Source organism: Helianthus annuus, chromosome 11 (assembly GCF_002127325.2).
Source record: "Helianthus annuus cultivar XRQ/B chromosome 11, HanXRQr2.0-SUNRISE, whole genome shotgun sequence".
Classification (NCBI taxonomy): Eukaryota; Viridiplantae; Streptophyta; class Magnoliopsida; order Asterales; family Asteraceae; genus Helianthus; species Helianthus annuus.
Window position 1 is genome coordinate 7,002,990 of NC_035443.2, and position 72,089 is coordinate 7,075,078.

At 37.1% G+C, this 72,089-nt stretch overlaps 1 protein-coding gene and 4 long non-coding RNA genes across 6 annotated transcripts; 4 read left to right on the forward strand and 1 right to left on the reverse strand.

The window, feature by feature from the left end:
* The first annotated feature begins 20,706 nt into the window (after positions 1 to 20,706).
* LOC110891707 lies at positions 20,707 to 21,871 on the forward strand. Its single transcript, XR_002565498.2, has 3 exons — positions 20,707 to 20,786; positions 21,651 to 21,710; positions 21,803 to 21,871. It is a non-coding gene; the product is annotated as an uncharacterized LOC110891707 (long non-coding RNA).
* Positions 21,872 to 22,485: 614 nt separating this feature from the next.
* On the forward strand, positions 22,486 to 23,331 carry LOC118483865. The gene is made up of 3 exons (XR_004871949.1): positions 22,486 to 22,552; positions 22,639 to 22,704; positions 23,221 to 23,331. It is a non-coding gene; the product is annotated as an uncharacterized LOC118483865 (long non-coding RNA).
* A 10,359-nt stretch (positions 23,332 to 33,690) lies between these two features.
* On the forward strand, positions 33,691 to 35,041 carry LOC110889433. The gene is made up of 3 exons (XR_002563595.2): positions 33,691 to 34,137; positions 34,489 to 34,707; positions 34,809 to 35,041. It is a non-coding gene; the product is annotated as an uncharacterized LOC110889433 (long non-coding RNA).
* Positions 35,042 to 49,643: 14,602 nt separating this feature from the next.
* LOC110889431 (protein PLASTID MOVEMENT IMPAIRED 2) lies at positions 49,644 to 59,434 on the reverse strand. 2 transcript variants are annotated; one of them, XM_035979524.1, is made up of 3 exons: positions 59,354 to 59,434; positions 57,239 to 58,808; positions 49,660 to 50,363 (listed from the first exon to the last, which is right to left on the reverse strand). In XM_035979524.1, exons 1-3 carry the CDS (start codon positions 59,366 to 59,368, stop codon positions 50,359 to 50,361), a joined length of 1,590 nt encoding a protein of 529 aa, XP_035835417.1. In that variant the 5' UTR covers positions 59,369 to 59,434; the 3' UTR covers positions 49,660 to 50,358. The 2 variants fall into 2 exon arrangements, 1 of the variants encoding a protein (XP_035835417.1); XR_004871950.1 differs by lacking the exon at positions 57,239 to 58,808 and having other exon boundaries at positions 49,644 to 50,363.
* On the forward strand, positions 56,034 to 57,000 carry LOC110889432. The gene is made up of 2 exons (XR_002563594.2): positions 56,034 to 56,364; positions 56,761 to 57,000. It is a non-coding gene; the product is annotated as an uncharacterized LOC110889432 (long non-coding RNA).
* Positions 59,435 to 72,089: the final 12,655 nt, after the last annotated feature.

Sequence of the window (72,089 nt, forward strand, 5' to 3'; positions counted from 1 at the left end):
GATACCGATACTGAAATATGTCGGTACAGTACAGTATCGGTACGGTAGCGGTATATCAAGGTAAAATTCAGTATTTAACCGGTACCGTCCCGATACCATTCTGATCCCGAAAATACCAATGCCGAAAATGCCAAAATGTGGATACCGGTTCCGGTACCGAAAAAATCGATACGGTATTTTCGGGATCGGTACGGGACGGGATTGGGATCGGTATTTGATAACAAATGTTCATCCCTAATTTCCACTACCACACCTCTACTTTTGCATTTCCACCACCACCCCCTCAGTTTTTACATATTTCTGCCACCGTCCCTCTACTTTATACCTTGCGTTTTTACCCTACTACTTTTACTTTCCGTCAAGTTTTAGACTTTGCATTTTTTGTCCTTGCATAATTACTCCATTTTTACACCGCCTCAACTTTAAAAAAAATACAATTATAACCCGTACAATACAACTCCTACTTTTGCAAATACCAACACATTGTGTTTATGAATGCTTTGTAGTGTATTATGTCTTAGGCATTGTGTTCTACACTTCGTGTCTACCATTATGTTTTACATTTTTTTGTAATTATCTTTTACGCATTGTGTTTTACGAATCGTGTGTAGCACATTGTGTCTTACGCATTGTGTTTTGCACTCTGTGTCTTACTAAATGTTTTCACTCATCGCGCGTCGCCGCAACACGCGACAGGCAAAAATATTACCATAACAACCCTCCTAAATTTTTCGACACCCTAAAAATAATTTTAGTGTCCCTATATGTCCTAAAATACACTCCGTATGCGAAAACGGGCCACGAATACCTTTACCATTATTAAAATTAAATAAAAACAAGAAAAATGGGTCATTGGCGGGCCACGTAAGACCACCCCAGGGTCTACGCGGGGCGCGACAGCCCGTCTACGAGGCTTCACCCGGAGCCGACACGTGGCACAATCATGTCAAGGCTATGTGTGATGACCTGTCATAGCTAGGCCCTAGAAGCCTAGGTCGCGGGCCGCGTAAGCCCCTTCCTTCTCTTACGCGGGGCGCGACAAACTCAATTTCAGCTCCTATAAATTGGGAGCTCAGGCCTTCAGTCCCAGTCGCTCACAACTCCTTCTTTCTCTCGAATTTCTTTATAGTTGAAGTGATTTTCGGGTATAATACCCCCCCTAAATAACGAAATTCTGCCCCGTTGTAAGTATCATAACCCCGGTTACGTATTAGATACGCTGCCCGATTGATCCAGGGTTCCGTAACGGCTGTCGTGGTTCTGCCCGAAGTAGTCGTTGGAATGTCGTCTTGGGGAGGGTATTACTAATGTAAATATTGGGTTATTATACTAACACGTGTGCGTTTGTGTATTTATTAGATAATCACCAGGAAACCTTAAAGGAAAACCTAAGACAACAATGTGAGTAATCTCCTTTTTACAAACTGTTTTTACAAAACCTTAAATATTTTGCAATGTGATTAAGCAGTGATTGAGTCTTTGTAATTCTTCAATTACTGCCGGTATGTTGGGATTTTGTATACAAAATGTGGAACACGTTACCATTGGACAAAGACTTAGCCAATGGGTAATATAACCCACCAGTCAGGATTGACAATACTGAATGAGTAATTGTGTAGATGTAAACATTGTAATCGCTCTCAATACTGTTAATTGATAAAACTCTTCTTGATTAAACTGGGATTCACTCACCAGTATTTCTCACTGACAAAATGTTTTTAAACGTGTTTCAGGTAACAAAATGTGAAAGCCAACTAGAAGCCTGCAGGACAGCACTGAAGGCTTGAAAAAGTGGCTATAAAAGTTACCTAAATAAAGAAGATGTTTTATTTCAATAAAATGGGGTTTACCCCTATAAAACAGTTTGTAATGAAAACTTGGGTTTTATCCCAATATATTTATTTATATAAAATATGGTGTTTCACTCTGATAAAATATTTCCTAACTACGGTCCTGATGTAATTTCCGCTGCCAAATTGATAAACACCGATACCACCAATACTGAATCTCGCGGTCGCCCGTTCCCGAGACAGATAGGGGGCGGGGGTTGCGACAGAAGGTGGTATTAGAGCTAAGCCACTGATTCAGCCACAGAAGTGTTATGCTGACACCAAGATATTATTCAAAATGTTAGGAAATTTTCTACGAAATTACGTGCATATTGTATTTTATTGTTGTGTGTTATTTGACTATTTGTTAGTTTACAGTATGAGCGACCAAGGACCTTCCGACGCGTATCGTCAGTTGTCCAGCTCGCCTAGGAGCGAAGGCACCCCTTCACACCCTACCCTCTCAGGGTATTCAGCTGATAATGAAGAAGGGATATTCGTGTTTAAGGCTCAGTCTGAAGAGCCATTCCCTCCTAAATAGAAAGGATGGTTCAGTAGGGGAGCGCATGAACGTAGGAAAAGAATGAAAAAGTTACAGCAGCAACGTGTGTTAGCAGCCGCTAAGAGAGAAACCGATGCTCACGCCCAGGATATATTAAATAGGAGTCTAGCAAACTTCCATATTCTAGCAACCACATCAGCAGACCCTAACCTGGAGCAACTTATAGCACCCCAACCATTACCACTGTTTCCCACCCAGCCAATGGAAATTGAAAACAACCCAGAAAATCAAATCCAAATGCATGATTTTAACCCGGAGGAGATACCTAGAGTACCAGCACCCAATCCCTTAGACCCAAACTACGACCCGTGGTTTGACGATCATAGGGACTACCAGCCACACTACCCAATACCAGAAGATGAACCCATGCCGAATCTAGCAGCCTACCCAGGTTTGAACCCTCTAGATCCCTACTATGATAACGATGAATACATTAGGGAAATTCTAGAGAATCCTTACCCGTACCAGGAACCCATGCCCTAGTTCCCAAACCCAGTACCAGCACTGATGTGCGTGAAGTGTGCTATATTTTTAATGTATATTTTAAGCCTTTTTACACTTTTTAGCCAAGTTTTAGATTTATAAAACATGATATTTACTAACATTAAACACACATATGGGCAAGTGCACCCATCGTGAGCGTAGTATAGCGTTGGTAAGATACCGAGGTCGTCCAATGACACAAGAGCTTTTAGTACCGGTTTATCCTCAACGTCTAATAAAATCAAAAGTTAGAAAAAGGTTTTTAAACTAGAAAAATAAAACTAACTAAAATGCTGAAAAATAAAATAAAAATAAAAACAGATAGACAAGATGAATCACTTGGATCCGACTTGTGTGTAGTATAACCTTTGATTATTTCCGCACTTTTGCACTTTTTAAGAGATTATCTTAGTTATTATAGTAGGCCCCTCTTTTGAAGGTGACGTTACCTCAACCCAGTAGTTTGAGTCAGCAAGGATACAATCCTAAAGGGTCGGATTATTGAAAGATAATTAATTAAGTTATTAATGGATAATGTGGTAGGCCCCTCTTTTGAAGGTGACGTTACACTCGGCTAAGTAGTCTGAGTCAGCAAGGATACAGTCCTAAGTAGCCGGGTTAAAGTTTTAATAGTAGCTTACATATGAGGGGATCAAAGAGTTTGGACCCCCGCCATCCAATACCGGTGGGTATTGAAGGAGGTCCTACTAAATTTGACCCAGGTCCTTGCAGGATCTATACACTGAACAAGGCAAGACTCTTACCAAACCGTTCCCTTAACCCCCGACCAGGTAGCCAACATATCTCCATATAGACCGTGGAGATATGAATGGTGAAATCTTTTATTTTATATAGACAGTAAAATAATGCCAAGACACCACGGACAAATGATAAGGAAGAATCACCTTCAACATAAGAAACTAGTTATTAAAGTCATTAATAATAACCAAATAAAAAGTGCGAAAAGATTAAAAAATAAAAAGTATTACACTAAACACTTGTCTTCACCAAGTGATGTAAGAGACTTAGGCAAACATGGCTTTTGATTGTCAAGAACTCTTACGATCAATCTTGGATCCCGAGATGACTCACACACTCTATGATGGATGATGGATGATGGTGGTGGATGATAGTGGTGGATGATGGTGTTGTGATGGTGGTGGTGGGTGGGTGAAGTGTCACAGCCCCCGATCCCTAAATCCCGGGAACGGCGGCCGCGAGCCAGTTTTGGTGGTATCGCGTTATTGTCTAATTTGGCAGCGGAAATTTTCATCAGGATCGTAGTTAGGAAATATTAAATCAGAGTAAACCACCATATTTTATAATATTAAATACATGGGTAAAACCCAAGTTTTCATTACAAACTGATTTAGAGGGATAAATCCCACTTTATTGAAATAAACACTTTCTTTTATTTAGGTAACTTTTATAGCCACTTTTCCAAGCCTTCAGTGCTGTCCAGCTGGCTTCTAATTGGCTTTCACATTGTGTTACCTGAAACGCGTTTTAAAAATATTTTGTCAGTGGGAAATACTGGTGAGTGAATCCCAGTTTAATCAAGAAATATGAATTTAATTTAAACAGTATTGAGGGCGATAACAATGTTTATATCTACCCAATTACTCATTCAGTACTGTCAATCCTGACTTGTGGGTCATATTACACATTGGCTAACTCTTCGTCAAATGGTAACGTTACTCACATTTTGTATACAAAACACCAACATACCGGCAGTAATCGTAGAATTACAAAGACTCAATCACTGCTAAATTGCATTGTAAAAAAGTTAAGGTTTTGTAAAACTGTTTACAAAAAGGAGATTACTCACATTGCTGTTTTAGGGTTTTCAGTAAGGATTTCCTGGGAATAATCTATAAATTACACAAATGCACGTGTGTTAGTATAATAACCCATTTTAACATTAGTAATACCCTCCCCGAGACAGCATTCCAACGACTACGTCGGGCAGAACCACGACAGCCGTTACGGAACCCTAGATCAATCGGGTAGAGTATCTAATACGTATCCAGGGGTTATAATACTTACAACGGAGCAGAACCTCGCTATTTTGGGGGGTATAATGCCCGGGTATAATAACTCTACTATAGAAATTTAGATTGAAAGAAAGAAAATGAACGATCGGAACTGAAGGCCCGTTGCCTTCTTATATAGGGCTGAAATCTGATCTCCACGCGGCCCGCGTAAAAGTAAGCTAAGGCTTACGCGGCCCGCGTCAACATCCAGTCAATGTATAGCTTGTCCGGATCACCACTAGGCTTGACACGATGCTGACACATGGCTGCACTGCAACACCTCGAAATTTTGCGTCCAATAATGTATTGACACGTGTCTTAGGTTTACACGTGGTGTTAAATACTAAATAAGGACTAAAGTTGACAAACATAGAAAGTATGTGAATCCGAGGGTTCAAAGTGTCAACGAGGGATAAATATATTGTACATTAACCCTAAATGATGCCCGTACCTTCAAACGAATGAATCATGGATCATACGGATCGAAATGTGGAAGAAAGTGAGAAATTACAAACTACAGGGGTCAAATGTGTCAACATGTTTAAGTTATACCTCTGAGTGACCTTTTGACAAACCCGGAGCTTTGTATCGGTTAATTATGCTCACTAGAATACTTGACAAAAATTTCATAAAGTTTCGTTATCGTATGAACAAGTTGTGATCAAATTCGTATGCGAGGGATTAAAGCGTCAACGTTGAAAGTTAGGACTTTTCGGGTAACAATAAAGTTAACCGGGGACTTAACAAAATGGGTATAGGTCTTGAAGCCCCTAAACGTCAATTTTGAGGGCTCAATATGCAAGAAAATGATGGCCAATCAGAGTTTGAAGAGCCAAGGATCAAATCGCAAAAATCAGAAATTGAAGATTTGGTGCAGAAGGGGGGTCGCGCGACGCGAGGCCCCAGGGGGGGTCCTTCGCGTCACGCCTAGGCCTGTCTGGTCGTTTTTCTTTTGCTCCATGCTTGCCTCTTCACTCTAACCGACTTAGATCCATTAATGTTGCAGCATGGGCGCCCCCTACATGCTTTAGGGCCCTTAGGGACACTTGTTGATGATCAATGATCATGGGTAGACTTGGTTGTCAACAATCTAGTGCCTTATGAACACTATATAAAGGCCTTCATGTGCAACATTGTCTTCACACCTTCAATCTGCATTTGTGAAGACTTCTTGAGCTCCAAAGCAGAACCAAGCCATCCCTAGTCATGCATAGGACTTTGGTAAGCACCCTTAACCTTTCTTAGTTGAGTTCTTGCTTAGTTATAGCTTAAAAGTCAAACCGTCGTAATTAACGGTTGACTTAACGGTTAATCACAAATGGTCCAGTGATTAGCCGAATCAAAGGTAGTTATGTGTTGGTAATTATGTGGGCTTCAAACCCTTAAAAGGGCACCCTCTGATTCCCACTCTAACTAGTCCGAATGTCGAGTCAAACTTGCCTAGAAAAAGTCAACAGAATGCTAAATTGCGATTTTATGCATAATCAGTAACGTAGATAGCGTGTAACCTGTTTTAACACTCATATAACATGATAATAAGTATATTAACTAGTCTAAGCTTGTTTGATCCGACCGTTTACTGTTTTGACCCGGTTCGGAACCGAAAGTCGCAAAACTTTGACTTTTGCTTTGACTTCAGTTCTGACCCGTTATGGTATGTTCTAGATATGCCTTAGGACTCTCTTAGGACCAGGTTACATGATGGTATAACCCTCTATGACCGGTTCGTTGTTTGTCCGAGTCTTTTGCACATTTCCGTTAAACGCCTAAAAGTTGACCATAACGCCCTTTTTACTTTAAAACGAGAATTTTGGTCATGTGAAAGACCAATAACCTTAGTTACTGATTTCTAAGCATGTCCCTAAAATTTCACGTCAATCCGAGGTCTAGAATAGGAGTTATGCTAAATAGCGCAATTACGGAAACTTTAGTAATTAAACGGCGCAATTAGCATAAAGCCTATCTAAACCCAAATTTCGACACCAAACCTTTTACACACTGATGTAAAATAATATTTTGGGATTTTTAAAGATTTTTAATAATTTTTAACCTGCTCATAACCTGCGGTTATGGCATCGGTTCCGTAAATACCGAATATACCCTTTTCGAACATAACTTGAGTTCTACATGGTCTTTTGACCCGATTCCAGTTGCTACTGATTTTAAATAATAAATAAAGTATTTTGAATTTTATAAACTGTTCGGAAAACTCAGATTTCCTGTATAACTCAGAAATCCCTTTTATAATCTTTAAAACAACCGAAATACCCCTACGGGGCATATATTGGAATTAAACTCGTCACGGGCACTATGGAAGGTATCCTACTGATACCACAACCTCTTTAGAGAATTTTAACTTAGGAAACCTGTGTGGGACTCTTACGGTTACCCGTTACGCCTTTTGCGCACGGTTCGGTTTATGTAACTAGTTTACATAAACTAGCCGAAACGGGTCAAACCTTGTCGTCTTTACCTCAAGTTCCAGAGTGTGGTTATTATACCCATATAAAACAAGTCTTCAAACTTGTTGGGTCCAAACCACATTCCATTCCCGGTTTTCGCCCTTTACGCGATTAAACCGTATTTATCCTTTGAAACTGACCGGTCTAAGCTAAGGCTAAATTAAAGACCCGTTAGGATTCTGATAGGTTGTTATAAACCTTCGTTCCAGAATAGGAGACCAGTAAAAGATACTTGCATTTGTTTGATTGAGGTTATTACTTGCTCAGGTAAATACTTTTAACTTATTTTCCGTTATACGGGCTTGGGTTACGGTATATAAAAATACCGCTTGGTCGGGCAATTGACCCAACTCATTAGTAGTTGGGTATTATCAATGTGACCCGTTTAAAAACTTGTTTTGTTGGCTTTACGCCTTTGGGAGCTTAATGACCATGTCCCGGATATCCTTGGCATCATTTTACGAAATGGCCATGACCTCGACACGCGGGTGTAGGCGTACACCCGACAATGTGTCTATAATTATAAAGGTATAACCGTTGGTTTTCCCGCCACGGCTTTATGCTTTGTGGCGTGTCTATTAACCTTAAACCCGACACGACCCGGGCGACCGAACGCATAGTGAACATGTAATTCTTTTACAAGATTTAATTGATAAATTATCCCAAGTTATAAAGAGTTTGTGCCTTGTGCATTCAAATCAATTTTATTAAACATTTTTACAAAAGTGTCGGTTGAATGTATTTACCAGTGTAAACTGACGTATTTTCCCCAAAAAGATTAAATGCAGGTTCTGTACGAAATAGGCTGGCCACTCCTTAAGCATCGTTAGAGTCTCGCAAGCTTGGGATGCCGTATCTGTTGAACAATAATTATATTTTTATTTTGATCCCCTGTGGATTTATTTCGACTATTCGTGATATTTGGGTATTACAATCGATGGTTGAAATATAATCTATCTTTATGCTTCCGCTGTGCATTTAAATATTGTGGTTTGACTATATTGTTGCCAACTACGTCACGGTAATCCCCCACCGGGCCCACCGGTGAAACACGTGGAAATCGGGGTGTGACAGGTTGGTATCAGAGCCAACGTTGAGTGAATTAAACACCATCCTTATGTGTTTAATCTCAATGACACAATTGCACATACTTGAGTCTAGACAAGAACATAGGACAAATTCGAATTTGTTATTCCAGTTTGTCTTTTATTGTTTATTGTGATTTAAAGAATTGTTAAGCAGGAAATATGCCACCAGCAATTAGATGAGGAGGAAGAGGCAAAGAGCCGATCACTACTCATAATGATCACGAGGCCGGACCTTCAAACATGCGAGCTCCTTCCAGCACAAGGAGTGAAGAACCTCAGAGGCGTAGAAGAAACCTCTTTGAGCCCGCAAGACGGTCTACCTCACACAGTTCGACACCTTCATACCGTCACTCCTTTGGACCAAATTCGGAGAACGAGCCCAGTAACCCTCAACCTTCGTTTATACCTCTCCAGCGATCTGTTTCGCACCGTTCCTATGGCGACCCTACTCCTTTCTTCCAAGGCCGGTTCAACCCGGCAGACTATGTACAGGAACCAGTAGGTTTTAACCCGCTAGGACCAGAAGACCATTTCTCCGAAGATAACGCGATGGATATGGACGAGGACACGGACCCCGTAGAACCTGCAAGAGGTACACCCAACCATCCTATCGAGATCTCTGATGGGTCATCCTTTCATGGAACACCCTATCAAGGTCCCGACAGTTATCAGGCGAGGTTTAATCAGTGTGATTGGTAGTTCACACCCTCTCACCATTCATCGCCTCACCATCTTGATGATCAGGGTGTCGGAAAAATTATGAGGGTGTCGATTTATGTTAGGGTTGTTATATGAAGTGTGAGAGAGGTGGTGTGCCAAGGGATGGTTTGCAAATAAGCCAAGCACCCCTATTTATAGCCTGAACAGCAGCTCGGGCATGGCCCCGTGTCCATTGGGCACGGCCCCGTGTCCATCCTCCTTCTCTTTCTTCATTAATTGCAGTTTGTCTGCATTAGTTGTCCACGCCCCCGTGTCTGTTGAGCACGACCCCGTGTGCAGAAGCGTATCTGTACTATCAAGATTTCCCTAAATTATGCGAATCTTAGAGTTGACCACGGCCCCGTGTCCAGTGGGCACGCCCCCGTGGTGGGTGATAGAAGCTTCTACAGCTTTGTCTTTTCTGCTGACACTTGGGCACGCCCCCGTGCTCACTGAGCACGGGGCGTGTTCAGCCTTCTGTTCTCTTGTTTTTGCTTGGGAAGATGCTGTCGGGGGGTCAGGCATGCCACGTTTGTTCCTTTTCTTGTATTTATGTTAGATTTAGCTGTCTTTTTGCTTCTTTTATTCATTTGAGCTCATTTAATCCTAAAAATACAAAAGGAAGACAAAAACACACTTTTTCCAACATTAGTACTAAAAAAGGGTTAGTTTTATGCCACAATTGATGGAATTTATATGTTGCATTTTGTGCACATCAGCACCTGCACCCCCAATGAGTGCAGAAAATGTGCAAGAGCTTAGAACTTTCGAAGAAGAGATTCTACAAAATAGCGAGAGGATGAGACAGGTTGGAGAGCGACTCGTCTGGAAGTATGACGAGCGCAATATGGAGTTCTGGATGAACCCATATCCGTGATGGTAATGGTGGTAGTAATAACAATAATAATAATAATAATAATAATATATAATATGTGGTGATGTTTTTTTTAAAAAAAATTATATATACATATCTAGACGATAGCTATGGACGCATTGTAGTATTGTAATTTTAATTTCCAATACCAGTTTGTATTAGATGCATATTATAAGAAAGAGTAAGTCGCAATGTTCGACGTTTTTGATCAACATGCGTGTTGTGTGGTTGATTGTATTAAATATTATCTTGTGATGTTAATACTTGGTAAATGTTTAAAATTCAGATGGACAACGAAGTAAACCAGGAAAACCAGAATGACAATAACCCGAATAACGATAACCCAAACAATGATAATCCGAACAACAATAACAATGGAAATCAAGTGGACAATAGTGTCATTCAGCATATAGTGGCACAAGGAATTATAGATGCAATGCCATTTATTATCCAAACGGTTAAGGAAGCTGATAATAAAAGTAACCATGGCATTAAGCGACCAACTGAACCTGAACACAACGTAAACAATGGACCCATACTTCAAGCGCCCATTCCCAAAAGAAGAAGAACCATATCTTATGGTTGTTCTTATAAAGAATTCTGGTCTTGTAAACCAATGGAATTCTCGGGCAATGAAGGGGCCGTTGCAACTCTACGCTGGATAGAAAAGACTGAGACTGTCTTAAAAATAAGCAAGTGTGCGGAAGAGGATAAGATAATGTTTGCTTCCAATCTGTTTAAGAACTCAGGCTTAGAATGGTGGAACACTATCCTCTAGTTTAGGGGAAGTGATAGGGTTTACAATATGGAATGGGAGGAATTTAAGAACATGGTGGAAAGGAAATTCTGTCCTCCCAATGAAAAGGAACAGATAGCAAATAAGTTCTTAAACCTTAGAATGACTGGAGTGGATAGTAAGGGTTATACTACTACTTTCTTTAAATATGCTAGAATAGTCCCAACCCTTGCATCACCAGAACCAGTTTTGATCTCCCGTTACATCTGGGGATTAATCAGTGATATTTGGCATGTAGTCAAAGCAGCTAGACCTCAAACTATAGAGGAAGTTGTAGAACTAGCAAATACCTTGACAGATGAATTAGTTCGTACGCGAGAAGAGGATCAAAGGAAGAACCTAGCTAAGAGGCTTACCCAAGAATTCTGTTCTGGAAATTCCAACCGTGGGAAAAATGTAGGTTCTACTTCTGCACCTTACTGCAAGTATTGCAAAAGGAAGCATTCTGGAAGATGCTCCATATATTGTAACTTTTCCAAAATATCTGGGTACAAGGAAGAAGACTGCAGAAAGAAACCTAACAACAGGATATGCTACAACTGCGGAGAACAAGGCCACATCAAGCCAAATTGTCCGAAACTAGCTCCAGCCACGAACAATAAGACTACCAAAAATGCTAGAGCATTTGTTCTGACTACAGAAGAAGCCAAGATGATTCCGGATTTGATAGCCGGTACGTTTTTAGTTAATGATGTTTTTGCTAAAGTATTATTTGACTCTGGTGCGAACCAAAGTTTTATTAATACTTCATTTTGCAAACTTCTCAACCAACCATTAACTAAACTCCCACAAGAATGTCTAGTAGAGACAGCAAATGGGGAAACCATTAAGATTTTTGAAATCTTGCAGGGAGCAAGAATAGAATTTTTAAATCAAAAGTTTATTGCAAACCTTTACCCAATGAATCTGGCAGGATTTGATGTTGTATTAGGAATGGATTGGTTAATAGCCAATAAAGCCAGTATTTTATGTGATCAAAAGTCAATCCAAGTAAATTCACCAAAAGGTGAAAAGATCACAATTAAAGGAGATAAGCCATCTAGATCCACATAATTCATCTCTGTGATGAAAACAACAAGTTATATAAGAAAAGGATCTTTAGTGTATTTGATTTCTATAATCACTAACACTAAAGGATATTCCAGTAGTATCCCAGTTTCCAGATGTGTTTCCAGAAGAATTGCCAGTACTACCGCTGGACAGAGAAGTTGAATTCAGAATTCATCTACTACCAGGGACAACACCAATTGCCAAAGCACCTTATCGTTTGGTACCAGCAGAAATGTAGGAACTGAAGAAACAATTAGACGAATTGTTGAAAAAATGATTCATACAACCAAGTTCATCGCCATGGGGAGCACCGATACTGTTCGTCAAGAAGAAGGACGGGTCAATGCGGTTGTGCATTGATTACCGTGAATTGAACAAAGTCACGATCAAGAATCGGTATCCATTACCAAGAATCGATGATCTGTTCGATCAATTGCAAGGAGCTCGATTTTTGTCAAAAATCGATTTACGATAAGGATATCATCAATTGAAGGTACAGGAAGAGGACATTCCTAAGACCGCTTTCAGAACAAGGTATGGCCATTATGAATTTACTGTCATGCCATTTGGTTTAACCAATGCCCCAGCTGCATTTATGGACATGATGAACCGAATATGTAAACCATATTTGGATAAATTCATAATTGTCTTTATAGATGATATTCTTATTTACTCTAAAAGTAAGGAGGAATATGCAAAGCATTTACACGCACTTCTAAGTTTATTAAGGAAAGAAAAGCTTTATGCAAAGTTTCAAAGTGCGAGTTTTGGTTAGAACAGGTACAATTTCTTGGATCTCTAGTCAATCATGAAGGAATTCATGTGGATCCCACCAAGATCGAAGCGATTACCAAATGGAAAACCCCTGAATCACCAACCAAGGTTAGAAGTTTCTTGGGATTGGCCGGTTATTATAGAAGATTTATTCGAGATTTTTCTAGAATAGCCATCCCATTAACTAAGCTAACCTGTAAATCTGTTAAGTTTGAATGGGGACCAAAGCAAGAAGAAGCCTTTAGAATTTTTAAACAAAGACTACCCCAGGCACCCATACTAGCGTTACTAGAAGGAACTAAAGACTTTGTAGTCTATTGTGACGCTTCTAAGTTACGTTATGGATGTGTATTGATGCAACGTCAAAAGGTTATAGCCTATGCATCTAGACAACTTAAGAATCATGAAGAAAATTATTCAACCCATGATTTGGAATTAGGAGCCATAATTTTTGCCCTTAAGATTTGGAGACATTACCTTTATGGTAGTAAGTTAACCATTTTCACCGATCATAAGAGTTTAAGGTATGTTTATGGTCAAAAAGAATTGAATATGAGACAAAGGCGCTGGATGGAAATTCTTAGTGATTATGATTGTAATATCCAATATCATGCAGGAAAGGCTAATGTAGTAGCTGATGCTTTAAGTCAAAAGTATCATGAAAAGCCAAAAAGAGTACGTTCTCTTAAATTAAATTTACAAGTAGATTTAAATGATCAGATTAGAAAGGCATAGGAATCAGTAATCAAGGATGATACTGAAAAGTTAAAAGGAATGATTAAAGAATTAGAATAAGGAACAGATGAAATTTGGAGATTCCATAAGAAAAGAATGTGGATACCTAAATTAGGAAACCTACGTCACCGTATACTGGAAGAAGCCCATAAGTCTAAGTATACGATGCATCCTGGAAATGACAAAATGTATCAGGACTTAAGAAAGAATTTTTGGTGGATAGGAATGAAAAAGGATATAGCAACTTATGTTTCTAAATGTTTAACCTGTTCCCAAGTCAAAGCTGAACACCAGAAACCCTCTGGATTATTGCAGCAGTTAGAAATGCCATTGTGGAAATGGGAATTGATAACAATGGATTTTGTTACTAAATTACCCAAAATAAGAAAAGGTAATGATACAATCTGGATGATTATAGATAGGCTAACTAAGTCAGCTCATTTCCTACCAATGAAGGAAACTTTCAGTATGGAAGAATTAGCTAAATTATATGTAAATGAAATAGTTTCATTACATGGAATTCCTTTCCAATTGTTTCTGATAGAGATAGTCGTTTTACCTCTCATTTTTGGGCAAGTTTCCAAAAGGCAATGGGAACCAAGCTGAATCTAAGCACAGCTTATCATCCTCAAACAGACGGACAAAGTGAAAGGACAATTCAGACAATGGAGGACATGCTTAAAGCTTGTGTAATTGATTTCAGAGGTAATTGGGACGATCACTTACCATTAATAGAATTTTCTTATAATAACAGTTACCACACAAGTATCAATGCTGCACCATTCGAAGCACTTTATGGACGAAAGTGTCGAACGCCAGTCTGTTGGGCAAAAATTAGAGAAAAGCAATTATCTGGACCAGAGATAGTACAAGATACGACAGACAAGATTGTTCAAGTCAAGAAACGACTGAAAGCAGCATGTGATCGACAAAAGAGTTATGCTGACAACAGGCGAAAACCGTTAGAATTTCAAGTAGGAGACAAAGTGTTATTGAAAGTCTCTCCTTGGAAAGGAGTGGTAAGATTCATCAAAAGGGGAAAGCTAAGCCCCAGGTATGTTGGACCTTTTAAGATTATTAGAAGGATAGGACCTGTAGCCTATCAGCTACAACTGCCAGAGGAAATGGCAGGAATACATGATGTATTTCATGTATCTAATCTCAAGAAGTGCTTAGCTGATGAATCACTGATGGTACCTCTTAAGAATATAGAGGTAAATGAGCAACTTATATTTGTAGAAAGGCCTCTACAAATTGAAGAAAGAAAGATCAAGAACCTCAAGCACAAGAGATTAGTTCTGGTCAAAGTAAAATGTGACTCCAAGAGAGGACCGGAGTACACTTGGGAGCTTGAATCAGAAATGCAAAGGAAATATCCACACCTATTCCAGTAGATCTCGAGGACGAGCTCTAAAACAAGGTGGGGAGGATATAACAACCCTCTTAAATTTTTCGACACCCTAAAAATAATTTTAGTGTCCCTATATGTCCTAAAATACACCCCGTATGCGAAAACGGGCCCCGAATACCTTTACTATTATTAAAATTAAATAAAAACAAGAAAAATGGGTCTCTGGCGGGCCGTGTAAGACCACCCCAGGGTCTACGCGGGGCGCGACAGCCCGTCTACGAGGCTTCACCCGGAGCCGACACGTGGCACAATCGTGTCGAGGCTATGTGTGATAACCGGTCATAGCTAGGCCCTACAAGCCTAGGTCGCGGGCCGCGTAAGCCCCTTCCTTCTCTTACGCGGGGCACGCCAAACTCAATTTCAGCTCCTATAAATTGGGAGCTCAGGCCTTCAGTCCCAGTCGCTCACAACTCTTTCTTTCTCTCGAATTTCTTTATAGTTGAAGTGATTTTCTGATATAATACCCCCCTAAATAACGAAGTTCTGCCCCGTTGTAAGTATCATAACCCCGGTTACGTATTAGATACGCTGCCCGATTGATCCAGGGTTCCGTAATGGCTGTCATGGTTCTGCCCGACGTAGTCGTTGGAATGCCGTCTCGGGGAGGGTATTACTAATGTAAATATTGGGTTATTATACTAACACGTGTGCATTTGTGTATTTATTAGATAATCACCAGGAAACCCTAAAGGAAAACCTAAGACAACAATGTGAGTAATCTCCTTTTTACAAACTGTTTTTACAAAACCTTAAATATTTTACAATGTGATTAAGCAGTGATTGAGTCTTTGTAATTCTTCAATTACTGTCGGTATGTTGGGGGTTTTGTATACAAAATGTGGAACACGTTACCATTGGACAAAGAGTTAGCCAATGGGTAATATGACCCACCAGTCAGGATTGACAATACTGAATGAGTAATTGTGTAGATGTAAACATTGTAATCGCTCTCAATATTGTTAATTGATAAAACTCTTCTTGATTAAACTGAGATTCACTCACCAGTATTTTCCATTGACAAAATGTTTTTAAACGCGTTTCAGGTAACAAAATGTGAAAGCCAACTAGAAGCCAGCTGGACAGCACTGATGGCTTAGAAAAGTGGCTATAAAAGTTACCTAAATAAAGAAGATGTTTTATTTTAATAAAAAGGGGTGTACCCCTATAAAACAGTTTGTAATGAAAACTTGGGTTTTATCCCAATATATTTATTTATATAGAATATGGTGTTTCACCCTGATAAAATATTTCCTAACTACGGTTCTGATGTAATTTCCGCTGCCAAATTGATAAACGCCGATACCACCAATACTGAATCTCGTGACCGCCCGTTTGCAGGACAGATAGGGGCAGGGGTTGCGACAAATACTTAATATATTAAAGCTTAATAGATCCTATATATTGTATTAAAGCTTATTTTAAAATCCTAGTAAAATAATGTGGTTATATGTGTTTGTTTGTTCGTGATAAATTGGAACATAAATGACAAAAAAAAAAAACAAAACATTTAATTATATATTGGGTTTTATGTATAATATAATATAATATAATATAATATAATATAATATAATATAATATAATATAATATAATATAATATAATATAATATAATATAATATAATATAATATAATATAATATAATATAATATAATATAATATAATATAATATAATATATAATATAATATAATATAATATGTTTGAAAAAAAATAAAACATTTAATTATATATTGGGTTTCATGTATAATATAATATAATATGTTTGAACAACTTGGGTTATATTATTATTATTTTAATATTATTATTATTTTAATGCATTATATTTAAAAATAAAATATGTTAGGTCCTAATATGTTTAAAAAAGTATCAAGATTGATTATAAAAACGTAATAACACTTGACAATTTTTTTAAAACTCGTCTACAAATAGTGACAAAGACCCCTCCCCATTGTTTGTTTGAGTCACAAACTTACCCTAAGATTTTAAGAAATTAATACATTTGATAGTACCAATTCCGTGGTGGTCCATTGACAAATACAAAATTTTTAAACATCTTGGGAGAGTGAGGTCTTGGGTTCAAATCCCACAGACAACATGAATAAAAGAATTTTGCCGTTAAAAAAATATACATTTGCTAGTATTAGGTTATTTTCTTTTTTGTTAACATTTGAAAAGTCTAACTGATGAATATGTTGCTTTTATTTTTAAAAGTCTTGTAAGAGTTATAAACCTCTCGTAAATAACTATTATTCACAGTTTCTTCAAATACAATGAATGATAACATAATTACAATCGTGACCATTATGTATTTGATCTAGTTAAATTTTAATGATAACGATGACCATCCTTATCTACCCTAAAATCCAATAATACTATGATTTATTATATGAATAATTAAATTGCTAAATTCTAAGGGTCGGCATGGAAAGGGTCGGGTAAGTGATGAGTTAGTGTCCCCAAAATAACATTTTGTATTGTTTCGTAGGACCGAATAACCTTCAAAAGAGATTTGGAGTTTCTTACAAGATTATATAATAAGTGTTATGGAATTAATCATTTGATAGTATTAAGTTATATTCTTTGCTGTGAACATTTGAAAAGTCTAAATGATGAATATGTTACTTTTATTTTTTAAAAGTCTTGTAAGAGTTATAAACCTCTTATAAATAACTATTATTCACAGTTTCTTCAAATACCATGGATGATAACATAAGTACAAGCGTAACCATTATGTATTTGATCTAGTTAAACTTTAAAGATAACGATGACTATCCTTATCTACCTAAAATCCAATAATGCTATGATTTATTATATTAATAATTAAATTGCTAAATTTTAAGGGTCGGCATGGAAAGGGTGGGGTAAGTGATGAGTTAGTGTCCCCAAAATAACATTTTGTATTGTTTCATAGGACCGAATAACCTTCAAAAGAGATTTGGAGTTTCTTACAAGATTATATAATAAGTGTTATGGAATTAATCATTTGATAGTATTAAGTTATTTTCTTTGCTATTTACATTTGAAAAGTCTAAATGATGAATTTGTTACTTTTATTTTTTAAAAGTCTTGTAAGAGTTATAAACCTCTCATAAATAACTATTATTCACAGTTTCTTCAAATACCATGGATGATAACATAATTACAAGCGTGATCGTTATGTATTTGATCTAGTTAAACTTTAATGATAACGATGACCATCCTTATCTACCCTAAAATCCAATAATACTATGATTTATTATATTAATAATTAAAATTGCTAAATTTTAAGGGTCGGCATGGAAAGGGTGGGGTAAGTGATGAGTTAGTGTCCCCAAAATAACATTTTGTATTGTTTCGTAGGACCGAATAACCTTCAAAAGAGATTTGGAATTTCTTACAAGATTATATAATAAGTGTTATGGAATTAATCATTTGATAGTATTAAGTTATTTTCTTTGTTGGTAACATTTGAAAAGTCTAAATGATGAACGTGTTACTTTTATTTTTTAAAAGTCTTGTAAGAGTTATAAACCTCTCATAAATAACTATTATTCACAGTTTCTTCAAATACCATGGACGATAACATAATTAGAAGCGTGACCATTATGTGTTTGATCTAGTTGAACTTTAATGATAACGATGACCATCATTATCTACCCTAAAATCCAATAATACTATGATTTATTATTTGAATAATTAAATTGCTAAATTCTAAGTGTCGGCATAGAAAGAGTGGGGTAAGTGATGAGTTAGTGTCTCCAAAATAACATTTTGTATTGTTTCGTAGGATCGAATAATCTTCAAAAGAGGTTTGGAGTTTCTTGTAAGATTATATAATAAGTGTTATGGAATTAATCACTATATAGAGAATATATATAGAAGTGTTTAATACATAATTAATTTTATTATATAGAAAAGCTGTATATAAACTATTTTAGGTGGTAGAATAGTTATTTGATTACGTAATTTAAAATTGGTTTTGTATTAAATGTACTCATTCATGTGTATACATGGAATATATAATTTTTCTTTACTTAACTTTGATTTATTTGTATAAGTTAGTTTTATATAAAAGTTCATTTTAATACTTTTATATCACTTTAAATTAAGGTTGTCTAAGGATCGAAGAGAATGTACCAATTACTTACCACTACAAGTTGCTTTTGTGGACCTAACAAAGTTGGATCAATGTCACACCCCCAGATTAAATCTGCTCCAATCAATTTGGTCCTACTTGTATTGCATTCTGCAACTTTATGATTTTATGTCGACATCAAACATTATATACGGTTGCTATTTAAAAAAAATCATTATTAATAAGAACAATTTATATAAAAATTATCTAGTTATATATAAAAAGAGATCATATTATTGATGGGTTTGATTGACACATATAAATTGTTAATAGTTTAACTCATTGGAAAAATACCGATATAATAGGTGAGCAAGTTAACCGTCATAACTGATTATCAAATCATAACTGAACCGTCATTAACCGATAACCAACATAACCAATGATTATGGTTATGAAACTTTATGTAACAGCTCAATAGATTATAGTTATGGTTATGGTTATGAAACTTTTGGTTAACCGATATAACCAAAATCGAACCGAACTTGTAATGTTAAGTTTATAAATGAATTTATGTTTTACCATAACCATATATAGGGGTGTTAATCGTGTCGGGTTGATGGGTTGACGGGTTGGGGGTTGGTGGGTTGAAATGTTCAACTCGAACCCGACCCATATTATTATTCGGGTCAAAGATTTCAATCTTAACCCGACCCATATAAATTCGGGTCAATCCGAACCCAACCCGTTTAACCCACATTTTGAAATGAGTCATATAAGTTGATGATTTATAAACGAGTTATTGGGTTTTAAGCGGGTTATCGATAACATGTTTAATGATTAATATGAGTGTGACAAATAAATAATATAATGTATCAAAATTAACATTATTATAACTAACCATGTAAGGGAGGACGGGGTGTTCGCGGTAACCCCTTGCGGGGAGTGAATCCACCGATGAGTGGTGGTACCGCCATCTAGGCGGTGAACTAGAGAGAGGGAGAAAAGAGGTGGGAAGTCACCGATGGAGGAGAGGGGGAAGATGGTGGGCCAGCTCACTTTCAACCAATAAAACCTTTTCTTCTTCTTTTTTTTTTTTTAATAAAAAAACAAGGGGAGTTAAGAGGGGAGTGCCGCCATCAATTTAGGGTGTTAGGGGAGTTTAAGAGGGGAGTTGACGTGACACACGAGGATTGGTTGGGCGTAAGAGAGGGGACTCACCTCTTAGGTGAGCACCCCTTACACCCTAAAATAGAAACGGAAAAAACAAAAAAAATATATAAAAGATTTTTTTTCTAAATAGTTAAACGGGTGAATAGGTCAACCCGAACCCGACCCGTTTTTAATATGGGTCAATCCGAACCCGATCCGTTTTTTAAACAGGTTGTGTTAGTCGACCCAAACCTGTTTTTTTCATACCGGGTTCGGGTCGGGTTGACGGGTCGTGTCAAGAATTGTCGGCCCTAACCATATAGAAGGTTTAATTGAGATAATAGTATGTTAGTAACAAAATGAACTTGATGTGGATGCCCTTTATTTTGATGAAGAATTAAGGTGTAATGATTATATATATATATATATATATATATATATATATATATATATATATATATAGGGTAAAGATCCGTTAGGAACCACCCTTTATTGCGAGAACCGCGAGAACCAGTGTGAACACATGGCATTTTTGTAATTATAACATGTTTATAATAAAAACACGCGCATTCCTTTTTTTTTGTTACTGTTCTCTGTTTTAGGGTTTCAAGAGTTTCACCAGTTCACAGTTTTCACAAGTGGAAGAGACGCATTCACGGTGGTTTCACGGCGGAGTAGAGGCGTTCATGGTGGTTTTCACGGCAGAGAGGTAGTCGGCGTTCACATATTTCACGGTGGTGGCAGTCGGCACAGTGTTTACGGTGGCATATAGCGTCTTCTGATTCATCAGGTATCGATCCCCATACATCTATTGATCCTCCTGATACTTTGTTCCTCCTGTAATCCTAATTGTGTAATTCCTCCTACCATTGTTCCTCCTATAACCCTAATTGTGCCAAACTCCTCGATGATTCTGATCGTGTTTCCCTAATTACGAATGGAATACTCGATTACGAATGGATTGGGCTAAAATACGAATGGATTGGGCTAAAATACGAACCGTTTTGACAAAAGCAATGGCCTTGATGCTGACAAAAGCAATGGCCTTGATGCACCTGTGGTCAACATAGTATTTTGCTAATTCTTGTGATACTAGATTTGGTTAATTAATAAGTAGTTTTCGTAAGAACAATGATAATGGAGATAAACACCCCTGTAGACATCTATTGCTGTAATTAGAAGTCTTAGTTAGGTTGAGTGATTGGGTCAACTTGATGCAGGACTGTATTACTGGTTAATTGATGTCAAATTACCAGATTTGGAGCAATGGTAAGTAGTTTTTTATACAAGCAATGATTAGGTAAATAAATATGTTTGATTCTCCAAGGGAAATAAACATATTTGATGTAATCGGGACGAAGACGAACTACTGAGAACTGCTAATGTCTGTGAGCTGATAACTATTGATGCAATTCGAGTGTCGAACGTGATTTTTGTATAAATACACTATCCTGCACATGTGCAACGGAAGACGAATATGTAATTGTTAAATAAAAAGGTTAGAAGCTGTTGATTATTTAGTATTATTAATATATTTTTTAGTAATGAAATTTGAGTTTATGCACAAGTGCATCATTGTATTACTTTTTTTTTGTTAATAATGTGATCGGGACTTGTGCTTCCATTTGATTGAATGTTTTTCTTACCTTGCCAGATGCTAGGTGTTTCTGAGAAAGCCTGCTTAGTGGTGGAAGATAGTGTTATTGGCCTACAGGTTGACCATTTGCCATATCCAGTCTGCAATATTGATTGCTTGCAACTATTTTTTTCAATGAATAATGGATTCAAACCGAATAAACTCTGCAGGCATCAACAAAAGCTGGAATGTCTTGTGTGATTACCTACACATCTTCAACCGCAGAATAGGACATTACAAATGACATAACGAAATACCCCGACTTAATTGACGTAGGTATGGTAACAGTTTCGATTTTCATTTAGTGGGCGGGTTGTTAACGGGTCAAAATGGATAACTTTTATAAATTAAGGTTTTATGTGCGATAGATACATTTTCAACCCATATTCTTCTAAGCTAGTTTGCAACTTGTGGATTGACATTAAATTGTGGGGTCATATCAACTAAAGCTGTTCATATATAGTTTTCTGTAACAGAGTTGACCATAAAGTCAAACCATTACATTTGTCTTGCTACATATGATTCTGAAGTTGTGCTAAGTTGTAATCTTATTCTGAAAATATATACATAAATCATACGATTTTGTATTGATACAAGATCTTTATTACTTATAAAGTGATCATATTATATACACTGTTTCAAATGTCACTGAACCATTGCTGGTTGAGGTCGATCAAATATACCATCTCGCATGCCCTGCTTCATCGATTTTGTATAAATACAATGCTGTAAAGGTGTGTATTCGTCCTCATCCTTATTGCAGCTAGAAACTACAACAATTTGTTATGTCCCTTTCACTTAATGCCTCCAAAAATGATTATAACGGAACCTTAAGGAATGTGTAATTCTTGACAGACAATAAAAACGAACGTGATTGGCACGCTAAATATGCTTGGTCTTGCAAAGAGAGTTGGCGCAAGGTTCAAAGATTGTTCTATAATTTTGGAACTTTGGATTATCTTGTTAAACCTTTTTCTTTATTGAATTTTGCTTACCTCAACCTCAGAGGTATACGGTGATCCTCTTGTGCATCCTCAACCTGAGACTTACTGGGGTAACGTCAACCCAAATGGTAAGTCTGCACCGTTATTTATCTTCATCAATTCTTGTTTTTTTCATAATGTTCGCACCGTTTTCAACATTGAAACCATACCATCTAAACTTATCGATGCATAGTTTTTAATGTCATTATGTTTTAACTGTATGTACTCCATTTTCAACACACCTATTATACATTGCAATGTATACATTATGCACATGTGCATTGCCAACATATACATGTGTATCACATTACCAACACCCCATATTCATTACTAATAAGCATTAAACAAATCACTGTTTTTCACATTCATTACTTTTATTTCCATACATTACATAATTATGCACATGTGCATTATGTTGCCAACAATCCATAATCATCACAAATAAACTATTAACCATCAATACATAATTATGCACATGTGCATCAAATTACCAACACCCCATACTCATCACCAAAAAAATTTGTTAAAAATTTATACATCGTGCGTATACACACCATATACCACATTAATCACAATATTATATGTTTTTCTTTTTCTTTATACAGGAACAACTACGACTTCTACAACTAATGGCACACCATATTGGATACCCGATGTTGATGCTGAATACATGCCTATTATAAACATTACGTTTAACCATTGGGAGGATGTTGATTCCAATGATACCGATGAAGATGTTGATGATGCTAAAGACCCTGCATCATCATAAACATTATTATTATTTTTGTTTACAATCATGTAGCATTGTCTGTATACGTATTCATAGGTTATGATTGCTATGATTGATATCATGATACTTTGGTATCAATTACTTATTAGACATAAGTGTATGTAATTTCATTATTAACCACCTAACATATATTACCAACATGGTTACTTTTTTGAAAAATGCACATGTGCATACATGTTTACTGTTTCAATCCACATGGTTATTCTTTCAAACAATGCACATGTGCATACATGTTTAATGTTTCACTACATATTGTTATTGTTTCGACCAATGCACATGTGCATACATGAATATCTTAATTGCATATAATACGTTTTCCTTTACATACATCATCATATGCAATATGGTACCCGATACATAATATGGTACCACATACGTAATATGATATGTTACATCAAACTTTGCACATGTGCAATACCAACATTTCCTCTACCAAACAACATAATACATCATATATTAACAAACATTATCATCCGTAATACGTTATACATTACCAATATACCTGAACAATCAAATATATTTTTAACCCATCAACCACCATATAAGTCATTGTATACGTTAAATTTTTTATATTAACCGTTATCGTAAAAATTACCTACATATTACCATCAAAAGACATCAAGACAACAAAAAAAATTCTTTCTGAATTGCATATCCACAAACTACCTACATATAACATTCGCATTAGTTCACAACCTCACACCTTCTGATCTTCTTCCCATTTACTAACCATCTTCCAACACTCCTCCTGTTTCAACGCCTATTCGTCTATCATTTCCCTGATATTTTTCATCGGTCAACCAATTAATCAAATACGTCCTTGTTGTCAATCCATGAGCAGTTTCGAATATTTTTCCTGCATACATTACATATATTACATCAATCATTTCATGTATGCACATGTGCAATAAACATATTACCAGCTTCGGCTCAACCATTTTGGTGGCCTAAGGCGACTTAACAGCTTGTGGCCTTTTCCAAAAAAAAAATAATAATAATTTGAGAAAAACTTCTTTCAGCCGACGTAACCGTTACCGGAATAGAAAACATAATTCTATAAGCAATATAAGCTGAAATTTTAAAAGATATACTTAACAGACAAACTAAAAAGTTCACATTAATGCACTTAGTTTCTAAAAAAACATGTAAGTACTTACTGGATTCCACTGCAAGTAGTGCAAACGAATGTCCATATGTTTGTACATGCATATTATTGTCCCTGTTTAGTAAACAACATGAGATATATTAGGAATATTGGTAGCAAAATTCTGTATAAATGGCGATATAGTACAATAATACTCAACACAAAGGCAATAACACAATTGGAAAATTAACAAACTGTTCCAGTTAACACACCTCCTATTCTCTGGAAGTTTAAGCAAATTCCTTATGGCTTTATCATTTCTCTCTTCCTCTTTGAACCTTTGAACCGACTCATCATTTCATAACTATAATCCAAGCCCTAACTTCTGAAAGAACATCAAATCAACAAATCATACATAAAACAAATCATCAAAATCAACAACTCATACATACAACAAATCATCCATGATCAAAATCACAGTTTCTCAAATCAACAACTCATACATACAACAAATCATCAATGATAAAAAACACAATTTATTCCATAATTAACTAAAACACCAACAAAAAATAATAAAATAAAAAAAAATAAGATCAATAAACATAAATTATCAATGAATATGTGCATTAACATTAACTCTATCATCACCATATACACTATGCACATGTGCATTAACATAAACAACCTTGTTAACAACCTATGCATCAACTTTATCATCACTATATTAACTATGCACATGTGCATCAACATAAACGACCTTGTTAACAACCTATGCATCAACTTTATCATCACCATATTAACTATGCACATGTGCATAACTATGTGCACATGTGCATTAACATGACAAAAAGTATCAACAGGTAAAGTCTGATTCAATCGAACAACCTACCCATTCCCAACTTAAATTCTGTATCACCACCAAATATATTTAAACTTAATCAGTAACAAAACCTACATACAAAACACACACACACACATAGTTACCACATTACAATTTGGTGTATCACAACAATCACCTCGAATCCCTTAAACATCATATACATCAAACCATTTTTTGCTAATTCAGATATGAAACTACGATTTAAAAGATCTGAATCGACAATTAAGCATCATGTTAACATATGAAAATGCAAAAACAAATTGTATAAACTTACAATTTCACATAACTATGTAGCATCATGTTACGATGGTTTAATCTGATTTTTGGGATGTTACAATTTGTTTCCTTTGTCCTCTCTAAATGTATAATTCCCATTATTTGTCATCCTTCAATGTCATCTGCATCAACATTAACTACCTTATTCACATGTTATTGCACATTATGCACATGTGCATATTAACTATTATGCACATGTGCATATTGACTTATTATTACAATCTATGCACATGTGCATAACTACATATTACACAAAAATTACCTTAATATCCAATTATGTTAAAGCATCTTCACTATTATGCACATGTGCATATTGACTTATTATTACAATCTATGCATATGTGCATAACTACATACTACACAAAAATTACCTTAATATCCAATTATGTTAAACCTATGATTGAAAAATATGCACATGTGCATAACTATATGTCACACAATACAATACAATAAAAAACGAAATTTGAATCGACAAACTATATATCATATAAAAGTATAAACAACAAAATATCTATCATATAACAGTATAAAAGAATTGTATAAACTTGCAAACGGTGTCTCTATTTATATGACAGTATCTATATTACAAATCCGTCAACGATTCCGTTGGTGGCAACGATTCCGACGGTGATTGACTCCCGACGATACCAACGTAGTGACAAACTCATTGAATCATATATTCTTTAATCACCGGACGAATTTTGGGAACTAACCTCGATTATATGATGAAATATGAAATATCTGGTGGTAAAATCTCAGATCTGAGATACAAGATACAATCTCAATCCAGATGCTTCAATATGGTGGACTGATGATGGTGAAGTGATGATGTATTCGTGACGATGATGTAAACGATTGTAATCGACGAACTGTTCAGTGAATCAGGTTGAGAAATGTTGAGATATTTAGATGTAATCATAGTTCAGATGATAGAGATGATAGAGATGATAGTGGATGTGAAAGTTTTGATTAAATGTAATTTAATTTAGGTTGAAGTCCGGTGGTAAAAAGGAATCGCAGGTAAGCGGATTTTTAAAAGATGTTTGATATTTACAAAATTGCCCCCTGTTCACATTGGTTCTCGCGGTTCTCGCAATAAAGGTGGTTCTCGCATGAACCCTACCCTATATATATATATATATATATATATATATTTGTTAAGAATTACCTTATTAAGGTCATGTGTAGTCATAACTCATAAAGCCTCATAAAGCCCTTCAGTGGGGGTTATGCGACAAGTGGCAAAAAATTGTAAGAGAGGGCTTTATGGGGGTTATATCACAAGAGGGTGTAGTGGTAAGGGGTTATATAACCCCTTCAATTATACATACATATGTATGTAAATATATGTGTGTGAGAGGGGGAGGAAGGGGCATGGCATGATGTTTTTCACGAGGAGGAAGAGGACGCACATGGCGCCGGCCGTAATCCGTAATGGTGTTCACCGACACCATGGGGCGCTATAGGAGCATTGGGCGTGATATACACCCCGCCCATTACAGAGGGACTAAAAAGAACCACACATTGGTAGTTTAACCAAAAAGTTTACTCTTGCTTATCATATAAAAAAGAGTCAAGCTAAGTACAAACCATGCACAACCCTATTTATTTCAAACCTTAATTGGTTACTTAATCGGAATTTACCAAAATCGAACCATAACCGACTTCATAACCGATTAACCATAATTGAATTTTAGTTATGGTTATGGTTACCAAAATTCCATAACCGAAACTAACGGTTATGGTTATGGTTAATGGTAAAAACCAAACCAAACCGACCCATACACACCATATAACCAATGGTAAAAACCAAACCGACCCATACACACCATATAACCAAACAAAATTCTTCTATATATTAAAAATCGAATGGATTGAACAGTAAACTTTACTTTAGTATTTAAGGGTTTTTATTTACCACATAAATTAAAACCACCTGAGGGATAATAGAAAGAGAGGGGGGGAGGGAGACTGGATAAACTGTGTCACAGAGGACAGAGCCGCTCGTCGGCGGCGAAGAGGGAGAGAGCGATCGGACAGAAAAAGAGAGAGATGCTCGCCGGCGGAGAGAAGAGAGAGATCAGATGCGGAGACTGGTCGACGGCTTCCCCGCCGGCGACGATTGTATTGTATCTCGATCTATGGTATCTTCTTCGTTTTGCTTCGCTGTGTGCGCCTCGGTCAACGCGGACGATGGCTATGCTCTGTCGTCTAGATCCGTTGCCGCCTCCGTTTGGTGCCATCCTGTTTGCTGTACCGTTTTGCTCATCGAACCCTTTAGGGTTCTGATACGACGGTTCTCGGTGGCGATGGTGGCGGGCTATGGATGGTGACAGCGGCTTTACGTTTGGCCTCTTCATCCTTATATAAAAAACATGGCTTTCCATTATTTATTTATGATGCAATCTGACTTGTTGGTTGTTTAAGCCCTAATTTTATTTGGGCCTTTTTCATTTGGTCTCTGTTATTTGTTTGCTGGTTTAATCAGTATCTGGTTTGGTCGATGACGATGAGCCAATGCTTCATATCTTTGTGGCTCATCGGAGACGTTTTTGAATTTATTTTCTGCCTCAATTCGTTTGTGATGTTTAATGTTTTGAGGCTGTGATGCTGGGCGTTGACTCATCTGAGCCGTTATCACAATTGGAAGCTCATGTTGTTCAGTCAACAACAATGTCATAACACCTGTGATGATGTATCTGTGTAGTCTGAGCATCAAATGTTAAACTTATGGGACCATTGGCTTAAATAATTGGTAAACTCATTGTTTTGGTCTGGCAATCATGTTCACTGCAGCCACAATGAGTTAACATTTTTGAGCTTATACCTTGAAAACCGAAGTCCATGGGTTATGTCATTACCCCATGGTTGGCTAGGCGATGATGATACCCAAAAAATTGGTCAGATCATTGTTTGGCATGGCAATTACCCTATCTATTAATATGAGAAGGATTTGAACGTTTTTTTTTTTCCCGTTTGTTGCTTGATCTATGGTGCATGTTGCGTGTTTGCAAAGCCTTTGTTGGCTTCCTTTCAAATGATGGGTTTATTTGCAGCCACAACGAGATGTAGTTTCTGAGCATTTGGATTTGAGCCTTTGAACATCACAAAACAATGCTTCACATGCACTTTAATAGCCGATAACCAAACGACATTTTGCACATCTTGGATTATGATCATGTAGCTGCAGGTAAGCTATTTTCGTTTGGACCGACGGCTTAATGCATGGGCAGGGTGGGTCTAGACCTGGAAAACGGGTCGGGTCATGGGTCAAAACGGGTTCAGGTCGAAACGGGTCAATTAAAAAAAAGGGTTGTTTTGGTTCGGGCTGAAACGGGTTCGGGTCAATTAAAAAAAGAGTAGGTATTCAAGTTTTGGCTCAAAGAAGAGATCATCCTTCTGATGTCGATCATAAACAGTATTATGTTGGATGCCTCATCTTTTAATATGTTGGTTTATGTGTTTACAAGCAATGTCATGAGTAAATGTGGTGCGTTTCGGGGCAGCCTTCTATCATCTATGTTAGTGCCATTGGTGAACAAGGGCGTAGGATAGTGGGGGCGGGAGGGGGCGGCCGACCCTCCGAACTTTTCGCTCAATATTGGAGAGTACGTAGTTTTCGTATAGAATTTTTTGGGTATATACGTTTTCGACCCCCCCGTTTTATAGAAATTTTTGGGTGTATACGTTTTCGCCCCCCCCCCCCCCCCCGGTCGGAAATCTCAAGATTCGCCACTGTTGGTGAAGGAACAAGTGATATAGAAAGTTACTTTTTGTAAACCTTTCAGCAACTTGGTTTGAGATAACACTAAGGCTGCCATAATGCATAACCTTAACGCACTAAATCGTCTAAACCCATGTCCCTCGCGCAGCGCGCGATAAGGAATACACCTAGTAATGTTAAAAATCAATAAATCCATCACTAGTGCAAACACAACGGGTGGGAGGGACTAATTTCAAGTTGAGTGACATTTGAATTTTGAAGTATTTATCGCACGCAACCAAAAGTAAAATTGTGGTGAGATGTTACAACATATATAGATATAAAAGGTTATACGTTTTTGACTTGAATAATGAAATAAAATGTTAATTTATTTATATTTTTAATACTTTTATAAGTGCATTATTTTAGTTAAAAAAAACTTACCATTTAAATACATGTTAATCACTCATGACCTAGTGGTCCAGTGTATGATTGGTGTTTGTTTATCATAAAAATGGTGTTGGTTTATATATTTATAAGTGCAAGATTAGGTGGTATTTATATATAAAAAATTGATAGTTCAAAAAAATATACAAGTGTGTGAAAAATATATTGATATAAAAATTTGGTGCAATAATGCAAGCATTCTAGTTTAAAGTTTGATTGGAACATTAGAGATAGCCAATAGAGATGGCCCTTGGCTATCACTTGATTGTATGAGGAGGTGTGACGAGTCTTTGTATGACTTTACGAACATTAATGTGTTGAAATAAATAAACAACTTGTATGTGTACCCTACATCGTGGTTGGTTGAGACAAACGAATGATAAGAAACAAAGTTAAGTTTACAATAATAGCCGGCCAATGAGGTGGGGAAAAGACTTAGTGTTCGTTGTGTTCCAGATTCGACTCTCACTCTCCCCATTTACATTGTGGTTGGTTGAGACAAACGAATGATAAGAAACAAGTTAAGTATACAATAATAGCCAGCCAGCCAATGAGGTAGTGGTCGGGGAAAAACTTGGTGTTCGTTGTGATCCAGGTTCGACTCTCACTCTCTCCATTATTTTATGCGGCATCCAGGTGAAGGGTGAATACGGGTGGCGCCGGTTCGTCTTGTATGCGATGCGAGGTTTTACCGATTATTTCACTGTCGTGCCTTCGGGCGGGTGGAGGTCGGGTTTTCACGCATTTGGGAGAGCCAATGGGATGACGGTGGTCGAGTAGTCGAACTTGACCACAACGTCCGGTGTCACGATGGTTAGCACGTCGTTCCTTGCCGTTAAAAAAAAAAGTATACAATAATAATTGTATGAGTGATGGTGACCACAAAATCACAAGTTCCACTTTACTAACATGTTTATGTGTACTGCATTGATCAGATTTGGTATTTCCACTTGTTTCTAGGAGAGAACAAACGACAAACAATATAAAATTTGTATATGATTTAAAAACCCGCACTACATAAAGGTCATAAAAAATATGGCTTAATAGTTAATAAGGATCAGTGGCGGAGCCAGAAATTTTTTTTTATGGTGTCATTTTTTATGGATACCCCGGTTTATATTTACCCGGAGTCGAACTTTTTTGGATCGGTTCGGATCTAGTCGAGTCAAATCACATAATAAAAGCAAATATCACAATAAGTACAATGTCATTGAATTAAAACACATAATAAAATTACAAAGTCATTTGAAATATATAATAAAATGCATTTAATAGTTGCTCTGTACGCATTTTCATGTTTTAAAAACGATTCATAATGTTTTCAATGGCAACTTGAAAAAAAACCTCTTTTTCATTATAACAAAATGTGCATGCATCATTCAAATGATTCATAATGATTTAAAGTATACTAATTAAATTAAAGTAACTAGGCTTAATTTTTGAAATATAAATTTGTTTATTATGTAATAATTGTAGAAGAAAACAAAACAATGGTGTCGCTCGTAAAAAAACAATGGTGTCGCTCGAATTTTTACTATTATACGTTGTATTTGCTACACAAAATTTAATGGTGTCGGACGACACCGTTGTTCAAATTGTGGCTCCGCCACTGATAAGGATCGAATGGACAATGTATGCATCGTTTACACGTATGGGAATAAACTTTGTTTACATCAAGTCCAACTAGCACATAAACATAGGTTTCGATAAACAAGAACAAGAAACTACAATTTGGCTAACTTCCAGATGTTATTATTAGAAAAACTTTTCAAAAACTTGATTACAATGTTAAACTCTAAGACAGTTTATATAAACTAACCTTATCCTAGTGGCCAAGACATTGCCATATCTAATTATATCACTGTCAGGAAACCATCTAACGCTTAAACAACATGCCCACGTTAGACCCTCCATATTTACCTGCACGTAAATACTGTCCTCCCATATTCAACCTAATCCATTTATCGCAATTAGGAGAATCGGTTGGGCCAACTTGACTTACCTGCCAAGGCTGGACTCGGTCATTCGCTAACATCTTGTATGAACCATTGTAGCATTAAGGGGGTGTTTGTTTTTTTTTCAAACATCTTCAAAGGGGCTGATGTCTGCAGGCGCGCAGACGTTACCCTTGAAGACTGTTTGTTTTTTTTATTTAAACAGATCTGAACTCAGTTTTTTTATCTTAAAAAATAAGCTATGGACCTCCTTCTTAAAACATCTTCACACCTCGCTCTTCTCCTCCCTCAAACATCAGCCCCTCACACCGCCGCTCCTCCTCCTTCTCCGACCTCCCTCTTCTCCTCCGGCGACCTACCTCCTCCTCCGGCGACCTCCCTCTTCTCCTCCAGCGACCTACCTCTTCTCCGACGTCCCTCCTCCTCCGGCGACCTACCTCCTTCTCCGACGACTTCCCTCCTCCTCCGGTGACCAGCTCCTTCTCCGACCTCCCTCTGCTCCTCCGCTAGATTGAAGCAGAATGTGAATGTTTCGTCATTATTTGATGCGCTTCAGACCGGTATCAACTTATAAAAACAAACAGTCTTATATTTTCAGCTTGCAGATCTTCAGACCACATCTTCTGTTGCAGACATAAAAACAGATGAAATCAGCTTGCAGACAATTTATGTCTGCAAAAACAAACAACACTTAAACCATATGAGTTAAGATTTAAGAGTATATATATCATATATCATGTATATACGTATTTTCATTTTTCAAAAAAAATTAATGAACTAATTTTTTTAGCTTGAGGTGCACACTTACAAGATCAAGCTTGATTGGCGTGTTTGTTATCCCTGGCTTAAATAAAGTTGTTTATGATTAAAAACGTGTTTTAAAACTTGAATAAATCTCATAAAACATGTTTTTTTTAAACGAGTTTAAACTAAAACTATGTATCTATTATTCGATAGGCTTTAATTAATCCGATGAGTACATTACACAAATGGTCTTGTGAATCGGAGAGTTTTGCTCAAGCTAACACGTTATTATATCTACTCCTCAATTGACATGTATATTGATCCTCATTTTTCCTTAATTCATGCAAATGAAAAAAATTACAAAGGTTGTACATTTAATTACAATCTACGTTAAACTAAAACTCTACTAAATAACGACAATATTTTATTGGAGTTCATATCATCAATGCAATTATTGAACTTCTCCTTCACAATCTATATCTATATATATACTTAAAAATTTAGTTATATCAACTTTTTTACAACCTTCGTTATGAGCCTCTTAAATATATTTGTGTCTTTCAAGTCACTTTTTTAGTTATTATTTTTTTTTTAAATTTCAATCATTTTTCTATTTAAAATTGATTTTGTTTTGTATTGAATGATTAAAATGGATGGAGTTGAATGGTTTGCCAAGTTTACATCAAAGATTCTTTGCTTCAAAATTAGTTATTGATTTCTATATTTAACGTGATGAATCTCTTTTAATTTATAGATATTTATAAATAATTTTTTAACAGTTATTTATACTACTATATTAAAGAAACTGGGTTTTCTACCATTTTGGTCATTTTACACACGTATAAATTTTATAGCATTACGTACAAGAGAGTACAAGCTGTTTTAGAGGGGGTAAACTTGCCCATTATTAAAAAATTTAAGACACTTTAGGGGTATTTTAGGGATTTTGGCACATGTGTAACTATAATATTAAGATAACATTAACATGACATATGAAGAGTCTAAGTTAATTGATTAAATATTAAGAGTTAAGATCATGCTTTTTTCCAATTAATAACAAGAACTCCAAACATTTAGTTTAGTTGGATAACATTTTTCATTTATTAGTAACTCCAAATATTAGGTCTTTTTACATTTTCCACCAATTTGCTTCAAAAATTTAAAGCATGAAGTCTGAACGTTAATCAGATATTCATGAATCAATAAATCGCGTTTAGTGGTCAATTCAATGCTATATAATTGTAAGCAGGCTGAAACCGGCCATTTAATTGTATATAATTCATTTTCATCTCGTGTAGATCATCAGTCCATTCACGCCCAAATCGACCCCGACAAAAACCATTCGCCATACTCACACAAATCTATTTAAATAAGAAGCCAATCAGAAATTTATTGATGATGGAATGAAGACAAAGTTGAACAAGAAGCGGAAGAGGGGTACCTAAATGTTGTTCGTACAAAAGAACTACAATTATAATTTGTTCGATCCCTAATTTCCTTTTCCATTTCAACATCACGACTTGACCTGATTACTCACAGAAATCGCGGACCCTTCGTCTCTCTCTCTCTCTCGGTGATGCAGATTTGAATCAGTTATCAAATTGAAGTTTAATTCGATAATGTATGCACATATGTACAAACAGGTAGCCTAAACTTTTGTCATTATACTTTCTTTCATTTGGTACATACATACATGTTAGGATTTAATTAACGCCTCCAATTTGGAAATAATGGTTAGAAGATGAAAAAACCGTATACCATATCAGAATGTATACCATAATACCATGTCCACTGTTGGAGTCAATATGGAGAAATGCCCTTCTCTCCCAACCACGTGTTGAAATCAAAATAACGCTCTGTAATAGTTTGTTCATACCTTCAAATTAGGCTTAAAAGGTTGTTAAAAATACGATTATATGAGTTGTTTTAGAAAGAAGTTGTTGAAATACAAATTACTTATTTTAATATTAATTTTGTAGTTACATTTATTATAGGTTCTTGCGCAGACAAGTGAAGTAAGAAAATAAAGTTCAAGCACAATCAAATGAAGCGCCAAAACTAAAAAAGCCTCCGGTTTTTAAGCGCCTTAGACTCCGGGCTCGGTCTACGCGTCTTGTGTGCGCCTAGGCGCTTTGACAACAGAGGTAGTACAATGATGCAATCTGCACCATTTGATCAAACTAAAAAGAAGGACGTTATTCAAGATGTCAATTGTAATTAGTTTTTTTTTTTAACAAATTTGTTATTCTCTACAATATTTTTTTTTCTTGGATGAATGGGGATTTTTTTTTTTAAATTCTTTTTTGTTTCCTAGATCGTATTGGTGAAGATGAAGAAGCAAAAGGAATTGTCTTGCAACAACAAAAACTTCCATGGGAAGGAACAAATATTAGGAGCCAAAGCAAACTTAAATTCATAGTTTATTGTTGTTATATGAATTGTTGCTAAATTTTGTAATTAACTTCTGGGTCGAGTCTTCTAAATTCTTCATGATAACAACCCTGAGGTTGCTGGAGACAGAAGAGAACGGTCATGAGCAGGGGCGGATTCAGGCTGGTTCACCGGGTTCCCGGGAACCCAGTCGATTTGGAAAAAAACATTTTTTTGTAGTGAAACCTTATATGATTTGGAAAAAAAAACGTTTTTTTTGTAGTGTAAACCTTGTATGATTTGGAAAAAGGAACCCAGTGAAAAAACTGGCTGGATCCGCCACTGGTCATGAGGCCACCACAACTTATTCGTGAAGGAACAAAGAAAATTGTCTTTAGAAATCATTTGTTCCCCATCACTTCGTGCCTACCAAACCGTACCCTCTTCAATCTACCCTTGATCTCGGTTCATTGTTTTCGATTTACTCTACTGTCACAGATCTCGCCTCATAGTCACAACTACTGTCACACCCCAACCGATGGCGGAAACATCGGGATGAGACGAACAAATCGCTCAAAAGCATCATAACACTATTTGTGACAATATAGATTAAATCAAATTTCATAAATGACTAAATTCAAATACATTGATTCAAATAAAGACAAATTGCAACAAACATGGTTTATTATTAAAATGGGTATCTAGTCCATCCTAACTTGATTCTTCAACATCTTGACTGTCAACCTGCAACATGTATTAAAATAGAGTTTCAATGCAAAAGCAAAGAGCGAGTATACAAGTTTGTTTACATAGCATAATAGAATAAAACTCATATCCAACACGAACATATTAAAATAGTTTCAACCATGCTAGTTTACGCAGTCCAAGTGATAGCCCAAGTTTCCAATGCGTTAAAGTGCCTTTCCCAAAGTTTAACGGGAGGTTGTATGTCTCATCCTAACAATACCCCAAAGACTAACGGGGAGGTGCATTACCCCTATAGCGCTACTATTGTTAAGGCGGAACTACACACAAGAATTAAACGTTCACATAGCACAAAATAGTCTCAAGATTCACAAGTTTCATGTTTCATGTTTAAATGGATAGAGTAAGTTTCAAATAAGTTTCAAGTGTCATGTGCGTTTAATATAGAATACATGTTGCACCCAAAGTGTTAAAAGTAAAAATGGGTTCGAGTATACTCACATAATTGCTAAGTCATCCGATTATCCAAGTGTCAACGAATGTATGAGGTCAGAAGGATGGAACACCGAGGTCACCCTATATGGGCAAACGTAGGCGTATGAGAAATCGAAATTACGACGAAGGATTTGAAGTGGGATTTAAAGTATATCTAGTTGATATAAACGTGCATATATATATATATATATGTGTGTGTGTGTGTGTGTGTGTATATTATATAGTTTAAGTGATATTTCTAAATTAATTTATTCAAAAATATTGTTGAAATGTTGTCCAAAAAATAAAAATAATTATACATATGTATCTATTTCATGAAAATTAGCCGAAGTTGATAGGTTTCGTTTTATAGGACTTACACGTTTCGTTTTACGGAATTTTACGAAAAACGGGCAGAGTTTCCTCTGTTTTTGGACGATCCCGACATTATAAGTTGTCGATATATTTGTCAAAATTCAACTAGTAACAATAATATGTATAAAAATCCACATCATATAGTTAAAATATAAATGAACGTCAAGTGTATCGGTTCGAAGTTGATTAGTATAAAGCTATATAAACGAAATCCTATAAAATAAACGTGTCGTAAATGCTTTACCAAATTTCGCGAGTAATCCGTTAGTTCGACAGTTGACCGGGCTCGACCCGTTGACTGACTTTGACCGAATAGAAACGAACAGTAAACGGAAACAAGACACGAATCAAGACCTGAACAACTCATACTCGAATCAAATTCAAAACGAAACCGAAGGAACTCAAAGTTCTCACCTGAACTGGGATTCGAACTGGAACCGGACATCGAATCTGACCCGAATAGAACCGAGCCGAAGTACGACCTGAACTTTGACCAGATTTGACCAGCTTTAATTGACGTTAACCGGGTTTAACCAAACCCGAACATCGAACCCGATTACGCCGAACCTGACCGAGACTCGAGCCGGAACTGAAACTGAAGTGTTGTTGACGGAAATCGAGCCACACCCAAAGCTGAATCAGACTTGAACTAGAGGTGAAACCAAACAAGGCAAAAACTTGAACCAAGATTTGCCCGAACCGTCTGAAAGCTGAACCGAAACCCGCAACCTGATTCGCATCTCCGACTGGCCCGAACCCACTGTTGACCCGAGACTGACACGAGACTGAATGTTGACCGGAACTCGAAACCTGAACTCGTCGGAGCAAAAACAGAAACAATCACCACCGTCGTCGCCGCCGCTGACGGCGGCGCTACCCCTTTGTAGCCGATCTCTCTTTACCTCTCTCTCTACGTCACTCTCTCTCTCGTTCTCTCTCTGCGTTCCTGTCTCGCTGCCGCGTCATCTCAGTCGTCACCATGCCACCACCAGACCACGGTGGTGGTGGTCGGTCGCTCGTCGGTGAAGGGAGGAGGTGGGTGTGAGGTATGTGGAGAAGAAAGGTACACTGTCATCTCTTTGGGGTGCAGTGGAAACCGAGAGAGGAAGAGGTGAGATGAGAGGGTCTATGATGTCTTGTGGTTATGTAAAAGTGATTTGGGACATAGGATATTTCTGAATGTAGAAGATGAAAAGGGGGCTCGTGAGTTGATATGCGGCTGCTCAAAAAGGAGGGTATTATTAGGTCAAGACCTATTTATTTTGTTATAACAGATCTAATAATTCAGAAATTGACACAACCAGTCCCTGTGGTTTGATTGATCCAAGTTTATATTATAGTTTCAAAGAACCACTCCATCGTTAAGCTAACTAGGTTAGTTTGCTAACTTTAAAAATTTAATAAGACTAACTTAGTTTATTATAAAAAAAAATAAAAAAAATAAAAAAAATAAAAATAAATAAATAAATAAATAAAACTTTTTAAATTGTAAAATTAATTAATTTAATTAATTAAACGACGAAAGGTTAACTATATTTATAACTAATTAAAATAGAGATAAAAGATTTCCGATGATACGACGGATTATAATTTTGAAAGGGGCAAGCTTCTAGAAATAGACTTTTAAGACTCGATTTCTAAATTAGGAAAGTCATGGAAACGCGGAGCGTTACAGTCTCCCCTCCTTTAGGAAATTTCGTCCCGAAATTTATTCAAGAGGAAGACCTTGGAGAAAAGCATTTTAACTAAAAGAATCGAGATATTTAGCATAAGTAAAAGCGTGCACGTGTGTGAGTTTACACAGTTTTGAATCAACTTGGAGAGGTATAAATATAAAAATGTGTCGCATTTAAAAGGGAAAAATTTAGTATACAAAAATGCTTTTCGAGGTAACGGCCAACTACGGGTGTTTGCAGAAGAATAAAGAATAGAGAGGTAGTTTCAAAAGCAAGGACGTAGATTAGGATTCGAACGTTTCAATAGACTTGATTACGAACGGGGTTCATATAAAAGACGGAGAATAATGGGAGTATAACAGTAAATGATTGATTTAATAAACGAATGCGATTATGAGAATAGCGTAAGTATCGGATAGACAAGGTAGTGTGTCAAGAATGAAGTCTCGTCATGGATAATCGGATATAATGCGTTTGTGAGTTGTTTAAAGTTTGTATTAGGTCCAAAAGGTCCACAAAACACTGAATTTCTCACGGCACGTTTTACGAAAGTTTGGTAACATAGTGAAAACACTTATATATAAGAAGTACCAACGGCGTATCCACCATGTTTTGACCACGTTACGCCCGTTTCGTATTCGGTGTCATGTTACATCTCGTGTCTTACCATACACAGTAGTACACTCTATGGTTTCTCATACGCCCATCACTATAATCCCGTGTGCACCCGCGATTATATTGACCGTCGCATGATCCGCATAGCTTGTACTAGTTACGTATGACTCAAGGTATACATAAATTTTGAAAACAAGAATGCGCGAGTATAGAAATGTAGCATATAAGCATGTTTACGTTCCAAATAGTATAAGTTCAACGTAAGCGAATCCTTCGAGTTTCGCCCGTGTACATGTGCGAATGTATAAATTTTTTGAGTAAAAAGCAAGAGCACAGTATAAGTTTAAATTTGAACACGCACGTGAGCATAAACACAAAACGCATGCCAGGAGTATGAGTAAAAGTATAAGCATAACGTGTATTAAAATGAGCATAAATATGAGCACAATTTGAGCACAACGAATGACGTGAGTATAGACACAATTCGTATAAATGAGAGTACAAATAAAAGTACGAGTACAACAGGAATCTTATAAACGCGAGTATATATGCGAGTACGAATATAACGTAAATCGTATAAACGGGAGTATAAATGCGAGTACGAGTATAACATAAATCGTATAAACGGGAGTATAGATGCGAGTACGAGTATATCATAAATCGTATAAATGAGAGTATAAAGACGACTACGAGTGTGAATACGAGTATAAATATGAGCATAAACACAAGATGCATGAGTATGGATGTAAATGTGAAAATTAAGTGTAACACATGAATGTTTAAGTATGAATAAAATACATGTGTATGAGTATAAGTGTAATAAAGTTGTAAAAGTGCAAATGAAAACATAACTCGTATGAATATGAATACGAATGTAGTATCGACATGAATGTAAGGACAACGTAAATGTATAATTGTGAGTGTGTGTATAAACGTAAAACGTATAAATTTTGAATCATGAGTATAACATAAATGTGTAAGTGTGAACATAAGTAAAGGCATAGAATGTATAAGTATGGATGTAGGAAATAATGATTTTATTTACAATATAAATCGAAATGCACGAGTTTATGCGCGTAAAAGATTAAAAGTTTTGAGTATGAAAGAAAAAAAAGAACGAGTGACGTGCGTGTGATTGTTGTGAGATATTGATTAAAACCTGTAAAATGATATACATATATAGTTGTTTGCGCAAAACGCGAAGTTAAATTAGATTGAGTTGTCATGGAATGTAAAAATCTAGTTTGTGAATGTAAGGAGAATATAAAAGAAAACATCTTTTGATTATGCGAAATGATACTTTGTAAAAGAATGGAAATGCTATTATGGTTTTAAAAGAATTTACATAGTTGCGAATTTGTCGGTTCTTATGAAGTTTCCTTGCCCACGTGTTTTGAATCTAATTGGCGTATCGAGCGAGGTTTTGAAAAGTTCTTGTGATTAACAAGCTTGCATCATTTTAAGTAACTTTTATATTAGAAAGTTTTGAAGTTTATAGATCCTTGAGGAAAAGTTGATCCTTAGAAAAAGGAATTTAGTATACGAGCTTAGTGATTGTAAAAAAAATGTTTTATTGGTTTTGAAAGGAGTTTTAGTAAATGCTTAAATAATACTAGTAATATTTTATAGGTGTGTGCGAAAAAGTTGATTTGATTCTCAATTAAAAATAGAAAGTCTCTAGTTTAATGATATGTGATGAGCTTGTTCTAATAGTTATGTTGAATACAAAATTCGTGGGCAATGGTTTTGTTAGACCGACTAAGGTGACGGGTAGTATTTCGTGAAATTCTGAATGTCGAGAAGCAAATGTCTACGGAAAAGTTAAAAAAAAAAAATTTATGTGTGTAAGCTCTATGAAAATATAGATTGTAGGATAAGAAGTTCATTCATATAAACAATGCATTTTGAAATAATTAGGGATTTGACTAACGATAATCGATTTAGATGTATAAAGGATCGTGTTTACATAACATAGTCCATTAAAAGAAAGTATCGGTAACGATCACCTAGATAGGGAATCACCCCAAATCCGTTGATGATGTCGTTGTAATATGAGAAAGGAAGCGGAGTTAATCATCAAGTTAAGGAAATCACTCCTATCTCGATGATATGTCTCAGTTCGTTGTTATAAAAGGGTAAATAAAATTTCGTGAAATCATGCATGCTAATAATGTACAGTCGTATGAAAGGTAAGAGTATGATGTTGCGCAAAGATGAAATCTCGAAAAAAATTGTTCAAAAGTGACAAAAGATCGAAAATAATAAAGCGTAAGTTCGAATAAAACTTGGATGGTTCCAAACGGAACATTGACTAACCAAAGTGATCGAAAGATCTTTTGGAATTAAGAAACAGGCTTTGGCCTAATAGGTGGAATACTCTCGCCGATATCTCGGTTAACGGTATTCACCCTTCCAGTTATTACATGTTCCCAATCCATCGAAAATTTCGAGACTTGGCGGGATTTTTGAAAATCAAGGAGTGGGACTAGTCGACGAGGTGCGGGTTTCACCCCTAGCTTGACGACTTCGTACCCTAAGTGTGGTCGGTACTCGTTGGGTCAAAATTTAATTTCGACACGTTAACGAGGGTCCACTAGAAATTGAATTTGAAATTTGAAATTTCCATTAAGATGTGGATTTCACTCCTAACTTAATGGTGTAATTTCGTGCAACAAAATGAAATCAAGCGGGATGAGAGTTGTTTACCAAATTGTGGGTTTCACGCCTATTTTGGTAAACTCGTCTCTTTTGTACAATACGAGTTGTCGGATTTAGATTAATCGAGTAAAATGTATGAGGAAAAGTGTATGTTAAAGATTAGACGGACAAGTATAAACATGTCAAGAATAGCAAATAAGGAATGGAATAATGAAACAATTATTAACACATAAAAATATGTTAAGAATGACACATAAAGGGTAGAATGAGGAAACAAGTATTAGCACGTAATAGACAAGTGTAGCATGTCAAGTGTTAACAAATAAGTGACATGTATGCTTAAAAGATCAAAAGAGAATGAATAAAGACAAATAAGGTAGCATGCAATGTAGTTTCAAGCAAAACACAAAAATAAAGCTCTAAAACTATAGACTAGGTTAAAGCATTCCTACTTTTCCTAATTCCCTATAGTTATGGCTCTGATACCAATCTGTCACACCCCAACCGATGGCGGAAACATCGGGATGAGACGAACAAATCGCTCAAAAGCATCATAACACTATTTGTGACAATATAGATTAAATCAAATTTCATAAATGACTAAATTCAAATACATTGATTCAAATAAAGACAAATTGCAACAAACATGGTTTATTATTAAAATGGGTATCTAGTCCATCCTAACTTGATTCTTCAACATCTTGACTGTCAACCTGCAACATGTATTAAAATAGAGTTTCAATGCAAAAGCAAAGAGCGAGTATACAAGTTTGTTTACATAGCATAATAGAATAAAACTCATATCCAACACGAACATATTAAAATAGTTTCAACCATGCTAGTTTACGCAGTCCAAGTGATAGCCCAAGTTTCCAATGCGTTAAAGTGCCTTTCCCAAAGTTTAACGGGAGGTTGTATGTCTCATCCTAACAATACCCCAAAGACTAACGGGGAGGTGCATTACCCCTATAGCGCTACTATTGTTAAGGCGGAACTACACACAAGAATTAAACGTTCACATAGCACAAAATAGTCTCAAGATTCACAAGTTTCATGTTTCATGTTTAAATGGATAGAGTAAGTTTCAAATAAGTTTCAAGTGTCATGTGCGTTTAATATAGAATACATGTTGCACCCAAAGTGTTAAAAGTAAAAATGGGTTCGAGTATACTCACATAATTGCTAAGTCATCCGATTATCCAAGTGTCAACGAATGTATGAGGTCAGAAGGATGGAACACCAAGGTCACCCTATATGGGCAAACGTAGGCGTATGAGAAATCGAAATTACGACGAAGGATTTGAAGTGGGATTTAAAGTATATCTAGTTGATATAAACGTGCATATATATATATATGTGTGTGTGTGTGTGTGTGTATTATATAGTTTAAGTAATATTTCTAAATTAATTTATTCAAAAATATTGTTGAAATGTTGTCCAAAAAATAAAAATAATTATACATATGTATCTATTTCATGAAAATTAGCCGAAGTTGATAGGTTTCGTTTTATAGGACTTACACGTTTCGTTTTACGGAATTTTACGAAAAACGGGCAGAGTTTCCTCTGTTTTTGGACGATCCCGACATTATAAGTTGTCGATATATTTGTCAAAATTCAACTAGTAACAATAATATGTATAAAAATCCACATCATATAGTTAAAATATAAATGAACGTCAAGTGTATCGGTTCGAAGTTGATTAGTATAAAGCTATATAAACGAAATCCTATAAAATAAACGTGTCGTAAATGCTTTACCAAATTTCGCGAGTAATCCGTTAGTTCGACAGTTGACCGGGCTCGACCCGTTGACTGACTTTGACCGAATAGAAACGAACAGTAAACGGAAACAAGACACGAATCAAGACCTGAACAACTCATACTCGAATCAAATTCAAAATGAAACCGAAGGAACTCAAAGTTCTCACCTGAACTGGGATTCGAACTGGAACCGGACATCGAATCTGACCCGAATAGAACCGAGCCGAAGTACGACCTGAACTTTGACCAGATTTGACCAGCTTTAATTGACGTTAACCGGGTTTAACCAAACCCGAACATCGAACCCGATTACGCCGAACCTGACCGAGACTCGAGCCGGAACCGAAACTGAAGTGTTGTTGACGGAAATCGAGCCACACCCAAAGCTGAATCGGACTTGAACTAGAGGTGAAACCAAACAAGGCAAAAACTTGAACCAAGATTTGCCCGAACCGTCTGAAAGCTGAACCGAAACCCGCAACCTGATTCGCATCTCCGACTGGCCCGAACCCACTGTTGACCCGAGACTGACACGAGACTGAATGTTGACCGGAACTCGAAACCTGAACTCGTCGGAGCAAAAACAGAAACAATCACCACCGTCGTCGCCGCCGCTGACGGCGGCGCTACCCCTTTGTAGCCGATCTCTCTTTACCTCTCTCTCTACGTCACTCTCTCTCTCGTTCTCTCTCTGCGTTCCTGTCTCGCTGCCGCGTCATCTCAGTCGTCACCATGCCACCACCAGACCACGGTGGTGGTGGTCGGTCGCTCGTCGGTGAAGGGAGGAGGTGGGTGTGAGGTATGTGGAGAAGAAAGGTACACTGTCATCTCTTTGGGGTGCAGTGGAAACCGAGAGAGGAAGAGGTGAGATGAGAGGGTCTATGATGTCTTGTGGTTATGTAAAAGTGATTTGGGACATAGGATATTTCTGAATGTAGAAGATGAAAAGGGGGCTCGTGAGTTGATATGCGGCTGCTCAAAAAGGAGGGTATTATTAGGTCAAGACCTATTTATTTTGTTATAACAGATCTAATAATTCAGAAATTGACACAACCAGTCCCTGTGGTTTGATTGATCCAAGTTTATATTATAGTTTCAAAGAACCACTCCATCGTTAAGCTAACTAGGTTAGTTTGCTAACTTTAAAAATTTAATAAGACTAACTTAGTTTATTATAAAAAAAAATAAAAAAAATAAAAAAAATAAAAATAAATAAATAAATAAAACTTTTTAAATTGTAAAATTAATTAATTTAATTAATTAAACGACGAAAGGTTAACTATATTTATAACTAATTAAAATAGAGATAAAAGATTTCCGATGATACGACGGATTATAATTTTGAAAGGGGCAAGCTTCTAGAAATAGACTTTTAAGACTCGATTTCTAAATTAGGAAAGTCATGGAAACGCGGAGCGTTACAACTACACTTGATCAGAACGCCACAATTAAGCCGCTTGCAGGTGAAGTCAGTGCTGAAACTGAGTTTCGTATACCATTTGTATTGGTTTTTTGTGTATGTATGTATTTTAATTTCATGCAACTAACAAGCTTAAGTATTTTTTTCTTGATCTTTCGTACAATTGGATGAAACCCACTGGTTGGTGTTGTTGTCATTGCATCATTTCAGGTCATGCTGTTGGTTTCATCTTGACGTTTTGGTATTTTTATTATGTAGTTTTATTAATAATTATGGACTTTCTTTGCATGTTTATGACCTTATAGGTTCTACGACTATTTTTTGTTGAATGGAATAAAATGTTAGAAACCCGGAATGAGTTGTAGTTCGTAATAGATATAATAATTGAATCGAATCTAATATCAGTCGAGAGACCCGCCGCAACGCGTGGGCTTTCCCACTATAAATATTTATAAATATTTTTTAATACCGAAAAAAAGTAATGTTTTTTTTAATACCGAATTCACGTTTATAAATATTTATTGAAAACATAAAATGTAATTTAAATATTGGATAGATAAAGAGTGTATGTAGTTCGTGGCGAACCAAGCATATGTAAACGTTGGTCATTTTGGTTAAGGTCAAATCAGGTTTACATTAGAATGTAATATACACTTAGGATATGTCATTTTGGATAAGCACAATATTGGTTATCATTTTTGAATCAAATGGTTAAAGTTTATAGTTATGCTGGTAATATATGCAGAGTGCTGAATTCACCTGTTGTGTTGAAGTCAAACGTATGCGCAATACCCAAGAGTGGTTCAGGCTGACATGTGGCGGTGGGAATTGCATGAAAGGTGTGGGGCATGAAGACAACGATATGTGGTATGATGGGTGCGAAAACCCCGTTGTCTTCCCGAGAGCAAGGTTTGTTTCTAAAAAATGTTTAGTTGTATTATTTTGTAGCCATTCTCATGTAGGCTTATAACTAAAAATAAATTACAAACCTTACACAGTTTAAGGCTAGAACTCGAGGTGTTTGACTCAACAGCCGAAGCTGTCGTTGTCAGCTTTGATGACACCGCCCAACGCTTAACAAAGACCACTTCTCATAGTATACTCACAGCAGAGTCTGGCCTGTCACGCGTCTACAACCTTTATTCCATTGACATACAGGATAAGTTCACTCCGGTGATGGTAAGGAACGCTGATGGAAGCATTTCAACACTGCCGAATTGTTTGCACTCTCTTGTGGGCAGCACTCAGACCCTCCAGCTTGATTCGTGTATGTATTATGATCATGACCATTTTGAATCCTTCAACTGCAAGAATGTCCTGCTAGATGGGGATGGTTGTAAGCCCTTTGGTTCTTCCACACCTCCATCGATCCCCGCTAAAGACAAGGGGGTGCTACCCATACCGACACCAGTTAAGCGCGTTGAAGCGATCGTAAGGTATATGTGAGCTTACACTTTATTCGTGCCCTGTTTAATAAACCATTTTAATTAAAGATGTGCTATTTACCTTTCTACTCGATCTGAAATGTTATTTACATACCTGGTATATGTTTACTCTATTTTAAAATTAGGAGGCTACAACAGTCGGAAACTTGAGTTCGTAAATATAAAAGTGCATTGTTCTACACAAAAAAAAAAGAATAAAAAAACTTGGTAACGCATCACTTCGAATGTGTAAAGACATATAAGGGCAGAAGTTGGCTTTTGAAAAAAATAAACTTGGTATCGTTATAAATGGAAAGGCAACAAAAAAACTTTCAACTATAATTGATTGATTTCCATAAACAATGTAATTGTGAAAATTTATTTTTGGATAACCGTCTACATAAATGTTTCGTGCATTTCCTTCGCAGGCCTGCTTATGCAGATTCGGATTCAGAAAAACAGTTGACAGTGACCCACATGAAAGGTATACCGTCTGCACTTAGTGTTAGTAATGAAAACCCGTACTACTTTTCGATGCATATATACGTAAACATAGTATACCATTTTTAATAGTTTTCTTTTCGTTATTTCACTGCAGTCAGTTGGTTGGTGATGGGATTGGGGATGACGGTGGCATGCGTTAGCTAAAGTTTGGTCTATGCGTTATCCAATAAGATAGGGAGGCGTGCAAGAGTTTATGCGTTTTTCCTTTTTCTGTTTCATGTTTTTTTTTCCTTGGAAGACATCTTTTTTCACTTCTTTTTGGCCGGCAAGTTTTGCCAAGGAAACAACTTATGGTCCATGGTTTATTAAAGTTTAATCACGCCCCTTTGTAGGCGTATTGTCTTACATGTTATGCACCGGCCGTGTCAGACGTCTTACCACGAACAAACAATAGCTATTATGCATGCCGTGCATCGCACGGGCTTTCTCCCTAGTTAATTAAAAAAATGAGTAGAAAGAACACATGTTCAATACAACTACAAACTATAACTAAAAGATATTGAAGTATAATATATAAAACTTGAATCCGTTGAAAGCTTCAATCTTTATGTTTGGTTTTCAACTTTATGTTTGGTATGGTAATGGAACGGATGAGGAAATGAAATGGACAACGGAATGGATCATTCTATTCCATTGTGATGTTTGGTTACTCATACGTGAATAGAATGAATCATTAGTTCGTACAATTTGATAGACAAAAAAGACGACTTAACGAAACACAATTTTATTAAAAACGACAAAAATATAATTGTCTCAACGAAAACAATAATAATAATAATAATAATAATAATAATAATAATAATAATAATAATAATAATAAAATTTTGATATATATTAATACAATAATAATATATTTCTTTCCATTCCTTGAAAGAATTAAAAAAACACACTTTTACCAAGGAACATAAATTGTTATATTTGGAAAGAGTTACATTCCATTACCATATGATAACCAAATATGTTTCTTTTCCTTCCATCATCAGAGTGATCCATTCAATTCCACATTCTATTCCTCATAACAAACGCTTTCTATATCTCTACAAATTCGATCTTTAGCCATAACGCATTCAAGTGAGTTGTTCTTTTGGGTTGACCTAAATTATATTTTCATAATGCCATGGTCGAATTTGACACGCCTAGGTAAAAGCCTTTTCATAGCCACGTTCAACGCAAGTTCATGTCACACGACTATGTAGTTAGTCATGTAGATCGCTAATTTGATCTATTTAGCTACCAAAAATTACACGAATAATGTACTCAGGATGATATACTCGTACACTCTTACACTTTTGTTCTTCTTTACCTTTCATTATTTATGTCTTTTACGTGTCTAGGGCCGGCCTAAAAATTTTTAGGCTCAAAGCGGATAATAAAGTTGGACCCTTTTCGTAAAAAAGGAAAAAAATTGCTTTAGATTCATTCATATTATATGCATAATTATAGATCATAAACCTTAATATCAACAATCTCAAAGCTAAAATCACCTACATATAACATAATTTTTAGAATTTGGGCCTAAGAGAAGCGGTGCCTAAAACCATTGCTTTATTTCAGTTCCTCTTGAGTCCACGCTGCACGTGCCTATGTGTCTTCAACACAGTCTACTCGTTTCACTTTAAGCGGAACACACTAGTGGATATGTATGAAGTGTAATATCAAAATCTTCAATATGTGTCTCAATTAAACACTATAAAAGAAGCAACTTAATTATGCATATATGAGTTGTAATGTTTGCTTTGGGAGTGTTTCAAAAAAAAAAGGAAATTTTCTTTTTTAACCCTAAAGTTTTAATGTTTAACAATTTAAGTTTAAACTTCTAATTTTTGTTTTTTTAACCCTAAACTTTTAATCTTTGACAATTTACCCTAAAGTTTTATTCTTTGACAATTTAAATTTAAAAATTTTAATCTTTGTTTCCTTTTTAACCCTAAAGTTTTAATCTTTGACAATTTAAGTTTAAAGTTTTAATCTTTGGTAATTTAACCCCTTTGATTAATTTGATTTTTACTTCTAATTCACTAATTCAAAAGTTTCTATCTTTTGCGATTTAACCATTTTGATTTTTTTTTTACTTATGTGTTTTAATCTTGACTTTGGGGGTTTTTCAAAGAAAAAATGGTTATGCATATGGTTGTTGTAACCTTCGCTTTGGGGGTTTTTCAAAAAAAAAAAAAATTGATTTTTTACTTTTCACCCAAAAGTATTTCAAAAATTACTTTTAACTCAAAACTATTTGTTCTTTTACTTTTAACACAAAACTTTTAATCTTTTGCAATCCATCCTCACAACTTTTTTTGCTTTCAACTTTGTTCCTTTATAGTTTTCATTTTCCGCAAATTTTTCACTTTATGCTTCGTTCTAAATTTTGTGACTTAACACATCGCAACGTGCGTCTTTGGTTTAGCGTTTTCACGTTTCGTTCTAAATTTTGCGAATTAACACGACGCAACGTAACGTGTTCAACCTAGCGTGCGTCTTTGGTTTTTACTTCGTCTATTTTTTTCCCGTTTGACAGGTTCAACATAACGTGCGCGTCCTAAATTGACTTAGTTATAACTAAAGAATCCCCGCCGGATTGCGGCGGGTCGTAATTCTAGTTATTCATAAATGGTTACTTCTTCAACTGTGGTGGGATTAAAGTAACAAAAGTCAAAAATTCAATTATCTCAACAACTTTCTACTTAAAGAATTCTATGTTTGAAAGAACACTAGCTTATAAAACATGTTGAATCACATCAACCGCCATCATCTTTTCCATTACTCATGGTCCAATGTTAATGCCATCTCACTCCTTGCAATAACTAGTGAGGTGACTTCCCAACGAGAGAAATAAAGTTAACTACTCGGACGGTACATGTGATGTCCATATTGCATGGTTGGTCTCAAACTTTGGAAAACTACATGTGTGTTCTTTAATGTACCTTGAAATACATCTTTAATGTACCTTGAAAAACTACAGTCTGTATATTAATAGTTAGTGGCGAAGCTTGAAAGAAAACTCGGTAGGAGTCAGACTCTCAAAATCCAAATTGGTGGGGGACGGACTCTTAAAAATCCAATTTTTAACACTTAAAAAAATATTTTTTCAAAATGACATGAGATTTATCAGAAAGAAAAATGACATGAGATTTATCAGAAAGAAAAATGACATAAGAGTGATATGAGATTTTTTTTTGAAAGATAAATTTCATTAACAGAAAAACGACGACCCAAGCCGGGCCGACAAAGAACAACACACAATTACATATTTACAAACGAGCTCCAATCCTTCCAGTCTAATCCTTTAAATCTCGATCTATTTGAAAACCAAAGAAAACTTAAAGCCTTAATTTCGCTGATAATGCTTTCAATTCTAACCGACGCATTAGAAAATTTGACATTATTCCTAGCTCGCCAAATGCTCTAGCAAGTGATCATTATGATGCCTTGAACCGCGACTCTTTTCTTCTCCGACAACCCGAGGTCTTTGTATAGGGAAAGAAGATCACGAATGGAAAAAGCGAAAATGTTAGGAATCTTGCACCAAGAGCTAATACAACTCCATACTGTCGAAGCGATGTAACAACCAATAAACAAGTGATCGGCCGATTCGTCATCAGAATGACAGAGAGGGCACGTCGTGTCGCCGATGCCAACATTTCTTTTCCCTAAAGCTTCGGCTGTGGGAACCTTATTCATCTCCATCCTTCAAAGGTGAATGTTGACTTTAGCGGGAATCCAGTTGCACCAATCCAACACAAAGCTGTTGTCCTGCACTTGATCCCCATTCAACAGTTTTTTAACCGTCTTAACTGAGAACGAACCATCCGAAGCTGATGTCCATCTCCACCGGGCCATACCAGTCGATAAGGTAACACTATCAAGTAGCCCCGTTAACTGAACTAACCTGGAGCGAAGTGTAGAGTGATATGAGATTTAACAAATTTTGGTTCAAACATTTTATCAAGTAGGCGGTGTGCATGTTAGAATGTAAACATATTCAAAATTAAACCGAACAATTACATGTGATTCTTTGGATTTTCTTTCCCGTACCTAATTAAAATTTATTCATGGGTTTCGTTAATAAATCAAGATGCACATGATAACATGGTCATTAAATAAGAACAAGAATTGGCTTACATATGATTACCCAAAAAACATTAAACTTATGCAATTGAATTTTGGCATAGCATAGATTTCATGAACAGAACAAAGGCGTTAGACACCACTTCATGAGGGCGTGACAGGGAGAGGCATTGGCTTAATAACGAGCATAAAAGGGAATGAGAGACGGGGTCCATCAAGGGCTTGCCTGTCACTTCATTTGTTTTAAATCTTTTCTTTTAATTAATTTACTAGATTGTAGCCAAAGGGCGTGAATTGCGGCAGCAACGCCTTAGTTTTTTTATAACCGGCGGCATGTTATGTAATGTGTTAACCATATGAAAATACATGTTTCGATGTATCTGATCTAAAGCATTGCGGTTACAAAAGAAACATAATCGAACCGGAGGTGGTTCGTTTAGTGAGGGTTCCACCTAGCCACTACACCACCATTACCTTTGCATCAAGACTAAGTGGCGTCAAAACGTACAATAACTTGAATTTATAACGTCAAATGAAAACATATTATATTTGACCCGACTCGTTTCCGAACACACTTTACGTCAAAATGTTGACCAACAAAAAACATACGCAAAAATAAGCATGAAAACATATTATATTTGACCAGACTAGTTTCCGTAATGAAAATATGTTGAAACGTGAATTTGAAAATGTATATAAAATAAGCAATGAAATTGCCAACGAAGTTAGATGTGAATGGGCTTTATAGTGAGCTTGATGGCATAATTTGGGCTTTGGCCAGGAAGAGTATATTAGCTTTAAAGATGAGCGGGCCTAATATCAGCAAGTCATGGATGTTGGTGACTATACATTGGGCTTGATAGCAGATCTTAAAATATACAAGGTATACACTAAACGGGTGTGAGGGTCATGGTTGGGACATAATTGATTACGTAGGAACATGAATGGAAGGCTACAGTGGGTGTGCATGGGTCGGTTTGGTTCGGTTTTTACTATTAACCATAACCATAACCATAACCGCTAGTTTGGTTATGGAGTTTTAGTAACCATAACCATAACCAAACTTCGGTTACGGTTAATCAATTATGAAGTCGGTTATGGTTGGGTTTTGGTTAATTTCGGTTAAGTAACCAAGCAAGGTTTGAAATAAATAAGGTTGTGCACGATTTGAACTTAGCTTGAGCCTATTTTATAAGATAACGGAGACCCAACTTTTTGGTTAAACTATCCATTTAGGGTTCTTTTTAATAAGGTAATTCTCAAACAAAAACAATTATGGTCATAACACCTTAGTTCTTTATCAAAATAAATGTCATCTACATCAGCATCATTTTGTTACTAACATACTTTATCTTAGTAAAAACCCTGTATATGGTTTTGTAAAACACAAATCCATTATGTAAAGTAACATCACAAGTTCGGTTCGGTTTCTGTTATATCGGTTAACCAAAGCTTCATAACCATAAGCATAACCGATTGAGCGGTTATACAAAGTTTCATAACCATAACCATTGGTTATATTGGTTATCGGTTATTAGTGTTCGGTTATGTCGGTTATGGTTCGGTTATTGATTCTGGTGGTTAATTTGCTCACCCCTAGGCTACACCACCCCCTTTACATGATCCACCATGGTTTGCATGGATTAAACCATGACAACCATGGTCCTCCTTTCCATTTTTCAAGAAATCATTTCCTTTTTCTCTAGACAAAGATAAATTAATTTAAATAAGGAGATAGTGGTTTGGATCATGACTACACCCTTAGGGTATTGGTTTTGAATGATGGATTAGAGGTGGGTGACATGACACTAACGTGGAGAGTCATGGTCACACCCTATAGCCTTAGTTGAGCATGTTATTTACGTGTACCCCATCCACCGACATTCTATTTTAAGGTATATAATATACAAATATAATATAAATTAGTAAAACCTAGTTTAGTTAAAATCTCACAACCTATGTGACATGAACTGTTACACTTTTTAGTTATACCACCAAAAATAGTCTTAGAAAGCAAATCTAAGCTGACAAAAGTCACTTCACAACGCATTTCACCCTCCGATCTCCGTCTCCGGTTATCTTCTCTGGCGACCCTCGACACCATCGTTACAGACAACTTTTCTTCAACTCCGAACACCACAACCCCTTGCAACCTGCAACTCCTTCATCTTCTCCGACGGACACCGACAACCTGCAACATCCACCAATCATCTTCTCCGATCACCGCCGATAACACACCATCTTATCTTCTCCGTTCACATCATAATACAACGTTCGAAAACGATCTCCGCCTCTACCTCCATCGTCACCGTCATCATCTCCGGTAACCACCGCTACACCGGTCTTCATCACCGGCAGACACCAGTCATAATCACCATCGACCGCTTCCGGCGACCAACCAACCTCCACTGTTCATCATTCTTCCAACCACCACATCGTTCATCACCTTCATAACCATCACAACCCTTCGTCTTTTATCACTTCCGTCACCAGACCTTCGTCTCTGGTATCGTTCCTCCCCGATTATTACTCACCCACCACCGCCATCCTCCGTTCTTCTCTGACCACCGGCGCCATCTCCGCTCCATCGTTCTTTGAACTGAAACCACACTACTTCCGATCATCACCTCCGATGGTCGTCACACCTTGTTTGTTGTCGGAAAAGTTGTTGGCGGCTGAATCTTAAGAATTAGGGTTTTGAACGTAAAAGACGACAACGTTTAGGTTTTTTTCGTTTAATCAATTTTACTTTTAATAATAACAATAAGAGAAAATTTCACTTTTTGTCCTTTATGTTTCAGGGTTCAAATGACAATTATACCCTTGCATTAAATAAACCTAACTAAGTAAATTAACTCAGTTTGGTAGAAAGGACACAAAGTGATACAAAACATGTGTTTTTTGGACATAAATTGAAACTAAAAGTTTTAAATGGCACGTTTCAAAATTCAGTGCAAACATAAAGGACAAAAAATGAAATTTTCTCTATCATAAAATTAAGCTTTTTCTATATTTATTTTGATTATAATATTACTATTTAAAATTATTAAAGCATACCTTTTTTTTATTAAAACACATATCATAAAAAAAGTATACATTTTTTATGAAAACTTGTTAACACACTTTACTATTACTAATCAATAAAAAAAAGGAAAATTGGTATTTAATAAACCAACCTTTAACCAGTTGGTAAATAATAATCCAACCTTCAAAATTGGTAAATAATAATCCCACCTATCAACATGTTGGTACTCAATGAACTTTCGTTAATTTTTTTTAACTGAAGTTAGTTTTTATGTTTTATTTATTACACAAACAGTCCCTGTAGTTGTGATTTACTAGTTTTAACTATTTTATGAAACAAAAAAACCACTCGAAAATCCTCCTTTTCCTCGATTTGAGGTTTATAAAATAGTTAAAACTAGTAAATTACAACTACAGGGACTGTTTGTGTAATAAATAAAACTTAAAAACTAACTTCAGTTAAAAAAATTAACGGAAGTTCATTGAGTACCAACATGTTGATAGGTAGGATTATTATATACCAATTCTGTAGGTTGGATTATTATTTACCAATTGGTTAAAGATTGGTTTATTAAATACCAATTTTCTTAAAAAAAAACTGATCTCGTTCAACTTGATAAGTTAAAACGATTCAAAATATCAAATAATGCAAAACAATCATAGCCGTGACAGTTGCCTTACTAATCACTAACGCCACCTTTTCTCTACACTTTTTGTCAAAACCACCGTATCTTCCGACACCCTTTTCCGGCCACCATGGACCCACCACCACATCCCCACTCCCTCCCACCCTTACCCACCTCCAAACTCCGCCTTATGTGCAGCTACAACGGCCACATCACCCCCCGTCCACACTCCAACACCCTCTGCTACTCCGGCGGCGAAACCCGCATCGTCGCCGTTGACCGCCGCACCACCGCCTCCACCATTTCCGCCCTCACCCACTACCTTTCCCACACTCTCTACAACAACCACCCATTTCATTTAAAGTTTCAACTCCCCAATGAAGACCTCGATTCTCTTGTTTCAGTCACCACTGATGAAGATCTTTTCAACATGCTTGATGAACGTGACCGCATCGTAAGCTCCCATGCAGTGGCGAAGCTTGAAATTTTTATGGGGGGTCGAAAACGTATATACCCAAAAATTTCTATAGAACCGGGGGGTCGAAAACATATATACCCAAAAAAATTATACGAAAACTACATATATAACACTACTGGCCGAAAAGTTCGGGGGGTCGGGCGTCCCTCCCGGCCCCTTCAAAGCATCGCCCCTGCTCCCATGCACCCTCCCGCGTCAGATTGTTCCTCTTCCCTACCCGACCCGAATTCCCCCGGGTCGCTGTTGCTTGACCCGAACTCTGAGTCTTGGTTTTCTGATGCTTTGAATAGTAGTAGTATGATTAGTAACACCGGCGGGTCGGGTTTGGGTATGGGTATGGGTAACACTAACGGGTCGGGTATGGGTATCTGTAACACTAATGGGTCGGGTATGGGTATGGGTATGGGTATGTGTATGGGTATGGGTATGGGTATGGATATGGGTATCTGTAACACTAATGGGTCAGGTATGGGTATGGGTATGGGTATGGGTATGGGTATGGGTATGGGTATGGGTAATGGGTTAATGGGTATGGAGTGTTTGGGTGGGAATAGTGAGGGTTTGATGGATAGTGGTGATTCAGGTAAGTGTGGTGGTGGTGATTTGGGTTCAGTTCCGGAATCGATGGTGTTGGAGACGTGTTCATCCTTTGGGTCGATTAATTCGGCTGTTTCGGGTTCTAATTTGACTACAATTGGGGTTGGTAATGAGGATTGTGGTGGTGGTTTGATGGAGAAGAAGGTTAAAGTGGCTGCATTTGGTTCAGTTGAAACGTACGGAAGATTAAATTTTAGGAGTTTAATGCAATGTTTTCGAACCGGTCTTCTTACTGGTTCATTGGTCAGGCCGGTCGAACCGAATGTAAAAACTGGTTGATTCCGTAATTAATTATTATAAGAAGAAATAGGCTAAAATTAAAATTTTTTTAATCGAAATCCGGTTTAACCCCTAAAAGATCCGGTTCAACCTCCCAGTTTTCCGGTGTGACCGTTCGTTCCCGGTCCAACTCTTATCTATACACATAACTCTTTATATAACATAAACATGTTGTTAAGCATCAAAAAAATATGAGTAAATTACAAGTTTTGTCCTTTATGTTTGGACCAAATTGCAGGCGGTGTCTTTTGTCTTTAAATTTGACGAGTTTTGTCCTTAACGTTTCAAAATCTTGCACGTTATGTCCTTTAGCCCTAACTCAGTCAGATTTTTTAATTAAATATGGTCATGTGCCTTGCACATGAGGGCGTTCTTGTCATTCACCTTCTCAGGGGCTATTTTGTGAAGAATTCTTATTCAGGGACTATTTATAAAAAACTTAAAAAATAAAGAAACAATTATAATCTCTCTCCCCTCTCTCTCTCTCTAATCTGAAACAAAATTACTCTTTCTCTAGCATCATCTTCCTTCATTAAACTCTAAAAAAACATCATCAATTCATTACACAGATCAATATATCACTTTATTACAGAACTCAAAAACTATCCCTCTCTCTAATCTCTCGCTCTTCTCTTTCTATACGGAACCAAGCCACCACCGGAACATCATTACACTGAACCACAACCTTCACGAACTACCAAACCAGGCTAACAAAGGCAGCCGTTGAACTATGGTGTTGACGGTGGTGGCCGCCGATAGCAGGTCTCCCAGAGATGGAAAGCATATCGAAGTTTTGGGCTACTATAACCCTTTGCGAGGTTCTATATTCTATCATCATCCCCTGTTTTTTAACTAGAAATTTTGGAGATTTAATAGAAGATTGAAACCATTTGTTAGGTTACGATATTTGGGCAAAAGTAATAATTTAATTGGTTGGTTTGTTTGCTGTTAATCGATCGATCGATCGGAAACTTACAACACTTGGGAGGGAATTTTGAGCTCTGTTATTTGGGGTTAATTTAAATTAACGACATTTGTGGCTGTGATTGTTAAAAGCATGAAGCTACAAAACTTTTTGGGCACCAAGATCCACTTTTGTTTGACTTTATTTTTAAATCATGATAAAGGTTGATAATTATTGTTGTGTTTGTAAACATAAGTCAGTATTTGGTATATGAGTTGCTAATTGTTGGTTGATTATCCGGTTAATGCAGGTCAGGATGGTGGTAAACGAATGGGGCTTAATATCGGGGTGAAGTAAGTTGTTCGCTACACTTATCGTCATTCGATATGATATGAATCAGAGAAAATTTTTGAGATTTCAAGGAAGGAAGATGATGATAGAGAAAGAGTGGATGTAATTTTGTTTCAGATTAAAGAGAGAGAGATTATAATTGTTTCTTTATTTTTTAAGTTTTTTATAAATAGTCCCTGAATAAGAATTCTTTACAAAATAGCCACTGAGAAGGTAAAATGACAAGAACGCCCTCATGTGCAAGGCACATGACCATATTTAACCAAAAAGTCTAACTGGGTTAGGGCTAAAGGACATAACGTGCAAGATTTTGAAACGTTAAGGACAAAACTCGTCAAATTTAAAGACAAAGGACACCGCCTGCAATTTGGTCCAAACATAAAGGACAAAACTTGTAATTTACTCAAAAAATATTTATATTCAACAAACTCACTCACCCATTTCATCGTTTTCGTCCAACAACTTCCCTAAATTCCGCGACTCCCTTTCCTTTTTCTTCGTGAAAGAAGCCGATTTGATCGCTTGACGGGTTGCCGGAGATAATAACTTTACCGACCTTGCTCGCCTCCCAGGCGTCATACTTCCAATCTTGTACATTGATCTTCGAGGCGATGCATCGACGGTCCTCCTTCGCCCACCTGGCTCCGTTCCATACACGTCCCCGCCATCATCCTCAACCTCCATACTCACCACTCTAATTTCTTTTTTCGCCGTTTTGATCTTCATCACTATCTCCTTTTCGTTCGCTTTTAACGCCTCCATCCACGCGTGAGCCGCAGCAACTTTTTTATCCGCGATCTCTTCCGCACCACCCGCCTTTCCTGTTAAATACTCGTATTCAAAACTAGTGATCGTTATCGTTGACTTACTTATAGAAGTCAACTCCCGATCTCGAACTATAGAGTCGATCAGGTTCTTTAAATTCTCTAGCGCGGTAGATTCTAACGACTTGGCGGTTTTCAGCTCGTCCATTACGCTTTCTAATCTTTTCTCCGATAATTCTATTTCGGACTCGGTTTTAGGAATTTCCAACTTGAGCTTTTCGATTTCGTTAACGATTAGCTCGGTTTCTTTCTTTGTTGTCTCGGTTTCCGCTCTTAGTTGTTCGACTGTGACCGATAGATTTGATGCAACCGAGTTAGCTTTCTCCGTGGTCATTTTAATCGATTCCAGTTTCGCCTTTTCTTTTAATATCTTTGAATTTAGAGTTTCAACCGTTAACTCGCGTTTCTCGTCTTGTTTCTGTAAAGGCGATTTTTCTTCTCGAACGCGTTTAAGCTCGTTTCTGATTACATCCATGGATGCCATAAAGTTAAAACCTTCCGTTTTAATATTGGCAAGTTCGGTTTTTGCGGTTTCTAGTTCGTTTGTGAGCGTTTGTAACAAACCGGGACGGCTCCCTTTTGGTGCTTTAACGCGAGCGAGTTCGTTCTCTAACAAGTTAACGTTATAAAGCGTTACTTGAAGCTCTTGTTCGAGTTCGAGTTCGTTCTGTTGGTCAACCTCTTTGGCTTTCTTTCTAACTTCTTCCAACTCTTTTTGGTAGCGATTCGCTTCTTCTTTCCGCTGAGCTTCAATGACTTGTTGTTCTTTAACCGCTTCGATTCGTGCTAATTCGACAAGAACATGCTCTTCGTCGATTCCTTCAATCTCTTTTTTGATTCTTTCCACCGCGCTTAAGAGTGTGGATCTTTTAGAACTCAAGGCTTTGAATATGTTACCCGCGTGTCTTTTTTCCGTCAGAACGTTTGTCATATCGAGCTTTAGTTTGTTCATTTCGCGTGTGATTTGTTCGACTTCTTTCACTACTTGTGCATACCGATAATCTTCGTGTTCTTGTTCATACCGTTTTTGGTTTTTCGGTTGCTTCTCTTTCATTACCTTGGCTCTTGAGTTTGTTTGTTCGATCTTTAGAGCGAGATCTCGGACTGCTTTTCGTGCGTTCGAAAGCTCGGTTTCTGCTTGCGCTTTTGTTGAATCGGCAACCCTTTTGCTTGCTCTATATGGCTTTAAGAATTTGAAACATAATTAGGAACCAAATCGTTCGCTTGAAAAAAGAAACACATAGACCAAAAGTTTTCGACTTGTTTTAGGAATGAAACCATCGTTTTTGTCGTTTCCCTTGTTAATAGCGCATAGCGACAAATAGCGATAAGGTACCTATATGCTACATAGCGAATAGTGATTAATAGCAGGCGCTATTTTATAAACAGTGACACACTAGAAATATTTTTTATACGTATATTATATCAAAATGCCCTGGTGTATACACTATTTTACATGTATATTTAACAAAAGTCTAAAATCCAGCTATTTTATACTATAGCTATATTTAGTCGCTATTTATATTAAAAAATAAAAAATTATAGGCCGCTATCTATCGCTACAATTCATATAGCGAGCATGGACCTATACGCCACGCTATTCGCTATAGCGACCATAGCGATCGCTATTGACAACTATGTTTCCCACTAAATCGGCCATTCTTGCATTTTTTTTATGAAACAACATGACGGGTTGCTTGCAATGAAAACCGATAGCCAAGTAAGTACCTTTGATGATTCCATTTGGGATCTCTTTAGTGAAGAAGTGCCTTTGTTCCCTCTATTTTTATTTTATTGTTCTCTTGTCCTTAAAAATCGAAACCATAATCAGGTTAAAACAGTGTAGGAATTAGAGATGATCATATAGAGTCAAAAGGATAAGCATAAGCCTTTTGATTTTAAAGCTAACTAGAATCATCTGGATGTATAGTGGCTCTAGGCCTGTCAATGGATGGATATGGATCATGATCCAATCCATGATTCCAGTGGTGTATCTAGGATTCGTTCGTATCCGTAACGTTTTATAAATAAGCGGTAATGAAATCGAAAAAGCGTATCATTTTTTCCAAAATTTACACTACCGCCGGAGCGCCAAGCGGTAGCGGGCGTTGCCCCTTGTATGTACATAGGTCCGCCCCTGCATGATCCAACAAAATGGATCGTGATCCGATCCATATCCAAATAATTTTAAATGGATGGATAAATATCCGGATCGATCCATTTTAAAAAAAATATAATAAAAAACTCTAAAAACAAAAAAATCACAAAAATTCTAAAAAAAAATCTAAAAAATAAAAAAATTCTAAAAAATAAAAAATTATAAAAATAATAAAATTCTAAAAAAGTTTGGATACTATAAAACTAAGAATTAATCTATGTAAATTTCAGGAAATTCTTACTCTTTTATTTCAACAACCCGAAAATAACACACACACACACAGAGTATCTTTCATATTCATGGCTGTAAGTGTTAAAGCACTATATATAGTTGCAGGCAGGCTGGTACTACAACTGAAGCAAAGGGTACACACAATCTTTCACCGCATTTAGAAACCATAAATAAGAAACAGAGGGTTTGGGATTTGCTTGCATACCTGAGAAATGTGGATAGTATGAGTTAAATTGCTGTTTTGAGAGCTTGATGATAATGAAGGATGGTTGAAATGGTAATTAAAGTGAAGTCTTTGGTGACTGGTGGTGGGTATTGTTAGTATCGACAGCCTCTGATTTCTTATACCCTTTTGGGCCCACTCTCACTTGATTGGCTGGCTAGTAGCTACTTGAGAGTAACCAATCAACCTACGTTTAAGGTTTTTAATACACGGGCAACTGAACCGAACCGGTTCTATATTGGGCCGGTTTCATCCAAACCAGTTCAGTTCAGTTTCCGAACTGGTTTTGTGTGTGTAAAACCTGAACCTATGGGTGGGAACTAGGGATGAGCAAATAGTACTGGTACTGAGTTTACCGAACCGAAACATTTTCGGTACCGGTATTTACCCTCAAATATCGGTACTGTACCGGGTATATTCGGTCCGGTACCCATTTTTGAGGATTTTCAGTACTAGTATTTTTGGTATAGTTTGGTACCGAGCTCATACAAAAAATCAACTTTTATTAATTTTAGATTTTTAGAAACAAGAAAATAGAAAATTAATAAAAAAACTCAGTATTAAAAATTACAATATTTATAATGCACTTTATTTTTTGATTTTTCACCAAACAAGTTTTGTGCTTATTCTTTGTCGGAACTATTATTTATGTGAATCGATACATCGTAAGCGAGTTCTTTCTTGGATAGGACCTAGGGGAGAACTTTTTTTCTCATTCACCTCTTTCTCGTGTATTGTCACACCCCGATTTCCACGTGTCTCACCGGTGGGCCCGGTGGGGGATTATCATGACGTAGTTGGCAACATTATAGTCAAACCACACAATATATGAATGCACAGCGGAAGCATAAAGATAAATATATTTCAACGTTAAATGTAATATCAAAGTATCACCATTGTTGAAATAAAATCCACAGGGGATCAATAATAATAATAAAGTATTGTTCAACAGACTTCAGACATCTTAAGCTTGCGAGACTTCTAATGATGCTAAGGAGAAATCCCAGCCAATTACGCATAGTACCTGCATTTAGTCTTTTTGGGAAAATACGTCAGTTTACACTGGTAAATACATTCAACTGACACTTTTGTAAAATGTTTAATAAAATTGGTTTAAATGCACAAGGCACAAACTCTTTATAACTTGGGATAATTTATAATTAAATCTTGTAAAGAATTACATGTTTGCTATGCGTTCGGTCGCCCGGGTCGTGTCGGGTTAAAGGTTAATAGACATGCCACAAAGCATAAAGCCGTGGCGGGAAAACCAACGGTTATACCTCTAATTAATATAGACACAATGCCGGGTGTACGCCTACACCCGGATGTCGAGGTAGTGGCCATTTCGTAAAATGATGCCAAGGATATCCGGGACATGGTCATTAAACTCCCAAAGGCGTAAAGCCAACAAAACAAGTTTTTAAACGGGTCACATTGATAATACCAAACTACTAATGAGTTGGGGTCAATTGCCCGACCAAGCGGTATTTTAAATACCGTAACCCAAGCCCGTATAACGGAAAATAAGTTAAAAGTATTTACCTTTGCAAGTATAATTCCTTAATTGAAATAAACTGCAGATAGCTTTTACTGGTCCCCTAATCTGGAACGAAGGTTTAAATTAACCTATTAGAATCCTAACGGGTCTTTAATCTAGCCGTAGCTTAGACCGGTCAGTTTCAAAGGATAGATACGGTTTAATCGCGTGAAAGGCGAAAACCGGGAATGGAATGTGATTTTGACCCAAAAAGTTTGAAGACTTGTTTTATAGGGGCATAATAATCACACTCTGTATTTTGGGGTCAAAACAATATGGTTTGACCCGTTTCGGCTAGTTTATGTAAACTAGTTACATAAGTCGAACCGTGCGCGCAAAAGGCGTAACGGGTAACCGTAAGAGTCCTACACTGGTTTCCTAAGTCAATATGCTTTAAAGAGGTTGTGGTATCAGTAGGATACCTTCCATAATGCCCGTAACAAGTTTAGGTTCATATTATGCCCCGTAGGGGTATTTCGGTCTTTTTAAAGATTATAAAAGAGGTTTCTGAGTTCTACAGGAAATCTGAGTTTCCCGAACAGTTTATAAAGTCTAAAATACTCTATTTATTATTTAAAATCAGTAGCAACTGGAATCGGGTCAAAAGACCTTGTAGAACTCAAGTTATGGCCGAAAAGGGTATATTCGGTATTTACCGAACCGTTGCTATAACCGCAGGTTATGAGCAGGTTAAAAATAATTAAAAATCTTTAGAAATCCCAAAATATTATTTTACATCAGTGTGTAAAAGGTTTGGTGTCGAAATCTGGGTTTAGATAGGCGTTATGCTAATCGCGCTATTAAATTACTAAAGTTTCCGTAATTTGCGCTATTTAGCATAACTCCTACTCTGGACCTCGGATTGACGTGAAATTTTAGGGACATGCTTAGAAATCAGTAACTAAGGTTATGGTTCTTTCACATGTCCGAAATTCTCGTTTTAAATTAAAAAGGGCGTTACGGTCAACTTTTAAGCATTTAACGGAAATGTGTAAAAGACTCGGACAAACAACGAACCGGTCACAGAGGGTTATACCATCATGTAACCTGGTCCTAAGAGAGTCCTAAGGCATATCTATATCGAACTTTAACGGGTCAGAACTGAAGTCAAAGCAAAAGTCAAAGCTTTTGCAACTTTCGGCTCCGACCCGGGTCAAAACAGTAAATGGTCGGATGAAACAAGCTTAGACTAGCTAATATACTTATTATCATGTTTTATGAGTGTTCAAACAGGTTACATATCATCTACATTACAGATTATGCATGAAATCGCAAAATAGCATTTCTGTTGACTTTTTCTAAGCACGTTTGACTCGACATTTGGACTAGTTAGAGTGGGAATCAGAGGGAGCCCTTTTAGGGGTTTAAAGCCCACATGATTACCATCATATAACTATCTTTGATTCGACAAACCACTGGACCATTTGTGATTTATCGCAAAGTCAATCGTTAATTACGACAGGTTGACTTTTAAGCTAAACTAAGCAAAAACAAAGCCACCAAAGGGTAGACACACTTACAGAAGCTTGGTGCACGACTAAGGATGATAGAAGAGTGCTTTAGAGCTCCAGAGATGGACTAGAATGCAGATTTGAGGTGTGTTTTATTTGTGCACAATGCCTTGCCTTTTATAGTGAAAAATTTGGCATAGGATCATTACAACTCAACCTACAAGGGATCATGGATGTTCAGCAGGTGGCCCTGGGTGCTAGGGGGCATGTAGAGGGCGCCCATGCTTCATTAATTGCCTCCATGATCGTTCACAAGCTCAAACAGCAAGTCTGTCCAAAGTTTCTGCATCTGGGGTCCTTACGCGGCCCGCATTAGGATCATGCAACTTGGACGCGGGCCGCATGAATCCTAATGTCAGAAAACGTATCTTCAACTGGCGCGCGGCCCGCATTGGCTTGCTTATTTCGTCCACGCGGCCCGCCTGAGGTCTGATTTCAAAGATTTTCAAATCTTTTGTAATGATTAACCTGACCTTTCGGTTTCGAAGGGGTAACTTTGCGATTTGGCCCTCGATTATTTACCAATAAGGGCCTCGTGACCTTTACCCGCATTGTTAAGTCCCTGGTTAGTTTAATTACTATCCGAAAAGCCTTAACTTTTATTGTTGACGCTTTTAACCCCTCTCGTACGAATTTGATCATAACTTTCTCGTTTTAAAACGGAACTTCACGAAATTTATATAGTATATTATAGTGAGTGTATTTTACTGTTACAAAGCCTCGGGTTCGTCAAAGGGTCACTCAGAGGTATAAATTAAACATGTTGACACAATTCACCCCTTGTAGCTTGTAATCTCTCACTTTCTCCCGCGTTTCGCTACGTACGATCCATGATTTATTCGTTTGAAGGTACGAGCATCATTTAGGGTTACTATACAGTATATTTACCCTTCGTTGACATTTATAACCCTCGAATTTACATACTTTCAAGGTTTGTCAACTTTAGTCCTTTATTTAATACTTAATGCCACGTGTAAACTCATGACACGTGTTAACACATTATTGGACACAAAATTTCGAGGTGTTACATGTATTCGCTGTCCAACTTCTATTTCATCTTCGAGACTTGATATATGTTGTAAGCAAATGCACATATCTATCGCCGCTGGAGTGAGTCTTGTTCTTCGTATTAATAAAACCATGCCACTAAGAAAGGATTTTGAAACTAACGTTGAAACTTGGACCATTAGTGACGAGGTTGGAGAATATCTCAAATCAACATTGTCAAGCTAGGGTTGTCGAAGTGGAAGTGGTCGAACGATAAACCTTCTTTGTATTATTAACTTTACCAATCATTCAATCTTAAACCTTACTTACGTCGTAATTAAAAATGCAACCTTCACTACCCATTGATGCTTGACCATTAGACGGATTTGCTTTCAGCGCCTTGCAATATTTTGTCATATGATTTTTTAAAGTCAAGTTTGAGGTCCCTATAAAAAGTGCCACAATTTTTGCAACGAGCCTTTTGAGCACCGATAGACCTTTCACATAGTTCGAGGGTTTCCGGATCATTTTAAAAAAAATCAAAACGGTTGGCTCGTTTGAGGATGCACCATCACTGTCACGGCCCCCGACCCGGGTTGACCCGTTTCAGGAGCCGCGGGACAGAAAATCCCGTGGCATTTATTTTTACAGTGGAAGTCTTAACAGGATCGTTTTAAACTTGAAAATTTTGCCCGAGTATTATTTATTTATATCTCGGGATAAATCCCGTAAATATCATAATTTTCATTATTTTACAAACATGTTTATTTATTTAATTGAGCCACTATTTCAAGCTTGATGGTGCTCCGTAGCACGTGTACTGAAATCACAGTAGGTACCTGAAACATGTTGTAAAAAGGTTTTGTCAGCGGGGAAATACTGAGTGAATCATTCATTTTGATTAAAATGACACATAGTTATAAATTACAGCATAAGAGCGATTACTATGGCAGTATCTTATTTTATATCTGGTCTTGCCACCCGTGTGACGATGGTCATACCACTATTGGGTCCAGTCACCCAATTAGTGACGTTTTGTCACTGTTAGGTCTTAACAGCCTAACCCATGTTAGGGCTTATTGCCTAACTGTGAGAAATTAGTAATGTGCACAATACCCCACTAACCAGCGGTCAAGATAACCACGACTTAATCCCTGTAATTATAACGTTTGGAAAATACTTTGAGGTATTGTAAAATAGTTTGAGAAAAAGAGAATGACTCACATTGCAGATTTAACGGGCAAGGTATAAGCCTACTGATTAGCCTTGATTTAACCTAATTTAATAATAATGCACACACAATAGGTTAGTAACTTAATTCAGCAGTTACGTCAATTCACGAGATCAAACCCTCACAATGATTAACAAGTGCAACACTTAATAATTCAATCGGATTCACAACGAATAACAGAGCATAGTCCGAATTCGAACAGTACTCAAGTATTCAAGTTGAAATCACGACGAACAATCAAAGTATTAGCTCAATTTGAGCAGCACTTGGACAATCGTTGGATAGTTATAATCGATCGGACGTTGAATCGTAATAGCGATCGAGTTATTACCCTGATGGCGGCAGCACTTCGTGATTGTGTGTGTTTAATTGTAGTATTACAGCTCTAATTCGACGTACACAGAACTTCTGAGCGTCGTTTTAACTTCCCAGATCGAGTCCCAAAGTCGGCTATTTATAGCCAAAATTTGGCCTTGCTTACGGACCGTAAGCCTGATCCCTTACGATCCGTAAGGGATACCTAAATGTCCTAGACTTGCCATGCACGAGAGTAGCTTGGATGAGTCAATAATTTTAACCAATCAGAGGTTAACAACGTTTTTAATAGATAAACATCCAATTAGGGTTTACCCCCTTGAGTTTTAGGGGCCCTGATCCTAATTCCGATTGTCTTGAAAATTTTAGGGCTAGTGCAGAATTAATTGGGTGTCTCAATTAGGGTTTTCTTATTGACTAATTATCGTCCTAATTATTGATTTTAGTGACAGTTGTTACATCCTCCCCACCTTAAGAAAAATCTCGTCCTCGAGATTTACTGAAATAGATGAGGGTACTTTCGCTTTATTTCTGATTTTAGTTCTCAAGTGTATTCTGATCCTCTCTTTAAATTCTATTTGGCTTTGTCCAGCACTAGTTGTTTGTGCTTGAGAACTTGATCTTTCTATCTTATATTTGTAATGGTTTCCTTTTAAATTTTTCATTTACCTCTATATCTTGAAGAGGTACTACCAGGGATTCGTCTTGCTAAATATTTCTTGAGATGGGATACATGAAACACATCATGTACTCCTGCTAACTCTTCTGGTAGTTGATAAGCTACTGGTCCTATTCGTTGAATTACTGGAATGGTCCTATGTACCTTAGACTTAGCTTTCCTTTCTTACCAACTCTAATAATTCTTTTCCAAGGAGATACTTTCAATAGCCTTTTTGTCTCCAACTCGAACTCCAACGACTTTCGTTTATTATTTGTATAACTCTTCTAACCGTCTTCTTTCCTTCGTGATACTAAATATTACAGTCGTATTTACTTAGGATTTTCTTTTCCTCATGTTTAATTCTTGTTGCTCAATATGTATCTTAAATTCTTATGACCCGTATGGATAGTGAACTTACTTCTTTACAGATAATATTTCCTAATCTTAAGGATAAACTTATGGCTTCTAAGTTTACAAGTGGTATAGCTTTCCTCGTGCTTTTGCAATTGTCTTGATGCATACATAATTACCTTTTTGCGTTGCATTAATATATATCTAAATTCTTAGCTTTGAAACATCACCGTAGTGTATAAATACCCCTTAACTCCATTTCCATAGTGTATAAATACCCCTCAACTCCGTTCTGTTATATAAAGGATACCCCTGATCCAAAAAAAAAAAATTAGGATACCCCTAACTTTTTGGGATAGTTCCGCCACTGCCCGCATGCATAACCCACAATCAATATGGCGGTCCAATTTAGGGGAGTTCCATCTGTGACAACTACTCAGTTTGATGCCCGGAGTTACACTGACATCAGTGCTGCCACGCAGAACATTCAGCTCACTCTTACGGATCCCACGTGGTATATGACACTCATGCTTCTAGTCGCATTGCATGTATGATTCACTCTCTTTTGTCACCATCTCCGATAGGTTATATTTTTGTTGGTAATGGTATTTCTTTGCCCATACATGGTTTTGGTGATGCTTTACATAAGTTACATACTACATTATCCGGGTTCACAAGTCTTAAATTTGCTTTGTAGTCGAAATTTTCAATGGGTAGACCCACATATAATGAGTAAAGTTATCTATTAAAACCATGTAGTATTTGCAACCGGTTTTACTTCAAACAACGAGGTCCATAGGTTGTCAAACCCCCAAAATCCACACGCGGAGTACCACCGCATGGAGGCGTGACATGACCAGGATCAAGCCACCAATCATATTGAACATATAAGTAATTAGCAAACGTAAATGTATATCAACCCACAATATGAAAGGTGTTCAAATAACATAGTTTATGTAGCGGAAGCATAGTATAAAATCCAACGTAATTAATAAGTTTTCAACTGTCATAAGTGTTTATCAAAACAACCACGATCCATGTCCACAACGACTGCGCCTCTCGTGCAAGCTCCATGTATACCTAAGGTCCTGCAAGGCATGTAACAGAGAGTCAACAACTAGTTGAGCGAGTTCACAGTGGTTTGTTCAGTTATAGTAATCGTATTGTAAATCGTATGTTCGTTTAGTAATCCATGTATAGTATGTGTTTGTATCGCAGCCCTCTAGGCATGTGTGCGAAGATTAGTGGGGGTTTCCCAAGTATTCTAGACTAGGTATATTTGTATCGCAGCCCACCCGGCATGTGTGCGAAGTTTAGTGTATGGTTCGCAGCCATTCCAGGCATGTGTGCGAAGATTGGTTCTATTATCGCAACCATTCCCGGCGTGTGTGCGAAGAGAAGTATTTGTATCACTAGTCTAGCAGTATTTACCATTAACCTTCCTCTCCCGAGGCCCAAAGTACATAATCCCGATATTGACTTAAGTATAAGGAATCTTCCAAACCCATTCCCGACCCTGGGAATCCCATGCCTTGGTAAGAGTGTGAACTCACCTTGGTTTGCTCGGCAGATACACAAAAAGGTTGCTTGAGCTAAGGGTGGTTAACCACGGCCTAACATGGTTACCATACAAGTCAGGTCTAGGTTTAAGTATTGTACGTATGATTACACATAAGTTAACAGGTTACGAACACGTATAGATCATGGCAACACTTTAACAGTCAAGTAATACATCCAACTTGTGCGATTCATCCCAAGAAGCCCAAATAATACTCGACCCAAATAACATATCAGTCCAACATGTATACAGCCCAACAATTAACCGAACAGTAAATGGTGTGATCCAATTGGTCTTGTACGATCCGGACGACTTGTACGATCCGGATAGCTTGTGCGATCCATTTGGGTTGTGCGATTGGAACTAGTCTAGCCCAACAAGTATATCCGGCCCAATAGTTAAGCGAACATAACAACTTGTGCGATCCAATAGTCTTGTGCGACTGGGGCACCTTGTGCGATTGGATCATCTTGTGCGACTGGACTCCTTGTGCGATTAGTTTAAACATCCGAATATTATGCATATCATTTATAGAAAATCAACAGTTACCAATCATACAATAAATCGGTCAAAGCAATCAATCAGTTTCCTATTTTCGTGGTTAACAATCAACAACTAACCAGTTTCAACTTAACCATTAATCGATCAAATGAGGGTTTTATCATCTTAATTCTTATGAACCCTAATTAATCATAATCATGAACAATAATTCAAAACACTTGAACGTATTCATCTAAGGGTTTCAATCATCTCATGATACTTCATACTCGGCCATATAACAATCCGATTTCACATACATGAAGCCGATTAACAAGCATTCGGTTCTAGTTCATCATGTAGATCATATCATCGTGCAACTTAATACTAACGATTCTGCAAACAGAAACCCTAACGGGATTCGATCAACATATGACAACACCCAAACATTGATCAACAATCATTTACAATTCATCGCATGAGACATGTATAATCACATAACATAAAATCAACTAATAACAAGACACTAACCGATTGGGAGTGTATAACGAGGATGATCCGAACACAAAGATCTTCAATGGAAAGGTGTGTTTGCCGTCAAGTTCTAGAGGGAAGGAAGAAAGCTAGGGTTTGTGTGTGTAAAGTGTATTGGTAAAGTGTGAGATGGTTACTAACACCCTAAGTGTTATGCGCATAAGAGAGTGGGCCGAACCCTCATTTGGGCTGCCCATTTGATCCGAATACAAGAGTGTAGCCCAAATGGGCTTGTGCGATCGGGTGAGTCTTGTGCGTTTGGGCTCGTTTATTATACAACCATTCAATACACATAACATATAATCATAACTTTCAATTAATATAGTTCACCTAATTACATAACGTTGCACAAAGATAGGTTCGAAATACGAGTTGTCACATTATCCCCAACTTAAAAGAAATTTCGTCCCGAAATTTGGTACGTACTCACTGAGGAATCTAGTTAAGTTGCATGGTTTTCCTGGGGTGTCACATCCTCCCCCCGTTGATCTGGAATTTCGTCCCGAAATTCCGTGATAGCTTCAGCCTCAGTAGTGGTTGTACTGTTCGCGAACAATTGGGGGTACTTTTCTTTCATCTGGTCTTCGCGTTCCCAGGTGAATTCTGGGCCACGACGGGAGTTCCAACGAACTCGAACAAGAGGTATTCTAGTGTGCTTGAGGACCTTGACATCCCGGTCCGTGATTTCAACAGGTTCCTCGACGAATCGCAACTGTTCGTCGATAGTGAGTTCCTTCAAAGGAACTATGAGGGTCTCATCTGACAGACACTTCTTGAGATTCGACACGTGAAAGACGTTGTGAACTGCACCGAGTTCTGCTGGTAGGTTCAGTTTGTAGGCCACTTTGCCTATTCTTTCTATGATTTTGAACGGTCCGACATACCGTGGATTAAGTTTACCCCGTTTGCCAAAACGAATCACACCCTTCCAGGGTGAGACTTTGAGTAGCACTCGATCCCCAACCTGGAATTTGAGTGGTTTCCTGCGCTTATCAGCGTAACTTTTCTGACGGTCACGAGCCGCCGCCACGCGTTGCCGTATCTGTGCAATTCGTTCAGTAGCATCAACTACCATTTCTGGACCTGTGATTTGACTATCCCCCACCTCTGCCCAACAGAGAGGTGACCGGCATTTACGTCCGTACAATGCCTCGAATGGAGCGGCTTGGATGCTGGTATGGTAACTTTTATTGTACAGAACTCCACTAAAGGGAGATGCTTTTCCCAGCTGTTGCCGAAATCAATAACACATGCCCGAAGCATGTCTTCTAGGGTTTGAATCGTGCGCTCAGACTGCCCATCCGTCTGATGGTGATATGCTGTGCTAATGTCTAATCGAGAGCCAAAGGATTTGTGCATTGCTTGCCACAGTTCTGAAGTAAATCGTGCATCACGATCCGAAATGATAGAGGTGGGCACCCCGTGCCTCGAGACCACTTCTTTCAAGTAGATGTCTGCTAATGTGGAGAAGTTGTCCGTTTCTTTTATTGCCAAGAAGTGTGCAGACTTTGTGAGTCGATCCACGATAACCCAAATAGTATCATTCCCACGTTGAGATCTAGGCAGGCCAGTAACAAAATTCATGGAAATTTCCTCCCATTTCCACTGTGGTATCTTGGGTTGCTGTAGTAGGCCTGATGGTTTCTGATATTCCGCCTTGACTCTCGCACAGGTCAAGCGGCCGACGTAAGTTGGTATGTGGGCCTTCATGCTAGGCCACCATGTAACGCTCCGCGTTTTCACAACTTTCCATATTTAGAAACCGTTGTCCATATTCCTATTTTTGGAAACTTTGGATCCTTGTATTAGTCGTTTCGTTATAATCGTAAAAAAAAAATCTTTATCTTTAATCTAATTCGTGATAAGAAAATGGTTATTTATTCATGGTTTAACTAATTAAATTAATTGAGTTTACAATTTAAAAAGTTTATTTTTATAATAAATCTAAGTTAGTCTCGTTAGCTTTTAAAGTTAGTAAAATAACAAACTAACCTAGTTAGTTTGATTTATAAAGTTTGTGTCCTTTTAAAAACAATATAACTTAGTTAAATTTAAGGGATTGTATCTTGTTAAATCTTGAGCTCACAGGGACTATATTGGTTCTTTTTCTAAAACTAAAAAGTGAACCCTAATCCCTCTCGTTTATATGTGCAGTCACACAAACAACCTTAACTTTCACCTCATCTTTAACCTTAACCTTCATCTCCCTCTCTCAATCTCACCTACAACACAGCATCCACCCCGCCTTCACACCCGATTCCTTGTTTCACCGGCGACTAGCCGGTGTCGGCACAACTCAGGCAACCGGCCTCCCTCCTCCGACGCGACACACCCTCTACCCCCCCTTCATCTTCTCCGGTTGGGTTCCGGCAAACACCATCAACTGCACCCCCTGTTCTTGGCTAATTAAACCGCCAACCACCACCCCTCTGGTGGTGGCACCCGACGACAAGATAGAGCGAGAGACCGAGGAATGAGATTGACGGCGGCGAACGCTGTTTTCCGGCACAGAACCGCCAGCGGCGGCGGCAGCCCGAGATGGTGGTGGTGGCGGTTAAATTCAGCAGGTCGGTTCAGGTTCAGGTGCACATCGGTTCAGTTTCGAGTCTCAGATTTTATGTTCAGTTCGAGTTTTTAAGCGGGTTTCCGGGTTAGTTCGGGTTTTACAGCTTCGAGTTCCTTGTGTTTAG